This window comes from Pan troglodytes, chromosome 1 (genome assembly GCF_028858775.2).
Source record: "Pan troglodytes isolate AG18354 chromosome 1, NHGRI_mPanTro3-v2.0_pri, whole genome shotgun sequence".
NCBI lineage: Eukaryota > Metazoa > Chordata > Mammalia > Primates > Hominidae > Pan > Pan troglodytes.
This window is the reverse complement of record NC_072398.2, coordinates 18561010-18633098: the sequence shown is the minus strand read 5'-3', so window position 1 is coordinate 18633098 and position 72089 is coordinate 18561010. Positions and strand designations below refer to the sequence as shown.

General features: G+C 42.2%; 2 long non-coding RNA genes and 1 pseudogene across 2 annotated transcripts; 1 reads left to right on the top strand and 2 right to left on the bottom strand.

Annotated features, from left to right (window-relative positions):
- Positions 1-38382: 38382 nt before the first annotated feature.
- LOC741006 (uncharacterized) lies at positions 38383-41308 on the bottom strand. Its single transcript, XR_169195.2, has 2 exons — positions 41087-41308; positions 38383-38563 (listed from the first exon to the last, which is right to left on the bottom strand). It is a non-coding gene; the product is annotated as an uncharacterized LOC741006 (long non-coding RNA).
- Positions 41309-41390: 82 nt separating this feature from the next.
- LOC107974266 (uncharacterized) lies at positions 41391-52294 on the top strand. Its single transcript, XR_001716895.2, has 3 exons — positions 41391-41478; positions 47565-47722; positions 52111-52294. It is a non-coding gene; the product is annotated as an uncharacterized LOC107974266 (long non-coding RNA).
- Positions 52295-57948: 5654 nt separating this feature from the next.
- Positions 57949-58355, bottom strand: LOC107974267 (small ribosomal subunit protein eS24-like; annotated as a pseudogene).
- Positions 58356-72089: the final 13734 nt, after the last annotated feature.

Genomic DNA, 72089 nt, shown 5'->3' with positions numbered 1-72089 from the left:
GTGCAGTGGCGCGATCTCGGCTCACTGCAAGCCCCGCCTCCCGGGTTCACGCCATTCTCCTGCCTCAGCCTCCCGAGTAGCTGGGACTACAGGCGCCCGCTACCACGCCCGGCTAATTTTTTGTATTTTTAGTAGAGACGGGGTTTCACCGTGTTAGCCAGGATGGTCTCGATCTCCTGACCTCGTGATCCGCCGGCCTCGGCCTCCCAAAGTGCTGGGATTACAGGCGTGAGCCACCGCGCCCGGCCGCTAGCATTCTTTTGTTAGGATTTGTATTGTAGAAATTTGACAAGCAACGGGTACAAAGTTAAAAAAAAAAAGGAAAAGAAAAGAAAATACAAAGTAAAAATAATAGTAATATGATAATCTCAGTTTATATAACAATTTTGAGCCATGAGTCTAGGCTTAAAGGCAACCAATTGAGTAAATCAAATGACTATGGTGAGTTAGATGAGACCTGTTGTAATGATGTGGCCTGTTTTATTATTTTGCATATTTGAGTCTCAATGTTCCCAGAGAAATTTATCCAGGTACAGCATGTAATATTAGCAATAGCACAGACATTTTCTTATTTAACCAATAGATACTACAGAGTATTTCTATCATCTAGTATCTCATGACTGAGTTGAATTAAAGCGGAATGAGCAATAGATGTATTGAGGATAGTTAAAGTTACTCATTAGGTGGACTAAACATTTTTAGGTCAGATTCTGTCAAGGTACCCCCAGTAGTATCTGTGAAACTTTAATTACATGATTATCCTGCCAAGTGAAAGAGATAGGCATAAATGAGAAAAAACTAAGATGAGCTAGAGTCTCATTACGATGAGGGCTCTTGTTTTGTCACCTTGGGAAAAGCTGTCCATAGCATGAAGCCAGCAACATTATGTCCTGGATTGCAGCTGGAATGTCTTTGGTTATGGCATCAGGTGGTCTGGAGAACTTGCCGTGTAGCCCAACCATCAGAAAGGCAACTTGTCCCTTAAAATTTAATTTCAGTTTATAGGGCTGCAGAAACAGAGAGGCTCCCATTTTTAGCAATTCCATGGAAAAAAAAGTTGATTGGAGGAACCTAGAAGAATTCAGGATCTAGCCAGTGTATAGGTAGGGAATCAAAACTTGAAAATAATGCACAGGACTAACAGGTGTAATACATATGTTTTTGGAAACATAATTTTTTGCTTTATAGTTTTTTTCCCCATTTTTACCAGAGATAACCAGAGTGAGAAAAATTTGTTTGTAAAATAAATTTAGTTTCATCGATTTTTGTCTGATCATTTACATAAGTGCAACAAGGATAGTAACTGACTGCACAGGAATCTCAGATTTTAAAACCTTTTTAAGCTAGGAAGCTTAATCCAAGGCAGACTTCAGATTCCACCTGTAGTACTTATAAACAATTTAACTATGACATCCCAGTCAAAACCTTGGTACTATAACTAATGTTTTCAGTCGTGTCCTGTTATAAACCCAGCACATCCTTATTGAATTTATGCAAACAATTATGTTGTCATAAAAAATAAAAATTTTCATGAATAGTTTCCAAATTTTGGAGAGATCGAGTAGGGAGAAAAAGTGAATGCTTACACTTTTGTTTATAAAAGTATACTTGATCAAATTACTGTAAACTATGGACAGCTTGAGAGAAAAAGTTTCCTTAAATTTGGAAAGCAAAACATTTAAGCAGAGAACCAACGATGTTCCACATAAAAGTCATAGGAACATTTTCTTTATTACTTATTCAATTTTATGTAATTAGTTTTTGCTCTCTTTGATCTTGATGCGTAGTTTTATGAACATATCAGTTTTATTAGAGCTCAGAAATATTTATTTAGTCCATTGATATAAAAGTTATCAAGAACCTGTATTTAAGAGTACTTGTAGGCCAGGTGCAGTGGCTCATGCCTGTAATCCCAGCACTTTGGGAGGCTGAGGCAGGCAGATCACAAGGTGAAGAATCGAGACCATCCTGGCCAACACGATGAAACCCCATCTCTACTAAAAATACAAAAATTAGCTGGGCGTGGTGGCACACACCTGTAATCCCAGCTACTCAGGAGGCTGAGGCAGAAGAATTGCTTAAACCCGGGAGGCGGAGGTTGCAGTAAGCTGAGATCATGCCACTGCACACTCCAGCCTGGTGACAGAGGGAGACTCCATCTCAAAAATAAAAAAAATTAAAAAAATAACAACTACTTGTTAGTTAGAGTCTTTTCCATGAAAAGCAATTTTGGATTACAACTGATTATAAATGCTTTTAGAGAAAAGTAAAAACAGTAACTGTGGATGACAAAAGCTTAAGTTAGTCATGGCTAAAAATCTAATGTGAGCTCACAATTGATGAGGAAATTAGTTATTTTTATTGCATTCAGGATAACCAGAATCCTGACTGACAGTATCACATCAGAACCATCACACCTTTGTAAATTTCATGCAGTCTTTGGAATAGTTGCATCAGCTTTTCATTGGCTATTCTGCACCCACTATTCTGAATGCTTTGCTACCAGAAGATTTTCAGAAGTGAACAGAGAGAAAAAAATGTAAAAAAGCCAAATTACTTACAGACATGCATAACCAAATCAAAATGAAATCAAAATAAGAGTGTGCTCACAAAACTTTTAAGCCAGGCACACAGATCAAAGAAAATGTTAAACCAGGTCAGCAGAAAAAAAAAAAAAGTAAATTTACAAGAAAAAACTTGACTCACAGACAGAATGCAAATTTTATAGAAACCAAAATACTCAAACTAGAAAGACACTCGTCTTTATACCAGAAAGGGCTTGCCAGAAAAGACTTCTATAGTCCCAAGAGAAATGTAAGATTTTTAAATTTAAGGTAGCCTTATAACCAAAATAGATCCCAAATAAAGCCAAAAGGACTCACCATAAAGGAGTCCAGGAATCTGAGAGGAGATTCAGCAGGGTAGAAAAGGTCAGCCACGGAGGTAGAGAGCTCAAAAGGGCTCAGCACAGGCAATTCACTCAATTTCAGGGGTTGTCCATCTGTCCAACTAACCAGCTTCAATTTTACTTCTGACACCAAATTATGTCAAAACCTAAATAACAGACAGAGAGAGACACTCTGAAAAATAAAAGATATTTGTTTGAGAATAAACATTGCAATGGGAATATGGCAGATATATTTGGGGAGATAAAAGAAGACACAGGTTTTTAAAGGAAAAATGCAGAGGATCATATAATTTACTTTGAAATAATTATTTTAGGCTACAAGGATCAATAACAAGGGTGGTGCCAGTTCAAGGTTGGACAGGCGGTTGCTGGGAAGATGTCCCTGAAGAAATGCTTTTTATGTGTAAAGCTGTGGTGGCCTTTGTGCAAGGCTGTGGTTTTCGCAGAGTCTTTCGTGATAGTTTTTATCATCAGGTATGTGTGTGAGAACCTGCTCTTCCTGGACATCCCCCTGGCTCTAATTCCGAGGCTTTTGACAAAAGTGATTCCATTTTGATTCTGACAACCTTCACAATATGATTCCATTTATATGAAATGCCCAGAGTAAGTACCCTTCTATATAGAGACAGTAGACTTATGGTTGCCAGGGGCTGGGGAGAGGAACAAACGTGGAGTGAGTTGGATTGGGTATGGGATTTCTCTTGGGGGTGAAGAAAATGTTCTGAAATTAGATAGCAATGATGGTTGTACAACTTTGTAAATATACTAAAAACCACTAAACTGGTCACTTTAAAATGATTGATTTTATGGTATATGAATTATATCTCTGTGAAAAATAGAGTCTATGCTACTTGGATTCACTGAATTATTCATCAGGCATTTATTAAACAACTATTATGTATCTAGAATAGTTTTGCCAAAACCAAGTACCTAGCAGGCACTCTAAAATATTTGTTGGTTCATTGATTGGGTGACCATGCTTAGCCCTGGGTATAAAGGGATGATTGAGATGCAATTTATTATGAAGCCAGACCAACAAAAAAGAGTACATATCATATTATTCCTATATTATTCCATTTATACCAAATTCTATAAAATGAAAACAACTATAGTGACACAAAGCAGATCAGCAGTTGTCTGGGGATGGGAGGGAGGTCAGGGTGGGTCATAAGAGAGAGATTACAAAGAGGCACAGGAAACTTTTAGGAATATAGATATGTTCATTTATCTTGATTGTGATGGCTCCATGGGTATATATGTGTGTGTGTTTGTGTCTGTGTGTGTTTTTATGTCAAAACTTATCAAAATGTACATTTAAAATACAGTTATTCTTCAATACCATGAGGGTTGGTGCTAGGACCTCCTGTGGATACTAAAATCTGCAGATGCTTAAACCTCCGAAATAAAATGGCATAGTATTTGCACATAACCTATGCACATCCTTTGGTATACTTTAAATCATCTCTAGATTACTTATAACACTGAATGCAATGCTAACACAATGTAAATAATTGTTATACTGTATTGTTTTTAAATTTGTGTTTTTTTATTTATTTATTTTAAAATATTTTTGATCCCTGGTTGGTTGACTCCAGGGATGCGAAGCCGAGATACCAAGGGCCAACCGTACATGCAGTTCATTGTATGTCAATTGTACCTCAACAAAGCTGTAAAAAAAAAAAAATGTGACTTCTCCAAGAGTTTACAATATGGTGCAAGTGACAGCTGTGCACTGTCCCCCTGCAACTCCCAAATTCCTACCAGATCTTGAATTGCCTCTACTCTAATGTCCTAAATGCCATCATCTCCCCCTGTGTTAGTTTGCAATGACTACCATAACACGGTACCACAAACTGGGTGGCTTAAAGAACAGAAATGTATTTTCTCTAGGTTCTGGGGACTGGAAGTCCAAGATCAAAGTGTCAGCAGGCTTGGTTTCTCCTGAGGCCTCTAGCCTTGGCTTGCAGATGGCCGTCTTCCCATATCCTCACATGGTCTTCCCTCTGAGTGCGTCTGTGTCTTCACCTCTTTTTCTTGTAAGGACACCCGTTGTATTGGGTTAGGATCCACCCATACTATCTCATTTTAACTTAACTACCTCTTTAAAGACCCTGTCTCCAAATACAGTCATTTGCTGAGGTCTGGAGGTTAGGATTTCAACATGTAAATTTCGGAGGACCTTCTCACACTCTAATCTTCATGTCCTTGCAACTCTTTCACAAGCCTTCTTTCTAGAAAGCCTGTCCTTTGGCCTTAACGAACTTTGTTTCCCTCCCTACACACCCTGTTTCAGGGTGGGTAAATGCTTCAGCTACTCCTCTTGGGTAAATGGGCTCTCCACGTCTGTTGTCCCTCCACCTTGCCTGTCACCTCCATCACTCAACTCCAGGCAGCACTCCCCACGGTTCCTGTGAATTCAGCTGGGGAAAATGGAACCACTCTGTAAGTTACAGCTTAACAAACCTTTCGTGTATGACTCTCATGCACAATGGTGAAACTTCCCCAAATAACCCCCATGCTGTCCCAGCCTCTACTGCTCACCTGTCCACCTCCACTTCAGTGGCTGACCTCCTTTATGGAGGACAAAGGTCATCAGGCTGGAAACCCCTAGATGTCCACCCTCCTTCAGTCTACAATGGGTCAGAAGACACCATTAGTTCATGACTTTCTTCCTCATGTTCTGATAGTTCTGAACATCTACTGTCAGCGCAGGATAGTCTTCACCAAAGTAGCCTTTTCAATCCTACCAACTACTCTGCAAAAGAAGTGTGGCTATCTCCACTTCACAGATTAGAAAACAAGTGAGGGCCAGTCACAGAATGTGTCCAAGGTTACATGGCTAATAACCAGTGGAGATAGGATGAGGACACTGCCATTTCTTCCACCATTCATTCATTCATTCATTCATTCATTGTGGAATGGCTTCGTTGAATAAACCAGGCATTTTGAAGAAGCTGGTGGCCAAAAATAAATAAAACACAGTCCCCTCTCACTTAGGTCTAGTTGGGGACAGCCACACATCAGATAATGGTACTACTGTGTAGTCAGGACCACTAATGAGAAATAGAATCCTTTGGTAGGGACACACAGTGCATTAAGACACTGAACTTGGTGCCAGTTTTAACTATTTGCCTCTGAGCACTTGGAGGGTAATGACCATTTATTTTTCTTTTTTTTAGTCACTAGAATTGAGTATGGTGTTAGGCATTCAATCAATGTTTATCGAATATTTGTTGGAGCAAGTGAATAACCTTGAGCTCACCTCTCTGCCTTACTGTCTTACACTCATTTTCATTCCCCCAGCATATGAGGGAGAAAATGAAGGATTATTCATTTTCTAATTAAGGTTTGTACAGGTGTCCCAAGATGTAACACAACATTGACTTCCCAATAAAGAAAATACAAAAATAAAAACTTAAAAGTGTTTAAAATTTTACAAAGAAAGGCCTCCAGTTTTGCTTCACAGTTGACAGAGGAATACTGGAATGAATTCACTGTAAAGTAAGTCTCTTGTTACCACAGGTGGGTGCTCATATACAGGTTGATTCCTGTGATTGCATCAGAGCAACGAACATGCCTGTGAAGTCACTTCTAATAGGTCCTCTGTATCCTTCCTGCTTTGGGGACTGTGACAAAGAGGGATAAAATTATTGTTTCAGAACTACTGCTTCAGCTGGGTGTGGTGGCAAGCACCTGTAATCCCAGCTACTTGGGAGGTTGAGGTGGGAGGATCACTTGAGCCCTGAAATTCAAGGCCAGCCAGGACAGCATAGAAAGACCTTGTCTCTCAAAACAAACAAACAAAAACAGGAAAAAAAATGACTGCTTCATGCAACAATATGGCTGAATCTTGAAGCACGTTAAGCAATAGAGGCTAGACACAGGATTACCTAGAGTATTATGATTCCCTTTCTATGAAGTTCAAGAATAGAGAAAACTTGTCTATGGTGAAAGAAGTCAGGGAAGGGCATAGAAGCATTGACTGGAAGGGACATGAAGAAGCTTTCTGGGAAGACAGGAATGCTCTGTGTCTTGATCTGGCTGGTGGTACAGAGATGTTATACCTAGGAGTAAAATCCATCCAGTTGTACATTTTATAGCACATAAATTATGCAAATAACAATATTATATATCATATATTGTATACACTTATGCAAATAATAGTAATAATATGCAGGACTAGGAGCTGGACATTGTGAGACACACACACACATGCTATATTCTTGGGCCAAATATATTAGAAACTTTGCATACTATGGCTCCCTGGCATATTTGCAATCTATATGAGTATATTAAAGACTCTGTAAAGCCCTGAAATAAGGAAGCCTGCTCAACCCAGTATATCCCAAAGGCTTTTGAGCCTGAATTCTCTTTTCAGTGTACCTACCCCCTTCTGCAGAGCATGAGTTGGAGAAGTGCTGGCGTAGGGAATTCTTCACTTCACAGTTGCAGAGATCCCCATAGCCTTTCGTCCTTTACAACTTAAAGCCCTCAATAGGAACATGCCTTTGAGGAGACTTGCATCCTCATCACACAACAAGCAACTAAATCTGGACCGTAACACGTGCTGGGGCTGTGGATATACACATATTTGCAAGTGGTGAACAAAGTCTCTAAAACAAAACTCTACAAGAAGTAGGTCACCATAAATACTAAGAGTGATTTCATGAAGTGCTCTGGAATTGTGAACTCTTCCGGAGTCTGCGCAGGGCACCTAGAGTGAAGCCTTTTGTTCTGCTAATGTTGAATGAGGAAGATCTTGTTATTTTAGAATTTACAATTGGTGTACTGAACAGGGTGTAACTCAGGGCCTCCTAGGCTCATGCTTTCTAGAAAGAGTGCGATGTGACAGTCCAAGTCTTTAATGACTGGTAGGCATGGGCAGTAACTAAACAGAGGGACAGTGACCAGCTCACCATACCAGTGTGCAGAACGTCACCTCTGCATAGTGCTAACCTGCAGCCCTACTGACAGGCTGAAAATGTGAAACAATTTTAGGTACCAAAAAGTCTTAACACAGAGACTCCTACAACTAAAGTAGTTTGTGTGATTGACATTGTATCCCTAGAAGACTGTGCCTAAAAGAGAAGACACAATAAATGGCAAACTCATAGGCACTTTTATTTGTAACTGAAAATTATCTCACTGCCAGGTGAGACAACAATAACATGCATGACAGGAATGTTTGGTGAAGTGGGGAGTGGGGAAGAAGAACTAGTGAAAATTTCTTTTTATTCTGTTTCAAACCCATTTGGTCTGTTAAAATTTATTTAAAACATTCACAGGGAAAATAACTGTCCTCTTTGCTCAGTTGCCTTTAAGAAGTTGCAAGTGGAAGCAGGTTGGTAAAATGCTGAGGCCTGTAATTAATAAAGAAAACTTTCTCAATGCTAAAATAAGCATTATTTGGTGGTGGAGGGGGGTGTTGTTGGAGGGTATGCTGTGAGCGGAGGGGAGACAGTGAGTAGCCTAGTTTCACAGCAACTGCAAAGGTGGGGGATAAAACATCTTGCAAACACCATCTGCGAGCTGTGTACAGCAAGTGCTGGAATGAACCTTCAGAGCAACCCACAGATTTCTGTATGCATCGTTGCAGAGCCAGCCCAGTCTCATAGTGACTACAAAGTGGGGAATAACATATCTGATCATGGCTGATTTGATTTCTCCTTCTCTTCCCCAATGCAGCCCAATCCAGGCGAGGTGACAGGCATGGATGTAGGTCATCCATGTAGAGGGGATCTGGCAACAGTAACATGGAAGCTGGGGATGGCCTTTCAGAAGCAGTGGGGAACCAAGTTTCAAGGGAAAAGCAAACCAGAATTTTGCAAAGGATGATAATTATCAAAGGCACATTTTCTCTTTTTGTGATAGTTGTTCCTCTCAAATATCTTGCACTGGCCATAAGTCAGCATTCATATTTGTGCAGTAAAGGGTTAGTGCAGCAGATTTAGGTTGTCCCAACCCTGCAGATTCCAAAGAAACTGGCTCTTGACTGCAGCCTGGGAGACAAATTCCAAGCCCTGGAATATCCTGCCTGATAACAGTATCTTTGAACACCTGAGGCCTTGGCCCATGCTGGACAGTATAGGTTAACAATCCAATTTTTGGTGGGGGCCTTGGGCTATGCTGTATCAGTGTGACCTCTGGAGAGACTGGAGACTGAATAACTGAGATCAGCCACATGAGCATTCCATGCCTATATGGCCAGTTGTCAATAAAAACCCTGAACACCAAGGCTTGAGGGAGCCTCCCTGATTGGCGATGCTTCCTATAGGTTGTGCCACATCATTGCTGGGAGAAGTAAGTGCTGTTGTGCAGCTCCAGTGGGAGAGGACACCTGGAAGCTTATGCCTGGTCTCTCCGGGACTTCACCCCTGTGCCTTTTCCCTTTGCTGATTTTAATATGTATTCTTCCACTGTAATAAACTGTAACCATGAGTATAACCTGAGTTTTGGGAGTCCTTCCAGTGAATCATTGGGAAACTTTCTGTCTGAGGGTGGTCTTTCTATATAACTTGATGATGGTCCTGGGGCCTTCTGGCCACAATGCTGTTCTAGCCCCAACCCAGACTGTCTCCTCCAGAAAGCCCTCAGCTATGAATGCATTGCCCTAAGCACCAGCTGATGGTTAAAGCCCAGACTGTGATTTTACTTCTTGGCTCCCATCTTTCCCTAAAGCTGGACCCTCTCTTCCATGTTCCCAGGGGTCACCTGGCCAGTCATATATATCCTGATCCCCCACCCCTGATCCAGCTCTCACCTTGCCTACTGCCTCAACTCCAGGTCACAGACATGGTTAAGACCAGTCTAGCGTCCTGCCTCTGAAACATATTGTCCCAGGGAAGGAACAGACCAAACCCCAAAAAAGGTATTTTCTAGTTCAGTGTTATCCCTACCTTGGCCTCTGCCTGCCAAAAGGCAAGGTACATTGTCCTCTGTTCCCAGAGGAAACACAGGGAGTTGCTGGATCATTCTAGGAAGCAGACGAATGTCTTATCTGCTCTCACACCATGCTGAACACTTCCTCAGCTACATCCAGCTGCCTCTGTCTCTTCCCAAACTCCTCGCTCAAATCTCACTCATCTTTCAGGTCTCAGTTCATGTGTTATTTCTTTGGGGACACCTTTCCTATGTCATAGTCTAGGCTGGGGCCTTTGGACTATGCTTTATAAAAACGTGGTCTTTTTTCCAAGCAGTTGAGCTGCGTTTGTGATTATTTGGATCAATGTCTGTCCCCCTGGAGCCTGCAGGTTCAATGTACGCTACATCTGTTTTTGCTCACCATTGTATCCCACACCTAGCACAGTGCCTGGTTGGGTGCTCAAAGATATTTCTTAAATTAAGTATGAAATGTACAAAACACATCAGAATCATTTTGTATTTTGTAAAATCATTATAATGTCCCCTTCCATACATGTATGCTCAATCTTTGCCATCTTTTGCCCTTGTAATTTGGTCATCTGTTCACAACCTTAAAAAGAATTAGAGAAGCGATTAGTTGCCAAGGTAACCCTCATAATTGGGAAAAAGGCAGCTCAGAGGGACACAGATGTGAAGGCCTGGGTGGATCAGTCATGCTCCTTCTGTCTGCCTCTTCCTGACAGTGAAAGGGAACAAAGAACTAACGGCACAAAGCAGCATGAACAACCGCAACGGAGAACAAGCTTCTCTTTGCAAAAATGGATGGAGAAAATTCTGACGTGCTAAAACACAGATGAGGCTTGAAGACATTATGCTAAGTGAAATATACCAGACACAAAAGGACAAACATAATTCCACTTATTTGAGGCACCTAGAGAAGTCAAATGCATAGAGATGAAAAATAGAATGGTTGTTGCTAAGGGCTGAGTGAGGGAGAAATGGAGAGTGAGTGTTTAATGGGTACAATTCCAGTTTGGGAAGATGAAAAAGATCAGGAGATGAATGGTGGTGAGGGTCACACAACAATGCGAATGCCACGGAACTTAATGCCGCTGAACTACCTATATACTTAAAAATGGTTAAAATGGAAATTTTTATGTTATGTTGATATGGTTTGGCTGTGCCCCCACCCAAATCTCATCTTGAATTGTAGTTCCCATAATCCCCACGTGTTGTGGGAGGTGATTAGATCATGGGGGCCATTCCCCCTTGCTGTTCTTAGGATAGTTAGTGAGTTCTCTTGAGGTCTGTGGTTGTATAAGGGGCTTTTCCCCCTTCACTCTGCATTTCTCTCCCCTGCTGCCCTATGAGTAGGTGTCTTCTGCCATGATTGTAAGTTTCCTGAGGCCACCCCAGCTGTGCAGAACTGTGAGTCAATTAAACCTCTTTCCTTTATAAATTACCCAGTCTCCGGTATTTCTTCAGAGCAGTGTGAGAGCAGACTAATACATATGTATATTTACCACATAAAACAAAATTTTAAAAAGCAAATGGAGAGATCATTCTAGTTAATCAGGAATTCAAGGGAAGCAAATTGATGTTTTCCCTTTTAAACACTATAATTGAAGAATGTGAAACTTTATAAAGGCACCATATGGCATACGGGAAATGGGGTACATGGAAAACGGGGCCCAGAGCCACAGTTAGGGAGTCTCCTTGTGACAAGGGGGAGGACACCTTGGCCAGATTCAGCTGCAGCTGGAGACCGAATATGTTTCTATTTATTTAATCTTGTCTCATGAGAGTGTGAGGAAAAATTCTCTTCTTCTTTGGGAGTTTACATGTCAGTTTTATGTATGCCTACAGGTCTTATAGTGGAAAAGCATCATCAACAATTTGAAAAGTGGCTTTCCAGATGGTGAGAGTAGGGGGCTGAATCTCTGCTAGGGTGTTGAGTACCTGCCATGCACCAGCACGCACCTGGCTCTCCGTTAATCCTCACTCTAGAAGGGCCCCCACAGCGTGTCTCAGGAAGAAACCGAGATTAGGAGAGACAAAAAAAACCATCTGGAGGTTATATGACTTCTAAGAGGCAGAGAAGAAAGAGAAATGTGTCCCGTGTCATGGAGGGTGGCTCCATCAGAAACAGAGGTGGCGTACCCTAGCATATCTTTCCTCTTGGGCAGCAGAAGCCTGGCATTATAGCTGTTCCAGACTTAATGTGAGTTACCACCATGTCAACTCCAATTCCTCCCACTGGAATGGAGACCAGCCACAGGCACTCCCTCTGTATAGGATGCTGGGCATTCCCTTGGTTGGTAATGTGGGATCTGTGTGACTTTGAAGATTTCCTGTGAGAGGGACTCAAATGCCAAGATGTCAAGCAGAATATCCCCAGAAAGCAGGAACTCACTGGGAGAAGCTGGGAGGAAATCTCCCGAAACCAACAGTTTTATGTGAAATGAAAGGTCTCAGTCTCAGATCAACTCCTCCTACCCTGCTCCACTCTCACCGTGCTCTGTCAAGCAATGCAGGTTGTTACAGTGTTTGAAGTGAGCTGATACTTGCAGAGGAAAATAAGACATGGAAAATGGGAGAAGAAGATTTCCTCTTTCACACACAACCTACTTTAGACTGCCTCTTGTGTCATCCAAACCCTCTGTCTGATGACACCCATCCCAACAAGTGACACCCTATAATCTCTCATACTTAGAGCCAGGCTGGCCATTGCTTCTATAAGTTGCTCCAATACCTCAAAGGGCCACAACTTCTGATTAGAGGGCTCCTAGTATCAAAGCTCTGAACGATGTATGTTTTCCACGATTGCTGTCCAGAAATGCCTAAGCTAATGGTATTTTCTCCCAAGCAGGAGAAATGTGCTATTAACCAACTTGACCAGACCCAGGGAAAGAGGTTGTCAAAAGATGTCAGGCAGACAACCCTATGCAGAAGAATGAAACTAGACCCCCTATCTCTTACCATACACAAAAATCAAATCAAAATGGCATAAAGACTTTAATCTAAGACCATAAAGTAGGAAATTACTAAAAGAAAACATTGGAGAAATGTTCCAGGCATTGGTATGGGTAAAGATTTTTTTGTGTAAAACCTCAAAAGCACAGACAAGTAAAACAAAAATAGACAAATGGGATTACATCAAGCTAAAAAGCTTCTGCACAGCAAAAGAAACAATCAACAAAGTGAAGTGACAACCCACAGAATGGGAGAAAATATTTGCAAACTATTCATATGACAGGAATTAAAAACCAGAATATATAAGGAGCTAGAACAACTTAATAGCTATATATATATATATATATATATACACACACACACACACACAGACACATATATATATATACACACACACACACATATATATATATGATTTTAAAATGGGCTGAAGATCTGAATGGACATTTCCCAAAAGAAGACCTACAAATGGCCAACAGGTATATGAAAAATGCCTACCAACACTGATCATCAGAGAAATGTAAATTAAAACCTCAATAAAATATCCTCTTACTCCAGTTAAAATGGCCTTTATCCAAGAGACAGGCAATAACATGCTGGTGAGGATGCAGAGAAAGGGGAACCCTCACACACTGTTGGTGGGAATGTAAATTATTACAGCCACTATGGAGAATGGTAAGGAAGTTCTGCACAAACTAAAAATAGAACTACCATTTTGTTCCCAGACCAAACTGAGGATCGGGCTGCTATTTCTCATGGCCCAGTAACGAGATGTAGATGAACTGGGGAGGAAGAGAGTTTTATTTCTGTAACTGGTTACAGGGAGAAAGCCTGGAAATTGTCGCCAGACCAACTCAAAACTACAAAGGTTCCCAGAGCTAATATACCTTCTAAGCTGTATGTCTACGTGTAAGTGTGCATTCATCTCAAGACATAAGTGATTAACTTCTTTTAATCTGTAACTAAGGTCTGAGTCTTGAAGACCTTCCTCTGGAGCCTCAGTAAACTTCCTTAATCTAAATGGGTCCAGGTGCTGGGGTGATTACTCTTCCCTTGTCTCCTGCTAAATCATGGAGGTTTGGGGAGTTTCTTCAGACCCCCAATAAACTTGTTTGTGGAGGGCTGGGGAGTTTCTTCAGACCCCCAATAAAACTTTTTAAATCATGCTTTAAGGTTCAGGAAAGGCCTGGGCAAAACTCTTGGTGGGCTTTTGCAACATTCCAGCCTTTGTATAAAGGCACTGGCTTTTTTTTAGCTTTTAATATTTAACTTAACCACTCAGTCAGTACTGAAACAGTTGTTATGGAGGCCTGTGTTAGCGAGACCTGGCCTGCCACAATATGATCCAGCAATTCCTCTACTGGATACACAGTCAAAAGAAAGGAAATCAGTATAGCAAAGAGATAGCTGCATTCTTATGTTTACTGCAGCACTGTTCACAATAGCCATAATATGAAATCAACCTAAGTGCCTGTCAAGGGACAAATTGGATAAAGAATATGTGGTACGTATACCCGATGGAATACTCTTCAGCCATAAAGTAATGAAATCCTGGCATTTGCAGCAACATAGATGGAACTGGAGGCCATCACATTAAATGAAATAAGCCAAGCACAGAAAGACAAATACTGCTTGTTCTCACTTGCATGTGGGAGCTAAAAACGTGGATCTCCTAAAGATAGAAAGTACTTTGGTGGTTACCAGAGGCCTGGAAGGGGAGAGAGGGTGATGAAGAGAAGTTGATTAATAGATATAAAAATACAGCTAAATAGAAGGAATAAGATCTAGTGTTTGACAGCAGGGTGACTATAGTTAACATTAACCTATTGTACATTTCAAAATACCTAGAAGAGAATAATTCAAGCGTTCCTAGCATAAAGAAAAGAAACATTTGAGGCAATGAATATCTCAATTACCCCAATTTAATCTTCACACATTATATGAATGTATCGAATTATCATATGTACCCTGAAAAGATGTGCATCTATTACGTATCAGTTTTTTACAGTCAGGCAACTTTCTGTAATGCAGAGCCGGACCTGGCCACCAGAGGCTGAAGAGGTGTGGTGGTGGCAGCTGCTGCAGCTCCTGCTGCCTGTGGCAGGAGCAAGCACAGGAAGAAGCCGGGAGAAGGGCCAGAGACCCACGGAGACATGCGGCTGTGCTGCGTCAGCCTGTGTGGGCGCTCCAGTGGAGTGAGTCACCAGTGAAGGACTGAGATGAATCAGTAGCTGGGGTGCAAGTCTAGGGGCCAAGGAGCCTGAGTGTGGAGGCCCGAGGGTCTGCAGGAGCTGGTAGCATGGCTGTGGTGAGATGGGGTGAAGTGGGCTCATGCACAACTAGAGAGGTCTTGTGTTCTAATAAAATCAGAAAAGTAATCGATGTTCAGTGTCAAAAATTCAAACAAAACAGAGGCATGAGAGTGAAACAAGGTTTCTGCCCTTCCCTGAAAGCAATTTCTCTTCTTCTCCCAGTGATAAACTGTGAGCAATCTGCTGTCTACCGTTTTATTCTAGGAAATCTGTAGACTTTATTCCCCCTAGCGAAACTTTGTTAAACAATTGTTAAATAATAACTGTCCATTGCCAGTTCCTGGAAAGAAACCACCAATACACTTTCTGTCTCTGTGAATTTGACTACTCCTAAGTCTCATATAAGTAGAATCATACAATATTTGTCCTTTTGTGACTGGTTGATTTCACTCAACTTACGTCCTCAAGGTTCATCCATGTTGTAGCATGCTTCAGAATTTCCTTCCTTTTAAAGACAGACTAACAGTCCATTGTATGGTTTATTTTGGACACATGGGTTGCTTCTACCTTTAGGCTTTTGTGAATAATGCTGCTCTGTGAACATGAGTGCACAAATATCTGTCCAAGTCCCTGCTTTCAGTTCTTTTGGGTGTAGCCTCAGTGGAACTGCTGGATCATATGGTAATTCTGTTTAATTTTTTGAGCAACTGCCATCCTGTTTTTCACAGTGGCTGCACAATTTTACATTCCCATAAAAAATGCACAAGAGTTCCAATTTCTCTCCATATCCTCAACAATATTCATACCTTTATAATAACCATTCTAATGATTGTGATGTGGTGTCTCATTGTGGGTTTCATTTGCATTTCTCCAGTGATTAGTGAAGCCAGGCATCTTTTCATGTGCCTTTTGGCTGTTTTCATATCTTCTGTGGAGATGTTATGTCTATTCAAGTCCTTTGCCCATTTTTTAATTGGGTTAGTTTTTTTGTTGTTGAGTTGTAGGAGTTCTTTATACATCCTAGATATCAATCCCTTATTAGATATATGATTTACGAATATGTTTTCCCAATCCATGGGTTGCCTTTTCACTCTGTTGCTATTATCTTGTGAAATTGTCTGCCACAAAAGTCTTAAGTTTTGATGAAGTCCAATTTATCTACATTTTCTTTTGTTACCTCTGCTATTGGGGCCATACTTAAGAAAGCATTGCCAAATCCAGTGTCATGAAGGTTTTCCCATATGTTCTCTTCTAAGAGTTTCATAGTTTTTTGTCTTACGTTTCAATCTTTGATCCATCAAGTTTATTTTTATATATGGTATAAGGTAAGGATCCAACTTATTTCTCTTGCATGCGGATATTCAGTTTTCCTAGCACCACTGTTGAAAAGACTATCCTTTCCCCCATTGCATGGTCTTAGCCCCTGTTACTTGTACAAAAAATCTAATTAAATCTGAATCCAAGCCCCCATTCCCATCACTGGGGCTTCCCCCATCCCAGAGAGGCACAAAGATCCCTGGATATATACCAGCCAAGGAAGTCTTCATCTGCTGTGTGAGCCCACAAGGTCCCTTCAGGTCAGGTGGCTTTGCTGATGCTGTGCCAAGTTTGAGGCAGGGCATTGGTGGCCTTGACAAGCATAGGTACCTTGTTCTCTTGGGGCACATCGGGTTTCACCCTCATCGAAGTTTGCTACTTCCTTGAGCAATATGAATTTTCCCTCTTATCTTGTCTAAGCCCCTGCCTCCTGCTCCATTTTAGTCATAGGGAAATCTCTTGCTTTCTCTTGCTACTTGTTACCATAAGGCATTCTCTCTCTTCTCTGACTCTCAAAGGCACGCCCTAGTGTAATCTCTTCAGTGATTTGGAATTTTACACAATACAGGAAGACCTATTGACTTCTAACAGCTTCTGTTTTCTGCCCTGTAAAACTCATGAAGCAAGAAATTACTAAAGACCTTGAGGTAGGGGGTAAACAGAGAACAACGCACAAAATGGTATAAAACACACACACAAATAAAACAGGATTACAAAGTTGATCCTACCATACATAATATTCTCCAGCTTGCTTTTTAAACTAAAGAATATATCAGATGAAGCTTTTCTTCTCAATTAAAATTACACCAATTCTATCTTTTAAAAAAAGAATATAACAGACATATTTCTTTGCCAGATGTAGATCCTGAGATCTACATCTTTTTCAAACAACTAGGCAGTATTGTATTCCATAATTTATTTAGCTATCTCTCTCAATGGAGATGTTTTTTTCCGTGAAAAAAGATGCTACCCTTGTACATGTGTCTTTGTGCACATAAGCATATATTTCTGTAGGAGAGAAACTTAGAAGTTGAATTACTGCATTATTGGGTTGTTGGGCATATGCTCTTCATATTTAAGTAAATATTGCCAACTCCTTAAAAATGTTGAACTAATTTCTACTTCCAGAATATCTGAGCACATCAATTTTCACACATCCTTACCAATCCTGGTCATTATCAATCATTTTCTTTTTATTTACCCATCTTGTGGGTGAAAAATAACATTTTATTATTATTTTGTTCAGCATTTCCCTAATTACTGGAGAGGTTGAGCATCTTTTGGAGTTTATCAACAGCATCTACTTTGTCTTCATGATTATCTTCTCCTAGTTTTAAAATTTTTTTCTTTCATTGATGCTAAAGAGAATGCAATTTTCTATTTCATGGATGTTGAACTGTTGTCTTATATAAGTTACAATGTTAGATTCCAGCTGTAACTTATGTGTCAACTTTATTTATGGTTGAGATTCAGACTTAATTAGCAAAAGATGGAACCACAGCAGCAGTAAATTTTCCAGAGCTCCCCCAGGTAACTAACCAGCCAGGGTTGAGAATCACTAATGTGAAGGATAAAATACACAGGGACCAAGAACCAGGAAATGCTTCAGATGTAACTGATTTACAGAGCAGTCTTAAGTCATTGAGATATAAACACAAGGCCATTGTTATACCAACCCTACGATTGCCCTAGTTTTCTCTTGCTTTCAATTTCATGAAGGCCAAATGTTTCTTTCCAGCCCAACTTGCCCCCATGGCTTCCCGTTGCCTTTACAATTAAATCTAAACTTCTTTTATGGCCCCTAAGGTCCTGCATGATCTGGCCCTGTGGATTCAACTTCATTTTAAGCCCCTCCAATCCTTGCTCACTTGCATCCCTCACATCCTTCTGCTCTCTGACTGCACCGAGGCGTTTGAAATTCAGGACCACAGTCCTGAGAAAGTACACCCAAGGCAGTTGGATTACAGTTTAGTTTCACACATTTTAGGGAGGCAAGAGTTGTAAACAAAGACATAAATCAATACATGGAAGGTATACATTGGGTCAGCCTGAAAAGGTGAGATATCCTGAAGCGGGGGAGTGCAGGTCATAGGTGGGTTCAGAAATTCTTTAATTAGTAATTGATTAAAGGAGTAAAGCTCTGTCTAAAAATTTGGAGTCAACACAAGGAATGTTTAAGTTAAGGAAGTCAGTTCATCTTCCTGTGGTGTTACGCAAGAGCTGGGCTGCAAGAACAAGCCACACTGCTCTAGTCAGAGTGACCTGTGGGGCACGCGATTTAACCCTTGCCTGCCTGGCCTGGCTTAGGTCCTGTTTATAATTTGGTATCTTATTGCCACAAAGAGTCTGCCCTGTCAGTCTTGTAATCTCTATTTTGACATTAATCCTTGTCAGCTGTTGTGTCTAAACTGTGAAGGGGTGGGGGGAGTGTAATGAGGTGTGTCTGACCTCCCATTCTGTCACGGCTGGAAACTCCAGTTTTAAGGTTTCCCTGGGGTCCTCTTGGCCAAGACAGGTCCGTTCCATTGGTTAGGAGGCTTAGGATTTTATTTTCAGTTTACGTCCTGCACCAAGCACAGCATTTGATGCACAGACAATGCTCAAGAAAGCTTCTGAAATGAATGAATCAACGCACTGGTGGTGGCGGCAACATGGCATCTGGTTTGAGGCCGCGTGCCTGCAGGCAAGGAGACTAGATAGAAGGGCACTGTGCTTGTCTTAAAGAGACCACGAGGCCAGGCATGGTGGCTCATGCCTGTAATCACAGCACTTTGGGAAGCAGAGGCAGGCGGATCACCTGACATCAAGAGTTCGAGACCAGCCTGGCCAACATGGTAAAAACTTGTCTCTACTAAAAATACAAAAATTAGCCAGGCATGGTGGCAGTCACCTGTCATCCCAGCTACTTGGGAGGCTGAGGCCAGAGAATCATTTGAACCTGGGAGGGGGAGGTTGCAGTGAGCCAAGATGGCGCCATTGTACTCCAGTCTGGGCAACAAGAGCAGAACTCTGTCTCAAAAAAAAAAAAAAAAAAAAAAAAAGGAGAGAGAGAGAGACTGCAAGCCTGATTTAAAGCAGTAGGGCTCGAGATACAAAAGACTGGTGGATTGGAGTGGTAGTCAGTGGTAGAATCAACTTACCTCAGTGATTCAGTAGGTGTGTAAAAGAAGAATCAAGGACTCATTCAACAAGTACTTTCACTTCTGTCTGGCTTTGTCAACTGATGAGTGGTGATGCCCTTCACTACACAGAAGATACAGGAAGGAAACACATTTCTTCTCTGTTGTTCACTCAGGGTCCTCTGTTCCTCTGCTTGGGCCCAGGGAAGTTTCCAATATTTCCCCATGTTCCTCCAGGAACAGAGCTGCAACCATCCTCGTAACAAACATCTATGAATACCTGCTCTGTTTAGTACATGCGTAGCTGTTTTTGGAATCCTGTCACTTAAAAAAAAAACCCACAAATTCCAAAATAGCAAAATTCTGACATGAATATGGGTTTCTTATTTAACTACAATTTTACTGTGAAATGATGGTGTGAATTTGCAACTTCAAAATTTTATCAAATGGTTAAAGATAAATATGATTGAGTTCCTGCACTTAAGATGCAGATTCTGCCTCTGTGAGAGATGAGACTAGAAATGGGGCTGCCAGCACGTTCAGGGTGTGGATAAGCCTCTGCCACCTGTGTGGCTCTGAGGGCAGCCCATCATTCTCCTGCCTTTAGAGACTGTGAGTCTCTCTGGATGTGTTATCTATCTTTATTTCTATCTGTCACTTTGATTCATTGGTCAGGGAGCTCTTTATCTACATTGAAAAATATCCATAGGTGGGAAGGAAATTAAGACTGTGTTAAAGTGGGGTGTGCATGGGGGTGGTGTGGGGTGTGCATGTGTGCGTGTGTGAGATATGTATTGCACTGTGCTGTGTGTGGTATGTATTTGGTGTGCATGTGTGTTGTGTGTGGTGTGTTTGTGTGGAATGTGTGCATTGTGTTTTGTATGTGCGTGGTGTGTGTATGTGTGTGGTGTGTGATGTCTGTTGTGTATGTGTGTGGTGTGTGTGTGTGTTGTGTCTGTTGTGTATTTTGTGTGGGGTGTGTATGGTGTGTATGTACGTGTGTGTGGAGTATCTATGTGTGTTGTGGGTGTGTTATGTATGCACAGGGCATCTGTGTGTTGTGTGTTGTTTATGTAGGGTATGTGTGTGACAGGGATGTGCAGCTGGTTTGGTGGGTTCAGCGTGGATTCTTTCTACCACCACCTCACCTTTTTGGATGGAAGTTAAAGTTGGTTTCTTAATTTACTGAGATTTTAACCAATTCCATCTTTTAAACTTTCATGTGTGCCCAGGGATAAATGAAGATTTCAAATAGACAGTCCCAGTGTCCTAAGCCAAGACCCTAAAATATTTTGGTTTGCAAAAATCTACAGCTCAAACCCATCACTCGATAATTTTCTGAAAGAATGAATTCATTTAGTATTGGCTATTTTAACAGTGGTTCTCAACCATAACTGTGTCCCATAATCACCCAGGGAGATATTTTTTAATGTAGATTAAGAGCTTCCAGACCAATCAATCAGAATCGCCAGGGTGGTAACCAACTTCTTCTAAGCTGCCAAGGTGATTCTGATGAGCAGCCACTTATAGAACTGATAACAGATTGGCAGCAGCCCTCTTGGGGTGCAAGTTTGTCCTGTGCTGCTGAGGACCTTTGGTGTCAATTTCTGTAGGCAGAGCTACACCCTTTGGGCCTGGCTATGTGAAGTGTGGTCCAGTGACCAGCAGCATCCATGTCACCTGGAAGCTCGCTGGAAAAGCCTCATCCCAGAGCTACTGAATCAAAACCGGCCTTTTCCCTAGACTTCCAGATGCATCACAGGCACATTCAAGCTTGTGGAGCACCACTGAGTGTCTGCGGTCTCACTACTGGCTGCACACTAAAATACTGATGCTTGGGCCCCAACTCCGGAGATCCAGATGTGATCCGCCTGGGTATTGGGAATTTTTACCATCTCCCCAGGTGAATTCTAATGGAGAGGCAAGGCGGAGAACCACTGATCCAAATGGCTTTCAGTGATTTGCAACCTGCCTTTCATCCTAGCAGGTTTTGTTGGGATATGCCTCATGGTGGGAGTTCAAATCCTACAAAAATAATCCCAACCTCTTCTTCACCAGAACAGAAACCGAGTCAACTTTAAGCCTGGGTCTTCCCTTCCTTTTTGGTATTTGGAATAAAAAGACTTACACTTACATAGGGTTATTTATATTTGAGGCAGTTTCCTCCCAGCAGATAAACATTTAAAGTTTGAATGTTTTGTATATTTCAGATCTTCACACAGAGAAACAATCAACCACAATAGAGCTACTAATAGCTGAAGGGAGTTAAGAATTTACAAGCCCCAAATATGCAGCTGTGGCATATTGACTATTTTGAGTTAAAGGCACTTAAAAAACAGCAGGTGCAAGAAGATCACTCTGAGCTTCATTCTGTTTCTAAAGAGGAGAGGAAATTCTCATGTGAAAAGATATCATTGTATACCAAAAGAAGTGTTATGCTTATCATCAGGGACTAGAAGTTGAAGCCAAGGGAAATTTGTGCAAACAAACCTTGTTAGACTAGCCCTTATCTTCCTAGTCACTTCTCTACCCAATTAACTGCCCAGCCCAAGCCTTATCACATTTTCACAGTTTACTACTCTTTGTCCAACTCAGCATGTAAGTGTTTGACTCTAGTTGTATCTTTGGGTCTTTATTTCCTTATGAAGGCTCCAATGCCACATAAAACTTGTATTAAGTGAATGTGTATGCTTCTTTCCTATTGATCTGTCTTATGTCGGTTTAATTCTCAGGCCCAGCAAAACAACAACAACAACAAAAACACTTTCAAACTCCCCTACATGGTAATTCTCAGAGTGGAACATATACAGACAGGCTCATACTAGGAAGAAAAGAAAAAGAAAAGGAAGACAGCTCCACAACACACAATGCTAGGCCAGAGGATTACCCCAAAGGTAAATCAACACCTGGGACCCTGCAGCAAGATCCTGTGATCTTTAACTTCTTGCCAAAAAGAAAATGCCTCAAACTACAGCATTATGAGAAGTCTGACCACTTCAAAGTAATCCAATGTGACTTTTAGAGTGGACAGAGCCACCAGGAGTGGTGGCTTGCCCCTGTAATCCCAGCTACTTGGGAGAACGAGGCAGGAGGATCCCTTGAGGCCAGGAGTTTGAGCCCACAGTGAGCTATGGTCTCACCACTGCATTTCGGCCTGGGCAACAGAGCGAGATCCTGTCTCTATAATTAATTGATTAAAATAAAGTAGACAAATCCTTTGAAAAGGATTTTCTGCTGGATTTGCAGCTTTTCGCTGTTTTCATCTGAGCTTCTCAAGAGAGTTGAAGAGATGTTGCAGAGAAAGTAAAGTTGAATTGTGAGTGACAGACGTGGAGGAAAATACCTGTCTGAAAATCTTGTGATGATAGATGAAGATAACTGTTTTCCAAACATTTTCTAGAAAGCTGGAGGAATATATGGCTAAAAGCACAGGTTCTGCCTCTGCCTGAGTTTAAATTCTTAGTCTCTCCTTTGTATCTATGATGGAGAAAGTTACTTCCTGAACTATAGTCTCTTCATCTGAAAATAGGGGTAATAACAATATCTATCTCCTAGGTAAATGTAACAATGTCTGAGGCATTAAGCATGACACCTGGTATCTCATAAACCCTCAGGAAATGTTAGCTATTATTTAAAAATCTTACTAATATACCTATTTTGTGGATAAGGCAACAAAGGGCTAGAAAGGTGAAGTATAACAGGCCCAAGGTAGAGGCAAGATTTGAACCTAGGCATTCTGACTCCAGCACGTCATATGTAAGTACCTAATTACTATGCACTGGTGCCTCCTGATGGCCCCTTCCCCTTCCCTGGCGGGCCCTCCCCCTACCCCTCCTCCTCCTTCTTCTTCTTCTCCTCCTCCTCCTCCTCTTCCTCCCCTTCCTCCTTCTTCTTCTCCTCCTCCTCCTCCTTCTTCTCCTCCTCCTCCTCTTCTTCCTCCTCCTTCTCTTCCTCCCCCTCCTCCTCCTTCTTCTCCCCCTCCTCCTTCTTCTTCTCCTCTTCTTCCTCCTCCTCATCTTCTTCCTCCTCCTTGTCCTTCTTCTCCTCTTCCTCCTCCTCCCCCTTCTCCTCTCCCTTCTCCTCCCCCTTCCCCTTCCCCTCCTTCTTCCCCTTCCCCTTCCCCTCCTTCTTCCCCTTCCCGTTCCCCTTCTCCTTCTTCTTCTCCTTCTTCTTCTTCTTCCTCTTCTCCAGACAAGGTCTTGTTCTGTTGCCCAGAGTGCATTGGTGCAAAAATGGATCACTGCAGCCTCAACATCATGGACACAAGTGATGCTCTGGCTTCAGCTTCCCAAGTAGCTGGGACTACAGGTGCACCACCATGCCTGGCTATTGTTTATTTTCTGAGGAGACAGGGTCTTGCCATGTGGCCCAGGCTTCTCTTGAGCTCCTGGGCTCAAGCGATCTTCCCGCCTCAGTACCCAAAGTGCTGAGATTACAGGCGTGAACCACCATGCCTGGCTCACCTGACTTCTTAAGGACTGTCTTCCTGTGTCCCAAGACTCAGTCAAGACATTTCTATGAGGTTTTTCCTGGCTGTTTCTTACCAAGTGGATCTGACCCCTCCTCCTTTTGCACCCTGTTTCTGTACATCCTTCTTTACAACATCCACGCCATCACTCTGTGGCTCTCTGTTTACTTGTAGAGAGCAGGGCCCAGTTTGAGTAGCCAACCTGCCTGAAACCCACCCAAGCTCTGGACTTTAATAAGCAGATACATTCTCTTTTTGCTTAAGGCTGTTTGAATTGGTCTTTCTGCCACTTGCAGAAGAGACTTGATGTACATCTTTCATATCCCAAGGTTCATTCCAATCATGGACCTTACTTGAACATGAAAAAGCTGTACACAGGGTCCTGGAAACCTTCCTTTAAGTGGACATCAGTCAATTAATCAATATCCTTTGGGTATGGTTATTAAACCAGTGACTACTCTACTTAATTGTAAATAGCATCTAATCCATATTTCCTTACACAGTTCTTAAGCAGGTCATGAAAAATTGCCAAATTACTGGTACACTTTCCAGATCTACCTATCAATGCCATCCACATGGAAACGAGAATTTTCTAAGTCACTGGTTCTTAGACTGGGGATGGTTGTCACCACTGATAACACTGCTAGTACAGTGGGGGGCGTGGGGTGTGGTTCTCATCTATGTGGTTTCTCATGCATCTCCTTGATGTTGAGAATTTTCTAAGACTCTACAAAGTTTCTTAGGTCTCTCCCATGTCTCCTCCACTTCCAAGATAGAGTTCTTTAGCATTTGTGCACATATGAGCCAATTGTCCCTATAGCACTTAGAGACAAGTAGCCCCATGTTGGGAAAGAAAAATAAAATCTTGGAACCCCAATTCACTTTGACAGAAGGAAAAAAAAATAAGCCAAAAGCTGAATCATTCAAGAAGCTGCCTTTCCTTTTGTTCCTAAGCAGATAGCTACAGATAAAAGGTTAAATATCCCCACAGATAGCTACTATATATTCACCTTATCTTATACAAAGTGCCAACTCACTGAGCACAAGACTAACTCATAATTGACTATTCCCTTACCTGCTCCTTTTCTCTTGCAACTTGTGGGTTCTGTACTGTGACCATATCCTCCCTCTTTCCTCTTCCACCTGCTTTTCCCCTGTAAATATTGAAGCCCTCAAAACCACCTTTGGAAAATGGCATGGAACACAGATTGATCCCGCAGATTTGTAATCCTTATTTCTGGGCGTGTTTTTAACTTTGGCAAAATAAACTTCTAAATTAATTGAGACCTGCCTCAGATACGTTTTGGTTTACAATGTTATGTATACACCTGTGTTTCCCATATTCTGTCCTGTCTCAGTCAACTTATTGTATCTTTTTTTTTTTTTTTTTTTTTTTTTTTGTAATGATTGGTTGCATGGCAGATCTACAGTCACTCAGACTCTTGGACTCAAAGAATAGCAGACCAACAGCAGCAATCAGCACCACCTGGGAGCTGTTAGAAATTCAGCATCTCAGGCTCCATCCCAGATTTACTGACTCTGAATCTGCATTTTAACAGAACACCAGGTCATCCGCATGCACGTGGAAGCTTCAGAAACACAGAGTTAAACTTCGCGTAGTGGAACGGCTAGTGGTGTTCTTCTGGGTTGCCTTTGCTAGTTTGCATGTTTTCCAACTCTCCATGACGTCTCCACATCAAACGCCCTACTGAATAGTGGCTCTCAGCTGAATAATTGGTCGTCTAATGCCTAAGTTGTTAAACAAAACAAACTTTGAAAGTCAGCTTTTTTTTTTACAAGGCTTAGCTCACAGTGGCCTTTGTTTCCTGCTGTTTTTCTTACGTATCCGTATCCGGGCTGTTCTGTTCTGTTTCTGCGTGGCCTTTGCCTTGTATCCACCATTGGTATAGCGTGGTGATATGCTTTCTTTCTTTGAATTTGCTTTAATTTTTAATATTATATATATGGTACCTGAGATATTTTGATACAAGGATACAATGTGTAATAACCACATCAAGGTAAATGGGGTTCCATCACCTCAAGAATTTATCCTTTCTTTGTGTTACAAACGTTCCAATTATACTCTTTTAGTTCTTTTAAAATGTACAATAAATTATTGTTGACTGTAGTACCTTGTTGTGCTATGAATCTTTTTTTTTTTTTTTTTTTTTTTTGAGATGGGGTCTCGCTCTCTCACTGAGACTGGGGTGCAGTGGCCCGATCTCAGCTCACCACAACCTCCGCCTCCCAGGCTCAAGCAATTCTCCTGCCTCAGCCTCCCAAGTAGGTGGGACTACAGGGATGCGCCACTACTGCCTAGCTAATTTTTGTATTTTTAGTAGAAACAGCGTTTCACCATGTTGGCCAGATTGGTCTCAAACTCCCGACCTCAAATGATCCACCTGCCTCAGCCTCCCAAAGTGCTGGGATTACAGGCATGAGGCATCCCACCTGGCAGGATACTAGATCTTATTAACTGTATCTAACTCTATTTTTGTACCCATTAACGATGATATGCTTTCTGGACAGGCAGACTTATTCTTTGCTAATGCCTCCTTTTCTTCCAATATCATTTGCAATTGCACGGTTATTTGGCTTCTTATACTACCCTATCCCCACCTGTTGTTTGCTATCCCCCACCTCTCAATCACAGGTTTATTGTAATTTTGGTTAAATCACTTTAATTGTCTTCATATTGTTAATTACACATCTAATATATTATAGTTCCTTTCTTTTATAATTAATTGCTAATTATGGATTTAACCATCGCTTAAATTTAAGTGCTGAAATCACTTTCATTTTCTTAGGCATTTATGTGCCTCTAGCCAGTTCTTCCCATTTTCTCCGTAGCTTCTCAATATAATTTTCTACGTGATGAAGTAAATTTTAATTTTCTTATGATTCTATGTATGTGTAGATAATTCTTCCCATGCCCTCTGCAGCTTTTCAGTTAACTTTTCCATGAGATGAGAGAAGCTATCAGTTGTCATTTTGTTCCAGAGACATCCCTCCTTGGAGCCGTCTGGCTTCCTGTTGTAATTGGAACGAATTGACAGACAGGCCAGCGGCCCAGCTGACATTCTGGGGCTTCCTTTCATTATCATCTTGCTTATCAGTGTGGGTCCAATCAGGAGACAGAAAAAGGGGAAGTTTAATATAAGCAATTATTAAACTATTATAGGAGAATAACTATAAAGATGTAAAGAAAACAAAAACGGGTACCCGAGGGTTGGTGGAAAGGCCCTAAGGAGGGGCTGCCTGGAGGGGCACTTCTTCCCCAGGTTGCATCCTTGCTGAGAAGGTGCGGTTGCAGACTCCTGGATGGCAAGCGAGTTTCTGGGCTACTGGGGCATGAGCTTCTCTGCCTTCACTTGGTAAGCAGGAATCCGGCCTCTTGAGTGTGAGCCAGCCAAGGCTGGTGGGGGGCATGCAGAGGGAGCGGAGGCCACACTGCAGTCAAAGGCCTGAAGCACAGTGTCTGTCCCGGGGCTGGGCAGGGGGTGGAGGATGGGGACACAGCAACGTGGTTCCTCGGCCCCAATTAGGACCGCAAAGCCTTAGGAGGCTCATGCTCTGGACGTGTGGCTGGGGCAGAGCACCAGCGATGTTTCCACACAGAGCGCACTGCGGGTGGTCAGAGCGCCGGGTGCAGGAAAAGCAAAGCACAGCCACTGCAGCTAAAAAGGACATTCCCTAAGTGCCCTTCCACTGCCCTCTACTGACGAAGCTTAACATCGTGTTCGCTATAAAAGAGGAAAGCTTGAAAGCTCAGTTCATTTTTGCACAGCAGGTACTGAAGGGTGAATTTAGAGCTGACAGGCCATAAATGCACCCCTGGCACAGACTACCCCTTTGAATACCCAGGTTTCATACACACTCTTCTACACACATTTGACTGTCATACAAAAACCAAACAACTCAGTATTTCTACCTAACAAGTTATGGCTCTCCTTACAAGGGAGGAACTCTCACCTTTCCCCAAGATAAAAAGAAGCAAAATCCCAAAAGATGCAAAACCCCAATTACTGTATCCATCACTGCCTCTATTACTCTTCAAATTTAGTCATGGTCCCATGGAATATTCTATTACCTAAAGACTAAATTGTAAAGTTGACCTCCAACAACTTGGATAAAAATTTAAAATAGGAAGGAGATATTTAAAAATGGTTAGTATATGTCATGCATACATACTATGCGTTGTATGCATAGTAAACACATGCGTACAAAAAGCAAAGAGAAAATACGCAAAGCTTCTACAGTCCTCACTTCTGTAGTTGGTCATGAGCTCATGGTTAGTATCTGTGGCTTCTTTCTTCCACAGTCCAGTCTATAACTTTCTTTTCCTCCTGGCCCAAATCTCAGCAGCTCAGGATTTTCTACCTGGTAGAATGACTCAAACTTTCATTCCCGAAGGATCTGAGTCCCCAGCTGTGCTGCTTTTTCTTTTGTTGCTACATAGTCCATTAATTTCTTAATTTCTTTTGTTGCTACATTGTCCATTAATTAATGGACAAAAAATTTCTTTTCTTGCTGCATTGTCCATTGATTAATGGAAATGTTACTACATTGTCCATTAATTAAAAAGAAAATGAATTTCTTTTGTTGCTACATTGCCCATTAATCTCTACTGCTGGACAAGGGAGTACTAAGAGATGACTCGGTGACTTCCCTTGGGTTCCAGACACGGTCCTCCTTGCCTCCATTGCATAGCAGCAGCCCAATCGACCCAGGTAATCGGGATCAATCACTTCAGCCAATCAGCATAATGTCATCAATGTGATGGACCCAGTGGGATGTTTTGTGGAACATCAAGATGATCAAGATCTCTGTGGACTACATGAGAGCAGAGAACTGGTAAGTTGATGTCACTCTGAGGCAACACTGTGAAGATATACCTTTGGACCAGACAGGTAAAAGCAAACTGCTCTGTTAGCCCTTGAACACTGGTATGGAGAAAGGGCCAGGTCGGTGGCGTCATACCCAGTGCCAGAAGCTGTGTTGATTTGCTCCAGTAAAGACACTGCCTGGGGACAGCAGCTTCAAGTGGAGTCTCACGATTTGATTTAGTTTAAGATGGTTCAGTCATCCTCCAGGATCCATCTGGCTCTGCACAGCCCAAACAGATAAGTTAAATGGGGGTGTGATAGACAGTGCCCTCCTATTTCTTTCAAGTCTTTGTTGGTGGCATTAACCTCTGCAATTCCCCCAGGAGTGCAGTATTGTTTCTGTTTTACTATTTTGGTAGGAAAAAGACATTACAAGGGCTTTGACTCAACATTTCCTACCAGCATGTCCCTTGTTGCCAGGTACTCAGGAACTGGAGAAATAGCCACTGAGTGGGCCTGCTGTGAGTTAGACTCCATTGATCACCTGACCACCATAAGCCTTTGCATTGACTGGTGGGCCACAGTGTCTTTTTTTTTTTTTTTTTTTTTGAGACAGACTCTCCCTCTGTCACCCAGGCTGGAGTGCAGCAGCCCAATCTTGGCTCACTGCAACCTCCCCTTCCTGGGTTCAAGTGATTCTCATGCCTCAGCCTCCTGAGTAGCTGGTATTACAGGTGTTCACCACCATGCCCAGCTAATTTTTGTATTTTTAGTAGAGACGGGGTTTTGCCATGTTGGCCAGGTTGGTCTCGAACTCCAGACCTCAAGTGATCTGCCCACTTTGGCCTCCCAAAGTGCTGGGATTATAGGCGTGAGACACCACGCCTGGCCCACAGTGTCTTTTGAGTGAGCTGACATTTGGCACCACTTTTCCCCTGGAGTCATTTGCTGATTCTAAAGCTGTACCTAAGAGGCTGAGAAACTGAAAGAAAATGCAGCTGAAAGTCTGAGAAGCTGAGTAGAACTATCAGCACTCCTATGGGGCAGGGAGAAAATATTAAAACCCACCAAGGAGGAGAGGCCCCAGTAAATCCCAAGGCTTGCAGTTGGGACTCCCAAAAGGGTATACCATTGAAGGAAGGAAAAACTGGAAATAAACCTTCCTTCTAGCATCCAATCAGCTCAATCCATGATTGCTGCCGTCTGCCCCAAACTGTCTGCAGAAACAAAAGCTAATTCTTTCTGGGAGAAGATAACATTATTCAATGCCTCAAATTATCACTCCACTTTTTTTTTTTACTCAGTTAAATGTAAAGACATGCAATAATACAAGTATTAGGGGAAGGGATGATTTCTTTCAATGTGGTGTTAGGCTGGTTGCAATCCACACGGTTAAAAAAGTAAATTACATTAAAAAATCAATTTCATATAGACCATAGATGTAATGTGGAAAGGAAAACAACAAGCCTACTAGAGGATCACATGGAAAGCAATTTCAAGACACTGATTTGGCAAAGATTTCTTAGAACATCATAAACATGAACCACAAAGAAAAAGATTGACAAACCATATCACATTAAAATTAGAACTTCTGTTCATCAAAAAATGATGATAAAGAGAATGGAAAATGTAATATACAGTGTGGAGAAAATATTTGTGATAAAACTGATAAAAAGATTGTGTCCAGAATATATATATTTTAAAGTTCTGATATGCCAAAAAGAGAAGCTCAAACAGCCTAAAATAAAAATGAATAAAAGGCCTAAATAGGAACTTCACAATAGAGGACATTCAAATAGTTAACAGGCCTATCAAAATGTACATAGTAATCAGAAAAAATGCAAATTAAAATCACAATGAGTTCCTACAGCAAACCCACCAAAATGGCTCAAATTAAGAAGACTGACCCTACCAAGTGAAAATGTGGAGTAAACAAAATACTCATATGTTGCTTGTGGGAGGCTAAGTTGGTACAACTTGGAAAAAATATTGGGCAATATTTTCTAAAGCTGAACATATGAATGCTCATGACCCAGCAAGTCCATTTTAAAGTATATATCTGTGGTAGGCAGACAAATGGTTCTCAATGATTTTAACATCCTAAACCCAGCACTTGTGAATATGTCACCTTACATAGCAAAATGGACTTTGCAGACGTGATTAGGTCAAGGATCATGAGACAGAGAGATTATCCTGGATGATCCTCTTGGACACTAAATGTGATCACGAAGGTCCTTATAAGGGAAAGAAGAAGGCAGGAGAGTCAGTGTGAGAGAAGGCCATGTGACAGTGGAAGCAGGGTTTGGAGTGATGCCATTGTTTTCTGGAATGGGCCACGAGTCAAGGAATGTGGACAGCCTCTAGAAGCTGGAAAACGCATGGGAAAAAATCCTCCCCAGACTCTCCAGAGGGAATGCAGCCCTGTCAACACCTTGATTTTACCTCAATGAGACCCATTTTTGGACTTCTGACCTCCAGAATTATATTAAATTTGTATTGTTCTCAGTCACTAAATTTGTGGTAATTTGTTACAGCAGCAATAGGTAACTAATACAATATCTAGCTGAAATAAGTACATATGTGTACTGAAATACATCCGAAGAGTGTTTCAAGAGCATTATTTGTTAAATACAAAACTGTAAATCATTCAAACTTCATTCACAGTAGAATAGATACATTGTAGTATAATCATTCAATAGAATACCACATAGTAATGCAAATGAATAACTACTGTTGGACATAACAGTATACAGTGTGGATGAATCCAGTGGTGTACGTAAATTTTTAATGACTGTCTTTGGATGGGGGGTTGTATACATACATGTATGTTTGTGTGCACACATGTGTGTGTATATATATATGCTTATTATAAATGTTACTAATATAAAGGATGTATAAGATACAATTTACAAAAAATAAAAAATATAATACTTATTGTAAATTCCATATTGCCAATTGATTCTCAATCGATTTTGTTGATTTTTGCCAAACTCTTGAACCTGTAGTTCTGTCATGAATGTTAGTTGATAGCTTTATTTACGTTAAAGACTAAGACAAAAGACAATAAAGATTTATGTCAAAACTTCTTTCATTTGTTGGCCGGGCACGGTGGTTCATGCCTGTAATCCTAGCACATTGGGAGGCCGAGGCAGGCAGATCATCTGAGGTCTGGAGTTCAAGACCAGCCTGGCCAACATGGCGAAACCCCGTCTCTACTAAAAATACAAAAATTAGCCAGGCATGGTGGCAGGCGCCTGTAATCCCAGCTACTCGGGAGGCTGAGGTAGGAGAATTGCTTGAACCTGTGAGGCGTGGAGGTTGTGCCCCTGCACTCCAGCCTGGGCAAAAGAGCGAGACTCCGTCTCACAAAAAAAAAAAAAAAGAAAGAAAAGAAAAAACAAAACAAAACAAAAAAAAAAACTTTTCAATGACTTCAGCAAAAAGAGAGAAAAACTTCTCTCATTTGTCAAACTATCATCTTGAACTGGATAGTATATTTGAATACTGGAAGAATAATTCCTCAATTTTTTTGTATACTTCAGTGTAATGGCCACAGACACAACACATTTAAGTTTAATCTGCAATATTAACATTTTTTCACCACTTTCTTAAGTCTAGACAACCAAAAAAACAATAAATCCATACCTTTTTATTTATAGCATTTTCTGATTTCTGTGATGTAAAGATTCCTACTGTGGCCAATTTTAAGCTATCATGGTGACACAATTGTAAACAAGGTCAGGAAGAAACACACAATAGCACATCATCATATAGTATTCCACGCAATTACAACAGGTAGAAACAACCCCAAAGCAGAGGGCATACTACAGTGTAGTTAGAGAAACAGGAAGTAATCAGTTTGAGTATTTATTACCTGTGTTTTTGATTGTGATTTAATTATGTTTTTATAATTTAATTTTTCTAATAATTATGTTTAACAAATAAATTTCAAAATTTCTGAAAATGTAACCATCAGCTCTTGTGAGTTGGTACAAAACATACTCCTGAACACACATTGGACAAAACTTTAAAAATAACATTGAGTGAAATTAGCTAGATGTAAAAAAATACTGTATGAGTTCATTTATATAAAATCCTAACAGAAGCGAAACTTAACTCTTATGTTAGATGTCAGGATAGTGGCCTAGCTAAGCCCCATCTACATCAGCTGACCCCCAGGCACACAGGTGAACCCAGGGTAGCAGAGCCAATGGGCTGAGCCCAGCCTGGATCACTGACTCTCTTGCTAACTCACACATCCGTGACAATAAGTGACTGCTCATCCATGATTACAAGTGATTGCTGTTTTAAGCCACTGAATTTCGGGAGGGTTTGTCATGTGGCATTTTTCTGGCAATAGCTAGCTAATAGAGAAATTGTATGAAGGTACAATTCCTCCCTTTGGGGAGGAAAGTGAGGAGGGTGGCCAGAAGGGGATGCAAAGGAGACTCCTAGATGCTGGTAATGTTCTACTTTTTGACCTGTGGCTGTTACATGCATGTATTCCCCTTGTGATAACTCACTGAGTTATACTTACGATTTGTACTGTTTTCTTTACTCGTGTTTTGCCTCAATAAAAAGGTTTATTTAAAAAATACAATTGGCAGATTAATTCATGAAGAAGTGCTCAATTTCTCTGGTAATCAAAGATGGTGAAATTGAAATCTTTAAATACCATTTTCCACCTAACTGGTTGGTAAAGATTTTTAACTTTGTTACTCAGTGTTGAGAGATTGCAGGAAAATGAGCATTTTAGCAGATTGATAGTGTGATAAGATGTCGGAGGGGTGATTACATATTAGTACAAACTTTTTGGAGTGTTATTTGGCAAATTTATAAAACAATTAGCAAAATATCTTTTGACTTGCAATCTTACAGTTGGAAGTTCATACTAAGGAAATAATTATAATTATTTGCATAGATCTAGTTATTGATATGTTCATTATAGCATTGCTTTTGATAGTGAAAAATACAAAAATATGAAATGTTATAAAATTGGGTTTGGTTATATAAATAAGGTATATTCCCATAAATGTGGTCATTTTATATGATGAAAAAAATGGGTAGTAAATTTCACAAAAAGCTGTTTGTGATCTCTTACTTAATGAAAAAGAAAGCAGTTCATTAAACAATGTGCTGTATACAATGGTATACCCTGGCCTTTGTAAAAATAGCTACATATTGTATAGATAGATTTACATGTCTAGGTATTATAGATAGGTGGATGGTAGCCATGCAAGTAAGCAGGTAGGTATGCAGGTAAGTAGGTAGGTAGGTGTGCAGGTAAGTAGGTAGGTGTGCAGGTAAGTAGGCAGGTGTGTAGGTAAGTAAGTAGGTGGGCAGGTAAGTAGGTAGGTGTGCAGGTAAGTAGGCAGGTGTGTAGGTAAGTAGGCACTAAGTAGGTAGGTGTGTAGGTAAGTATGCAGACATGCAGGTAAGTAGGCAGGTGTGTAGGTAAGTAGGTAGGTGTGTGGATAACTAGGTAGGTGTGCAGGTAAGTAGGTAGGTGTGTAGATAAGTAGGTAGGCGTGTAGATAATTCAGTAGGTGTGTGGCTAAGTAGGTAGGTGTGCAGGTAAGTAGGTAGGTGTGTGGATAAGTAGGCAGGTGTGTAGGTAAGTAGGTAGGTGTGTGGATAAGTAGGTGGGTGTGTAGGTAAGTAGATAGGTGTGTGGATAAGTAGGTAAGTGTGCAGGTAAGTAGGTAGTTGTGTAGGTAAGTAAGTAGGTGTGCAGGTAAGTAGGTAGGTGGGCAGGTAAGTAGGTAGATGTGCAGGTAAGTAGGTAGGTGGGCAGGTAAGTAGGTAGGTGTGTAGGTAAGTAGGTAGGTGTGTGGATAAGTAGTAGGTGTGCAGGTAAGTAGGTAGGTGTGTAGGTAAGTAAGTAGGTGGGCAGGTAAGTAGGTAGGTAGAAAGCTATGAAAGTCTGGCAGGAGACACACCAAAGCATGAATCGTTTTTATAACTGCATAGTGGAACCATAGGTGATTTTCATTTTCTACTCTGATCTGTATTTCCTAATGTCTTCTCCCATGTGTGTGCACTTTGTTTAATTAAAAGTTACAGAAACAAGCACCACCACCAACCAAAAAGACTCTAAACAGTTTCATATCAGGTCAAATGTTGCTGCCAAATGATTCATGAAAAAACCTTTTAGAGCTTTCTGGATATTGTAATTTCAGCTAAAGATAGGTGAGCTACAAAATATTTGCACTGGAACTGTATTACCTATTTCCTCTAACAGATCGGGTGGCCTATAGCACATGTCCACTAGGGTATTGTTTTTGTCATTTTTTTCTTCAATCCTTACCCCTATGCTCCACCAAGATTTCTGCTGTCAGGTTCGTGGATATCCAGACGTATTATAGAACCCAATCTTGCTACTTAACTGTCTGGTTCTTTTGTGTGGAACAATCTTCTCCATCCCTGGATTCCATTTTAAGCAATATCTTCCACATCTCTGTGATAATTAGATTTCCCACTCCAGCTTATAAGTCAGATTCACTTGATTTACTCTGCATATTCTACACGATGGAGTATAAATGTCCAAGGTCATGTCTTATGCCTAGCTCCCTTCCTAACCGCATGCTCATATGAATCACCGGATACCCTTTTCCTTGCCAGAACTGCTGTCTTCAGTAATAATTGGGTTCATCTAGGTTTCCCCTTTCTTGCTCACATTTGCTTTAAATCGCTGTTAATCAGATTCACTAGACTTTGGGGAAATAACAATACAACTGTTATCAAAAGGTGTATCAAATATTTATATCACACCATGGAGTTTGTTTTGTTGTGTTTTCAGAAAGAAGGAGTCTTACTATGTTGCCCAGTTTGGACTCGAACCCCTGGGCTAAAAGGATCCCCCCATATCAACCTCCCAAGCAGCTGGGACTACAGGTGTTAGCCACTGTGCCCAGCTACTAGCATTTGTTTTTTTAAATAAAAGAACTCCCTCAGTACTGTCATGGATTATAATTATTAATAAACACATAAATTCAGACAATTTAGTTTTCAAATATCTGTTTAAATAAAGGGAGGATGTTGTTACAATTCCTGAATGTTAGAACTGGTGCAAGAAGAGAAAGCAACAGTTTAATTGTCCACATTAAGGCACTGAGGGTGCCAGGATGGAAAAGGAGGTTCACGGATGAGTGCTCATTCATTCTCCTTCAGACCACAGCAATGTTGCTGCAATTACCTTCCCCAGGCACAATTCTGCATAACGGTGCTTTCCATTACAAAGCTACTCACTTGAATCATTTAAATAATGCAAAAAGTATACAATTTACCTATGTAATAATGTTATTTATAGCATGCCTTTCATCCATGGATATGCAAGAGCTTTAAAAGCCACACTTAATACAGACTTACAGGTGCTTCCAATCTGACCCATGCAAGCAGGCTAATATTGCTGATGTCATTGAGTCTATAGATGAAAAGATGTGAGAATATCTTCATATATTAATATATTCCATGTCTTCATATTCTTAATATATGCCAACCTGTCCTAAGCTCTTTCCCAAGATCACACACCTCATTCTTTAAATACATTTTAACCCACTTTTGATCTATTTGACATTCAAACCTTTGGAAGCAATGCCAGAATATGGTATTTCAAATGATTTTATGTGAGGACTCTTTTTTTTCTTCTTTTTTTAGACAGAGTTTCACTCTTGTCACCCAGGCTGGAGTGCAATGGCGCGATCTTGGCTCACTGCAACCTCTGCCTCCTGGGTTCAAGCGATTCTTCTGCCGCAGTGTCCCAAATAGCTGGGATTACAGGCATGCGCCACCACGCCCGGCTAATTTTGTATTTTTAGTAGAGACAGGGTTTCTCCCTGTTGGTCAGGCTGGTCTCGAACTCCCAACCTCAGGTGATCCGCCCGCCTCAGCCTCCTAAAGTGCTGGGCGTGAGCCACCACGCCCGGCCATAAGGACTTTTTTTGTGAGCTGAAGATATGTGGATTAGGGAAAAAATACTAAGATATTTAGGTGCATTCTTAACATTTCTATGATTAAAAAGTCAGCCTTGAGATGGGAGGATCACTGGAGCCCAGGAGTTTAAGGCTGCAGTGAGCTATGATCGCACCACTGCACTCTGTACTGGGCCACAGAGCAAGACCCCATTTCTAAAAATAAAATAAAAATTTTAAAAGTCAGTCTTGTATTAATGGGTATTCTTTTTTAGTTTTAACTTGCAAATCTCTCTAAGAAATTAACAACTTTTAGACATGTTTGGTAGACTTCATAAGTTTCAGATGCAACATCATAACCTTCAAAAGATCTGTGCTTTGAAGATATAATAGTTACTCCATGTTACAGTTTGGAGGAAGATAGGTGGAGGTAACAGGTGGGGTGGACAGAGCCTAAGTGACTTGCTCAGGGTTACCAACATGATCGGGGCTTCCAGGGTTTTAAAGTTTAAAATTTCACGTGGATGACATGTTCTATCCTAGAATGTAGAGGGCAAAGAATGGGAAGGTAACTATAGAAACAAACAGCTTAGCTACTAAAAGTGAATATTAAATAAATTAAAATAAGTAGTTTGGAAGGTCATATCTATAGGTCAAGTGAGAATTTAGGACAGTGCAGAAGAATTCCCCACCATGATCCTCTCTCCATCTTTTAGTCTATCCCAGTGGAGCTTCAGTTTTATTGTGCTTTCCAGCATTCATTCCAGAAATTTGCAGGAAGTTGTCATAGAAATGGGATGGAAGCCAGCTATGTTATCTCTCCAAGCTTCCCCAGTGTGACCCTGATTTTATCCTGGAGCCAATTTTATACATTCCTTTCTTTCCTCATCCCATCTGCCCATCATAAGCTGCCCCTGATCTGCACTCATCATGGGTGGCTAAACATTATTGCATAATCGGTCCTGGCCATAAAACTAGAAGCACAGCCACATCTTCAGGATCATAGCAATGCCAAAGTGAACATTCCTATGCAAATACCCTGTTGAACATGTGCAAGTGTGTGTAGAATGGGTTTCTTCAGCTCTACTTTCAACGAAGGGGTGAGGATAAGTACTACCAAGAGGGTTACAACGGAGGACGGAAGATCTGGGTCCAAGATCCTGCTCTACTGCAGCAGCACTGAGCTGGCAGAAAGCAGCAGGCAAACACCTCCTTCGCCTTCTTATTAGGGGATGTGGAAAGGCACCGCACAGGGAAGCGAGGCAAAGCAAGAAAAAGTGAGCAGCTTCCCTCACAGCAGCAACCAAGTCACACTGCAGATGGTTAGACAGGCAGGCCTGCGTTCAAGATCAAGTTAACATTGAGCAGAGACTGCCTTCCACCTGCAAACCAGGGAAAGGAAAGGAAATGGGCTTTGTTATCATTGGCCTCATTGACCAGTGGCTCTCCCTTTTTTGTCTCCAGAACTCATTTGTTGTCCAGACACCCTACATCTGCCTCTAATTGAAGCCAAAGGTAGAAGGTTAGAAGACCGGCAGCTTAGGGACATAAGCAGCGGGGCTCTTGCCTGGATACGGTGCCAGAGACTTGCTGTCTGCTCTTTTCTTCTACCATCCTATCCCTCTCCCCAAGGGCTCTACAACAATAGGCTTTTAATGGGATAAAGAGCCTTAGAACCATCCAAATCCATCCTAAACTGTAGGTGTATCAGTCAGGGTTCTCCAGAGAAGGACCACCAGTAGAAGATATATAAAAAGAGTTTTTTATAACATATTGGCTCATGCAATTATGGAGACTGAGAAGTCCCATGATCTGCTGTCTGCAAGCTGGAGACCCAGGAAAGCCAGTTGTGTGGTTTGAAGGCCTGAAAGCCAGAGACCTGGTGGTGTAGATTCCATTCCAATTCTAAAAGCCTGAGAACCAGAAGAGCTGAGGGCAGGAGAAAATGGATGTTCCAGCTCAAGCAGTCAGGCAGAATTAATTCAACTTGCTTCTACCTTTTTGTTCTATTGAGACCCTCAATGGATTAGATGATGCTATCTGCCTTTCTCAGTTCACCAACTCAAATGCTAACCTCTTCCAGAAATAATGTTTAAACAGCTATCTGGGCATCCTGTGGCCCAGTCAAGTTGATGGATAAAATCAACCATCCTAGTGGGTACAACAAATACAACTCCCAAGAGGGAGACAGGGGCAATCTTTAAGGACAGTGCTTTCTCTGGAGGAAACGCTGTACTAAGTTTGTTCAATACAGGGTGGTTCCTGACTTGGATTCATGAGAAGCAGACCTTGAGTCAAGGATTCATATGCAAGTGATGAGTTATGGAAGTGCTGATGAATGAGTGGGGCAGCCAGAAAGGGAAGAGAAGTCAAGGGAGAGTGTACTTTTAGGCAAAATCCTAGCTTTAGCTTGATGATGCAGAGGAGCTTTGAAATGTACATTACAACCTCCAAGTATGTCCCAACTCAAGGGAAAGAGCTGGATTTTCATAACACGTCCCACCTGTCATCTGCTAAGGCCCACCCCAAAGGAACCTAAATTCCCAGGCAATTCTGGCTGTCTGCTGGTGTGAGCAAAGTGACTCAGGACTGTAGTCTCAAGAGAGCCACAGGTGTGGCCATCAGGAAAAAAGCATATAGAAGTCAAAGGATGGCCACAGACACAGCCGGAATCCAAGGGAATCTGGGTAGGAGGAGGGAGGAAGCACCACCTTAAAGAAGAGTATGATGGAAAGCAGGAAAAACGGAATCTATTCCACACACATATTTGCACATGTTCAAAAGGGTACATGCCCAAGAATGTTCATTTCAGCACTGTTTTTAGATAGCAAAGAAAATAAAAATAAAAAGTTGGAAACCACCTAAATATCCACTAATGGTGGGCTAAATAAATCAATTACGACATGTTCAGATTATATTATTCAGTGAATACAAAAAACATATGAGATTGTTATGCTCTTCAAGCTATATTATTAAATTTAAAAACTCAAATTGCAGATTAATAATCTTATGCAAAATATTTTTTAAAATTTAAAATTAGATGTGTAAATAAATTTAATTTACACATATCCATGTACAAAAATGCCTAGAAAAGGGTCTAGAAAAGTATATGCCAAAGTGAGGAGACAGTAGGGTTGCTGTGTCAAAGGGGACTCGTAACATTTTATTCAATAGACTTGAGTTTTAGAATATTTTCCAGTAACTGTGTGTTTATGTATTATTCATGTAGTTACAAACAAAATTGCCTTTGTAAAAGCAGGTCTGACATTTTGAAACGTGGATCTGTAACTGATCTATGAATCACAGGAAAAAATCAAAATTTCTCCATTCCATCCTTACATTTTTGTTGTACCATGCCCTTGACAGAAAGTGGAAGTAATTTCCAAAGGTACTCTGACCCCCAGGAATCAAGATGGCCAAAAGGCATAATAATTCTCTGTGTTCAGTTGACATTTTTTTATGCAACTAAGTGGACTCTTATCTTTCAATTCTTTAAGGTTTAAAGGTCTTCCATAAACCTGTTTTGGCAGGAAACATCAAGCTTTGCAAGATGCACATTATATGACCCTCAAGGATGGAGCCTAGGACACTGTTTCACATTTGGGGTCTTCTCGCAGCCTCTGGTCCATGTTTTCCTCAAGATGGAGGCTGACCCAGTGTTGGTTGGCAGGCTGCCAAAGATTCTTCAGGGACATTGGCACTTTGCTTCCTTAAGGGTGCTAGAATACTTACATAAATAAAGAGCTTACTTCTCAAATATATGTAAATCTTAGGGTACTTTGATTTGGATGTAGCTTGACTTAGTGTAATGTATTCTTGGGTTTTTAGGTCTTAAGATTTATATTGAGAAGACAGTGGCAAAGCATAGAGCATATAATAATCTTCAAACTGGTGACAAGGAAGGGTAATGAAATGAAATAATAGAACCAAGTAAGAGAAACCACAAGATCGAAAAGAAGGAATGGGGCCAGGCACGGTGGCTCACGCCTGTAATCCCAGCACTTTGGGAGGCTGAGGCAGGTGGATCACCTGAGGTCAGAGGTTCAAAATTAGCCAGGTGTGGTGGCAGGTGCCTGTGATCCCAGCTACTCGGGAGGCTGAGGCAGGGGAATCATTTGAACCCGGGAGGTGGAGGTTGCAGTGAGCTGAGATCACACCATTGCACTCCGGCCTGGGCGACAAGAGCGAAACTTGGTCTCAAAAAAAAAAAAAAAAAAAAGAAGAAGGGATGAAGAGTAGATAAGTAATTTTGTAGAAACTGAGAGAGGATTCTCCCAGAGATGAAGTTACTATATTGTTTTATTCCTTTCTACTGTCTTCTTTGCTAAAATGTTCTCACCTCCCAACTTAGTAAAGAAATCCACAACCCTGTCTCATGCATAAGTAGCTATGACCCATCTCTCTCCTTTCATTCCCAATCAGTAGTTGTGAATGGTTTCCCATGATCATCACCTTCACAGCTATTCAGCTCTTCCACTTGGCTCCACTCCACATTGCTTACTAAGGTCATTAGTATCTTTACAGTTTCAGAATCAGATGGACATTTTTTATTCTCTTCTCACTTGAGAGGCAGTGTCATGTCATGAAATGAACCTCAGCTTGCTCCTTTTTCGAGATTTGACTTAAATGTCACCTGTTTCAGCAAGGCACATGCTGACATGTCTTAGAAGTGTTGGGTACAGTTTTCTCTTTGTCTTTTTAGTACTGACACATACATTCCATTTAGAACTTTTGTCATTGTCTTATCATGACTTACAGATCTGTCCCCTGCAGTGGCATACGAGGTTCTTGAGGGCAAAGACTATATCTACATTAATCCTGTCCCAGTGTCCGGCCAATAGAAGGTATTCAGTAATAGCTATTGAGTGAATGAGTTAATGAATGACTGAATGAATTAGTAAATGAATACTCATACATAAGTCTGGAAAACAGAGACACAAAAGATAATAATTCTTCAGATAGCTAAGGAAGACATAGCCATAATTTGAATTGAGAGGAAGTAAAGGAGAATAAAGAAAAAAAAAGGCCGAAGAACCCCAAGTTTGGGTCTAAAAACATAAGCCTAGGATATAAAATACAGAAAAACAATTGATCTGGGTAACGATTAATGAGGTCAAACCTTTCGAACTAGGTTCAATAATAATAAAAAGATTTTCCTTTAGCCTCTCTACTTGTACAAGGTACATGACTCAAGGCATCATTACCTTGTAGTAAAATAGTTCAACTGCACTCAGCTGACCTTCTGTGTTGATGACTACTAGATAGTAGGACAGGCAAAGGTTTTGGTTCCAGTGACTCGATTTGTAAAGGAAAAATTCTGCCAGATTCCTTGAGTGCCAGGCAAGAGGGTTTTAGGCAATAATGTCGGAGAATCAATGGTTTAGGGCTAATTTAATCAGAAATAACAAAATAAGTATTTGAAGGTGTCAGAACATATTTGAACTTGTATTCAACCAAGAAATATGTCTTGGTTGTAAGATCTTAGAAAGAGGCCCACATCTCTCCCTGGTTCTCACATGCCTCCCCTAAGGATAGCAACGAAAAAGCCATTCTTGGAACAGCACCTGACCATCCACTGCCAATTAGGTCAGTGTCTTGGCAAGAGATTAGACCCAACTTGGGTCCGTGTCTGGACTTGGTGTTGATGTGCCTATCACAGGTCTGCTCAAGTGAAAGAACCTAAGAACTTCACCAACTGTTTCTGGATAGGCCTGTCCCAAAATAGGCAGAGAGCACCAAAGCCTGAGGAAATGGTGCTGGTACAATATTAGGCATTATATTATATCAATATTAGATATCAATGACTAGGTATGTGGCATTATTCCCCGCTTTGCACCAGCAGATAAAGCCATGAAGAAACAGGTAAAAAGGTTTATCACCTCTTGGCCAGGTACGGTGGCTCACAACTGTAACCCTAGCTACTTTAGGAGGCTGAAATGGGAGGATCGCTTGAGGCCAGGAGTTCGAGATCAGCCTGGGCAACATATTGAGTTCCTGTCTCTTGAAAAAAAGTGGGGGGGTTATCACCTCCTGCTCCTATGGAAAGGCTCACTGGAGTCAGTCAAGTCCTACTGCTTCCATTCTCAACCTGCTCAGCCCCATGACTGTCTTACACCCATTCTGCACAGGCAGCATGGACCTGGACATCAGACAGCCTGGGCATATATTAACCCCTGCTTTGTGTGAGTTAATGATCTAACTCAACAAAACCTTAGTGTCCTAATCAGTGAAATGGAGATAGTATTAGGAAATCCCTCACAGGGTCATTTAGGAGATTGGTCATGATAATGGATGTAAAGGGCTTAGTACTCTGCCTCTGCCTTAGTGTTAGTTATTATTATTGGTCATGGGGACCACGAGATAGTCTTCCAATCCATGCTTCCAGTGGATTGGGAGAGAGGGTTTGTTTATGAGCAGTTTGATTCACTATACACCCACCTAAGTCAACATTGCCTCTTACACACTTTGCAATTTTCTAACAGGTTTTCATCTACCATATTCAAGATGGAAACTGTGCCCCAGCCCCACACAGGCTGCCCATGCCTCTTGATATGTTAAACTCCCATACATATCCTCACTCACCTGCAGTTGCATTCCCCAATAATCTTGAGCCCAATGTAGGGGCAGAAATAAAAAGGCTAGCTTAGCCACCATACCAGTTAGAGTCAATCAGGGAGGCAGAATCACTAGGATATGTGTGCACACGTGTGTTTGCATTTGTGTGTGTGAATATGGATTTGTTACATAGATTGCACCTTGCACAATTGTGGGATGCATTGTGTAGTCTCTATAAAGCCTAAAAAACATTGCTGTTATAAAACAATAGTTTTATGGGGCTATTAAAATATATTTACCCATACAATTTCACTTTATTTCTTCTTTATTCCTTGCATCTCTGAACTCCTGTCTAATATCATCTTCCTCCTCCTTAAAGAACATCCCTTAGAATTTCCCTTAATTCTCTAAAGTGGCATCAAATTTTGTAGTCTAAAAATGTCTTTATTTAGCCTTCACCTTTTGAATATAGGAAAAACAAACTCTTTTCCTCTAAACTCATACCCAACACTTCTGTGACCAGGTTTGTGGGGTTTTGTGGGGTTTTTTTCCATACCAACCAATTCTCCAATTCTCTGGATACCAACTGAGTGTCCTATAATTCATTTGAATTCTGACACTGTCTACCTGGAATTAGTGTCAGACCCCACAGGTTAAAAGTCCTACAAGACTACCCCCACTTCAGATGCCAATCAAAAGTCCAGGTGGTTGTCATCTGTCCATCCGTGTTCCTCACCAACTGGCTATAAATTGGAGGTTCCCATGATCCCCTCCTTGCAGTCAATTATTTGCTAAATTGGCTCACAGAACTTAGGAAACACCTATGTTTACCAGTTTATTATATGGGTTACAGATGAACAGCCAGATGATGAAGTACACATGGCAGGGTCTGAAAGAGTTGGGGTGTGCCACCCTGCTGACACATGCATGTAGTCATCAACTGGGAAGCTCTGCAATCCCTATAGTTCAGGGATTTTTATGAAGACGTCATCACACAGGAATGACTGGTTACAAACTCAAGCTCCAGGTCCTCTTCCCATCCCAAAGGATGAGGTCGGGGGTGGGACTGACAATTCCAAGATTCTAATCACAACTTGGTCTTCTGGTGACCAGCCCCCAACCAGAAGCCCACTGACAGTCACCTCACTAGAACAAAAGATGCTTTTATCACCCAAGAAACTCAAAGGGATTAAGAGTTCTGTGTGCAGCGCACCAGCATGGCACATGTATACATATGTAACTAACCTGCACAATGTGCACATGTACCCTAAAACTTAAAGTATAATTAAAAAAAAAAAAAAAAAACGTTAAATATTCTGTACATATTCTTGGCTAGTCTTCTACCTATAGACTCTTTGAAATATATGCTCTTGAGTTTAAAAAAAAAAAAAAAAGAGTTCTGTGTCAGAAATTGGGGTCAAAGACCAAGTATTAGAACAAAAGATGTTACTAGCACCTCTATAGCTGAGGAAATTACAAAGGTTTTAGGAGCTCTGTGCCAGGAAATAGGGAAAAAGACTAAAATATACATTTTTTAATTATGAATCACAATATCATGTTCTTAAAACATATTTTAGCTGGAGGGATGTGTGTGTATGTGTGTGTGTATGTGCACTTTCTCTTAGTACACTTGAAAACACAATTTTGCTGTCATCCCACTTCTATTGCTGCTGTTGAGACCTATTGAATGTATTGCTGCTCCTTTGAAGGTACTCTCTCTTTTCTCTCTGATTCCTTCTAAGATCTCTTTGCAATTGGTATTCTGTAGTTCCACTATGTTAAGTACTTTTCAGACTTACTGTATATGGATTTTTATCTTTTGAAAGTTTGTGAAAATGTTCAGCCATTATCTTATCACATATGATATCTGTCTTATTATTTCTTTTCTTTGCTTCTGAAAGGTTTGTTACACCCATATTAAACTTTATTATTCTACATTTCTTGCTCCATAACTTTGCTTTCAAATGTTCCATGGCTTTCCCTTTCTATGAGGTATTTTGTGTAAATCAAGAGCTATACTCCTATTCACCAATTCTCTCTTTAGTCATGTCTAATATGGGTGGTGTCAAATTCATTGATGCAGATTTTTATTTCAATTATTACATTTATTTTTAGACATTCTATTTCATTCTCTTTCAAATCTCTTTAGACATTAAAGTTTGTCTATTTTTTAAACATTAAGAGAATTTTAATTCTGTGTCTGATAATTCCAGTATCTAAGGTCTTTGCAGGTCAGTTTCTATTGTTTGTTGTTTCTGCTTATTCACCTCATAGTACCTTGTTTCCTTAAATGTTTATTATATTTTTCTGTGAGCTACTTGTTTTCCTTGGAAATTTATTTGAGGAAATTCTTTGATGTCTGGAATTAAGGCAGATTCTTTCCTAAAGGATTTATACTTACTTTTGTCAGATGCCTGGGAAACCACTAGTCCAGTGTCCCTTGAAGCTAAATTTTCACCCTGAGTGTGTTGTTATTATTGTTGTTGTTTTAACTAGATAGTTTGAGTCTGTGCTGCAAGTGAGACAGGAATTAAGCAGGACTTGTTTTACAGGACCCTGCTGATAAGACAAGGTGCAAAAAAGAAGCTGGCCAAAACCCATCAAAACCAAGATGGCAACAAAAGTGACCGCAGTGCTCATGATACATTAATTGTAATATATTAGCATGCTAAAAGACACTCCCACCAACGCCATGACAGTTTACAAATGCCAAGGCAATACCCAGAAATTACCTTATATGTTCTAAAAGGAAAAAGAACCCTCAGTTCTGGGAAATCCTCACCCTTTCCCTGGAAAACTCATGAATAATCCACCACAGCTTAATTAAGTCATCAAGAAATAACCACACAAATAGCCAATCAGCAGACTATAAGGGTTGCTCTGCCTATAATGTAGCCACGCTTTCATTCCTTTGCTTTCTTTATAAACTTGCTTTCACTTCACTTTGTCAGCTTGCTCTTGAATTCCTTCCTACATGGAGTCAAGGACCCATGCGGCTTCCTAGGCTGAGCCCCACTTTTGGAGTTTGCCCTGAACCACAAGTGTGTGTGGTTACAACTTTGCAGAGGTGGGTTTTCCCAGCTCTGTCCTGCACCAGGGAGCTGGGCAATTTTCCTTGCAATGCTACAGTGTGGTAATGGGAGAGGTGGGTATTGTTGATGGAATGAAAGCCAAACTCTGTACAATATTTAAAGAGGTTTATTCTGAGTCAAATACGAGTCACCATGGCCTGTAGCACAGCCTCAAAAAGTCCTGAGAACACATGCTCAAGGTGGCTGGGTTACAGCTTGGTTTTATACATTTTAGGGAGACAGAAATTATAGGCTAAGACATAAATTAATACATGTAAGGTATACATTGGTTTGGCCCAGAAAGGTGGGACATCTCAAAGTGGGAACTTACAGGTCATAGGTGGATTCAAAGATTCTCTAATTGGCAATTGGTTGAAAGAGCTAAGCTCTGCCTAAAGAGTTGAAGTCAGCAGAAAGAAATGCTTGAGTTAAGATAAGGAGTGTGGTATAGGCCAAGGTTCTTGTTACGTAGATGAAGCTTCCAGGTAGCAGGCTTCAGAGAGAATAGATTGTAAATGTCTCCTTTTGGATCTTAAAAGGTGTCAGATTCTCAGTTAAATCTCTTTTTGATCAGGAAAAGACCTAGAAAGGGAAGGTGCTTCTCTACAAAATGCAGATTTCCCCCACAAAAGAAGGCTTTGCAGGACCATTTCAAAATACATCAAAGAAATAGACTTTGGGGCAAAATATTTCCATTTCCTTTAGGGCATGTTGTCATGTGATGCCATACAAGAGTCATTTCAGAATTTGGTATCTTATTGCCACAAAAAGTCTGTTTTGTCCATCTTATGATCTCTATTTTAATGCTAATTCTGGTCAGTTGTGCCTAAACTCCAAAGGGAAGGGTATAACGCATCTGACCTCCCTTCCCATCATAGCCTCTGTCAGGTCTCTGAGCCCAAGCCAAGCCATCGCATCCCCTGTGACTTGCACGTATATGCCCAGATGGCCTGAAGTAACTGAAGAATCACAAAAGAAGTGAAAAGGCCCTGCCCTGCCTTAACTGATGACATTCCACCACTGTGATTTGTTCCTGCCCCACCTTAACTGAGTGATTAACCCTGTGAATTTCCTTCTCCTGGCTCAGAAGCTCCTCCACTGAGCACCTTGTGACCCCCGCCCCTGCCCACCAGAGAACAACCCCCTTTGACTGTAATTTTCCATTACCTTCCCAAATCCTATAAAACGGCCCCACCCCTATCTCCCTTCGCTGACTCTCTTTTCAGACTCAGCCCACCTGCACCCAGGTGAAATAAACAGCTTTATTGCTCACACAAAGCCTGTTTGGTGCTCTCTTCACATAGACATGCATGAGATTTGGTGCCGTGACTCGGATCAGGAGACCTCCCTTGGGAGATCAATCCCCTGTCCTGCTGCTCTTTGCTCCGTGAGAAAGATCCACCTACAACCTCAGGTCCTCAGACCAACCAGCCCAAGAAACATCTCACCAATTTCAAATCTGGTAAGCAGCCTCTTTTTACTCTCTTCTTCGACCTCCCTCACTATCCCTCGACCTCTTTCTCCTTTCAATCTTGGCGCCACACTTCAATCTCTCCCTTCTCTTGATTTCAATTCCTTTCACTTTCTGGTAGAGATAAAGGAGACACATTTTATCCGTGGACCCAAAACTCCAGGGCCGGTCACAGACTAGGGAAAGCAGCCTTCCCTTGGTGTTTAATCATTGCAGGGATGCCTTTCTGATTATTTACCCAGGTTTCAGAGGTGTCAGACCACGCAGGGACGCCTGCCTTGGTCCTTCACCCTTAGCAGCAAGTCCCACTTTTCTGGGGAAGGGGCAAGTATCCCAACCCCTTCTCTCCATGTCTCTACCTCTTCTCCACCTTTCTGGGGGGCAAGAAATCCCCAACCCCTTCTCCTTCACCCTTAGCAGCAAGTCCCACTTTTCTGGGGGAAGGGCAAGTACCCCAACCCCTTATATCTCTGTGCCCCGATCCCTTATTTCCACGCCCCAACCTCTTATATCTCTGTGCCCTGATCCCTTATTTCCACACCCCAACCTCTTATATCTCTGCGCCCTGATCCCTTATTTCCACAGCCTGACCTCGTATCTCTGTGCCCTGACCCCTTTCCAGCTTTTCTGGAGGGTAAGAACCCGCAAACCCCTTCCCTCTGTGTCTCTACTCTCCCTTTTCTTTAGACTTGCCTCCTTCACTATAGGCAACCTTCCACCCTCCATTCCTCCTTCTTCTCCCTTAGCCTGTGTTCTTAAGAACTTAAAACCTCTTCAACTCTCACCTGACTTAAAACCTAAATGCCTTATTTTCTTCTGCAATGCTGCTTGACCCCAATACAAACTCGACAGTAGTTTCAAATAGCTGGAAAATGGCACTTTCAATTTTTCCATCCTACAAGATCTAAATAATTCTTGTCGTAAAATGGGCAAATGGTCTGAGGTGCCTGACATCCAGGCGTTCTTTTACACATCAGTCCCTTCCTAGTCTCTGTGCCCAGTGCAACTCATCCCAAATCTTCCTTCTTTCCCTCCCTCAGTCCCAACCCCAAGCATCACTGAGTCTTTCTAATCTTCCTTTTCTACAGACCCATCTGACCTCTCCCCTCCTCACCAGGCCGAGCTAGGTCCCAATTCTTCCTCAGCCTCTGCTCCTTCACCCTATAATCTTTTTATCACCTCCCCTCCTCACACCTGGTCTGGCTTACAGTTTCCTTCCATGACTAGCCCTCCCCCACCTGCCCAGCAATTTACTCTTAAAAAGGTGGCTGGAGCAAAAGGCATAGTCAAGGTTAATGATCCTTTTTCTTTATCCCAAATCAGATAGCGTTTAGGCTCTTTTTCATCAAATATAAAAATCCAGCCCAGTTCATGGCTTGTTTGGCAGGCAGTAACCCTGAGAGGCTTTACAGCCCTAGACCCTAAAATGTCAAAAGGCCGTCTTATTCTCAATATACATTTTATTACCCAATCTGCTCCCGACATTAAATAAAACTCCAAAAATTAGAATCTGGCCCTCAAACCCCACAACAAGACTTAATTAACCTCACCTTCAAGGTGTACAATAATAGAAAAAAGTTGCAATTCCTTGCCTCCACTGTGAGACAAACCCCAGCCACATCTCCAGCACACAAGAACTTCCAAATGCCTGAACCACAGCAGCCAGGTGTTCCTCCAGAACCTCCTCCCCCAGGAGCTTGCTACAAGTGCCAGAAATCTGACCCCCAGGCCAAGGAATGCCTGCAGCCCAGGATTCCTCCTAAGCCATGTCCCATCTGTGCGGGACCCCACTGGAGATCAGACTGTTCAACTCACCTGGCAGCCACTCCCAGAGCCCTGAGAACTCTGGCCCAAGGCTCTCTGACTGACTCCTTCTCAGCTTAGCGACTGAAGAGTGATGCTGCCTGATCGCCTTGGAAACCCCCTGGACCATCACGGACGCCAAGCTTTGGGTAACTCTCACAGTGGAGGGTAAATCCAGCCCCTGTTTAATCGAAACGGGGACTACCCACTCCACGTTGCCTTCTTTTCAAGGGCCTGTTTCCCTTGCCTCCATAACTGTTGTGGATATTGACAGCCAGGCTTCTAAACCTCTGAAAACTCCCCAACTCTGGTGCCAACTTAGACAATGCTCTTTTAAGCACTCCTTTTTAGTTATCCCCACCTGCCCAGTTCCCTTATTAGGCCGAGACACTTACTAAATTATCTGCTTCCCTGACTATTCCTGGACTACAGCTGCATCTCATTGCCACCCTTCTCCCCAACCCAAAGCCTCCTTTGCGTCTTCCTCTCATATCCCCCCACCTTAACCACAAGTATAGGACATCTCTACTCCTTCCCTGGCAACCGATCACATGCCCATTACCATCCCACTAAACCTAATCACCCTTACCCCACTCAACGCCAATATCCCATCCCACAGCACGCTTTAAAAGGATTAAAGCCTGTTATCACTCACCTGCTACAGCATAGGCTTCTAAAACCTATAAACTCTCCTTACAATTCCCCCATTTTACCTGTCCAAAAACCCGACAAGTCTTACAGATTAGTTCAGGATCTGTGCCTTATCAACAAAATTGTTTTGCCTATCCACCCTGTGGTGCCCAACCCGTACGCTCTTTTGTCCTCAATACCTTCCTCCACAACTCACTATTCTGTGCTTGATCTTAAAGATGCTTTTTTCACTATTCCCCTGCACCCCTCATCCCAGCCTCTCTTTGCTGTCACCTGGACTGACCCTGACACCCAACAGTCCCAGCAGCTTACCTGGGCTGTGCTGCCGCAAGGTTTCAGGGACAGCCCTCATTACTTCAGCCAAGCTCTTTCTCATGATCTACTTTCTTTCCACCCCTCCGCTTCTCACCTTATTCAATATATTGATGACCTTCTTCTTTGTAGCCCCTCCTTTGAATCTTCTCAACAAGACACACTTCTGCTTCTTCAGCATTTATTCTCCAAAGGATATCAGGTATCCCCCTCCGAAGTTCAAATTTCTTCTCCATCTGTTACCTATCTCTGCATAATTCTCATAAAAACACACATGCTCTCCCTGCTGATCATGTCCGATTAATCTCCCAAACCTCAATCCCTTACAAAACAACAACTCCTTTCCTTCCTAGGCATGGTTAGTGCCGTCAGAATTCTTACACAAGAGCCAGGACCACACCCTGTAGCCTTTCTGTCGAAACAACTTGACCTTACTCTTTTAGCCTAGCCCTCATGTCTGTGTGCAGCAGCTGCTGCTGCTTTAATAATTTTAGAGGCCCTAAAAATCACAAACAATGCTCAACTCACTCTCTACATTTCTCGTAACTTCCAAAATCTATTTTCTTCCTCATACCTGACGCATATACTTTCTGCTCCCCGGCTCCTTCAGCTGTACTCACTCTTTGTTAAGTCCCACAATTACCATTGTTCCTGGCCTGGACTTCAATCCAGCCTCCCACAGTATTCCTGATACCACACCTGACCCTCATGACTGCATCTCTCTGATCCACCTGATGTTCATCCTATTTCCCCACATTTCCTTCTTCCCTGTTTCTCACCCTGATCACACTTGATTTATTGATGGCGGTTCCACCAGGCCTAATCGCCACACACCAGCAAAGGCAGGCTATGCTATAGTACAAGCCACTAGCCCGCCTCTTTGAACCTTTCATTTCCTTTCCATTGTAGAAATCTATCCTCAAGGAAATAACTTCTCAGTGTTCCATCTGCTATTCTATCTGCTATTCTACTACTCCTCAAGGATTATTCAGGCCCCCTCCCTTCCCTACACATCAAGCTCGAGGTTTTGCCCCCACCCAGGACTGGCAAATTAGCTTCACTCAACATGCCCCGAGTCAGATAACTAAAATACCTCTTAGTCTAAGTAGACACTTTCACTAGATAAGTAGAGGCCTTTCCTACAGGATCTGAGAAGGCCACCACAGTCATTTCTTCCCCTCTGTCAGACATAATTCCTCAGTTTAGGCTTCCCACCTCTATACAGTCTGATAACGGACCAGCCTTTATTAGTCAAATCACCCAAGCAGTTTCTCAGGCTCTTGGTATTCAGTGGAATCTTCATATCCCTTACCATCCTCAATCTTCAGGAAAGGTAGAACGGACTAATGGTCTTTTAAAGGTAAACCTCACCAAGCTCAGCCTCCAACTTCAAAAGGATTGGACAGTACTTTTACCTCTTGCTCTTCTCAGAATTAGAGCCTGTCCTTGAGATGCTACAGGGTACGGTCCATTTGAACTTTTATATGGACACACTTTCTTGCTTGGCCCCAACCTCATCCCAGACACCAGCCCTCTAGGTGACTATCTTCCAGTCCTCCAGCAGGCTAGACAGGAAATTTGCCAGGCTGCTAATCTTCTCTTGCCTACTCCAGATCCCCAGCCATATGGAGACATCCTAGCTGGATGATCAGTTCTTGTTAAGAATCTGACCCCTCAAACTCTACAACCTCGATGGACCGGATGCTACCTCGTCTTCTATAGTACCCTGACTGCCGTCCGCCTGCAGGATCCTCCCCACTAGGTTCACCATTCCAGAATAAAGCTGTGTCCATCGGACAGCCAGCCTAATCCTTCCTCTTCCTCCTGGAAGCCGCAAGTACTCTCCCCTACTTCCCTTAAACTCACTCATATTTCTGAAGAGCAGTAATAACCCTTATGAGCCTAATACATCACTTCATTCTATTAGGTCTGTTCGTCCTTACCCTACTTTTTGCAACAGGGCTTTACGAGGTCACCCCAACCACTTAGGCCGAGCCCAAAAAAACTAGTCATCCCTACTATCTTCTGTCTGGTCATACTCCTATTCTCCATTCTCAACTACTTATAAATGCCCTACTCTTCTTTACACCGCCGGTTTACACTGTTTCTTCAAGCCATCACAGCTGATATCTCTTGGTGCTAACCCCAAACTGCCACTCTTAACTCCCTCTTAGAGTGGGTAGATGATCTTTGCTGGCAAGGCACCCTCCAATACTTCCACCCTGATGAAGTTCTATTCTTTACTTTTATACTCACTCTTATTCTCGTTCCCATTCTTATGCCACCCTCTAGCTCTCCCCAGCTATCTCCACCACACTATCAACCTTACCCATTCTCTCCTAGCCACTTCTAATCCCTCCTTAGTGAACAACTGCTGGCTTTGCATTTCCCTTTCTTCCAGTGCCTACACAGCTGTCCCCGCCTTACAGACAGACTGGGCAACATCTCCCGTCTCCCTACACCTCTGAACTTCCTTTAGCAGCCCTCATCTTTACCCTCCTGAAGAACTCATTTACTCTCTAGACAGGTCCAGCAAGACTTCCCCAGACATTTCACATCAGCAAGCTGCCGCCCTCCTTCGCACTTATTTAAAAAACCTTTCTCCTTATATTAACTCTACTCCCCCCATATTCGGACCTCTCACAACACAAACTACTATTCCTGTGGCCGCTCCTTTATGTATCTCTCAGCAAAGACCCACTGGAATTCCCCTGGGTAACCTTTCACCCTCTCGATGTTCCTTTACTCTTCATCTCCGAAGCCCAATTACACACATCACTGAAACAATTGGAGCTTCCAGCTCCATATTACAGACAAGCCCTCTATCAATACTGATAAACTTGAAAACATTAGCAGTAATTATTGCTTAGGAAGACACTTACCCTGTATTTCACTCCATCCTTGGCTACCTTCCCCTTGCTCATCAGACTCTCCTCCCAGGCCCTATTCTTGTGTACTTATACCCAGCCCCGAAAATAACAGTGAAAGGTTGCTCATAGATACTCAATGTTTTCTCATACACCATGAAAATCGAACCTCCCCCTCTACGCAGTTACCCCATCAGTCCCCATTACAACCTCTGACAGCTGCCACCCTAGCTGGATCCCTAGGACTCTAGGTACAAGACACCCCTTTCAGCACTCTTTCTCATCTTTTTACTTTACATCTCCAGTTTTGCCTTGCACAAGGTCTCTTCTTCCTCTGTGGATCCTCTACCTACATGCGTCTACCTGCTAATTGGACAGGCACATGCACACTAGTCTTCCTTACCCCCAAAATTCAATTTGCAAACAGGACCGAAGAGCTCCCTGTTCCCCTCATGACACCGACATGACAAAGAAGAGTTATTCCACTAATTCCCTTGATGGTCGGTTTAGGACTTTCTGCCTCCACTATTGCTCTCGGTACTGGAATAGCAGGCATTTCAACCTCTGTCATGACCTTCCGTAGCCTCTCTAATGACTTCTCTGCTAGCATCACAGACATATCACAAACTTTATCAGTCCTCCAAGTTGACTCTTTAGCTGCAGTTGTCCTCCAAAGCCGCCGAGGCCTTGACTTACTCACTGCTGAAAAAGGAGGACTCTGCATATTCTTAAATGAAGAGTGTTGTTTTTACCTAAATCAATCTGGCCTGGTGTATGATAACATAAAAAAACTCAAGGATAGAGCCCAAAAACTTGCCAACCAAGCAAGTAATTATGCTGAACCCCTTAGGCACTCTCTAATTGGATGTCCTAGGTCCTCCCAATTCTTAGTCCTTTAATACCCATTTTTCTCCTTCTTTTATTCTGACCTTGTATCTTCCATTTAGTTTCTCAATTCATCCAAAACCGTATCCAGGCCATCACCAATCATTCTATACAAGAAATGTTTCTTCTAACATCCCCACAATACCACCCCTTACCACAAGACCTCCCTTCAGCTTAATCTCTCCCACTCTAGGTTCCCATGCTGCCCCTAATCCTGCTTGAAGCAGCCCTGAGAAACATCGCCCATTCTCTCTCCATACCACCCCCCCCAAAAATTTTTGCCGCCCCAACACTTCAACACTATTTTGTTTTATTTTTCTTATTAATATAAGAAGGCAGGAATGTCAGGTCTCTGAGCCCAAGCCAAGCCATCGCATCCCCTGTGACTTGCACATATAAGCCCAGATGGCCTGAAGTAACTGAAGAATCACAAAAGAAGTGAAAAGGCCCTGCCCTGCCTTAACTGATGATATTCCACCATTGTGATTTGTTCCTGCCCCACCTTAACTGAGTGATTAACCCTGTGAATTTCCCTCTCCTGGCTCAGAAGCTCCTCCACTGAGCACCTTGTGACCCCCGCCCCTACCCACCAGAGAACAACCCCCTTTGACTGTAATTTTCCATTACCTTCCCAAACCCTATAAAGCGGCCCCACCCCTATCTCCCTTCGCTGACTCTCTTTTCAGACTCAGCCCACCTGCACCCAGGTGAAATAAACAGCTTTATTGCTCACAAAAAGCCTGTTTGGTGGTCTCTTCACACGGACGCGCATGAAAGCCTGAACTAGTTTTTCAGGTTTTATTGGGATTCTCTTGTCCGAGGGTGGAGGGTTCATTCAGTCAGTTGGGGGGCTAAGAATTTTCTTTTGGTTTACGATATGTTTCCAGGCCAAGCCTACACTAAGGGTGGGGTTCTTCAGGGTACCATCTTTGAGGGAAGAGGGTCTCCCAGGATGTCCCACTTTGCTGTCCCATGCTTTGCCTCCTGCCTCTGGTGCTCCCAGAGGCAATGAAAGCTGAAGCTCAGAATCAGCAAGCTTGGCAAATGTCCCCCAGCTAAAAGCTGACTCTGTTTGCTTCTCTCGGTTCCCACTTCCCCTCAGATTTTGCCCTGTGTATTTCTTGGTTTCTTGCCAGCTCATCAGTGCTTTTAAGAAGGCTCTGATTTTCAAACTTTGTAGTTATTTTCAGCAGAAAGGATGATTTGGCTAACTAGATTGCCATATTGCCAAAAGAGATCCCCACAGAACTTGTTTTTGTGAAACATAAAGAGAAGAAAATGATGTTTAATATGATGCACAGGTTCGTAAATAATGCTCTGCTATTATTCTTGTGAACAGGTATTTCAATCATCTTACGTGAATCTTACGTGAGTCAAGCACAAAGTGACTTTTCCTTTCTTCTCAGGTAGCATGAAGTGTTACAAGTCAAGCGTATGACTTTCTTTAAAAAGAGATAAAAAGACATGTGAAGAAGGAAATGGATTACAGCAATCAAAGAAGGGTTATTTCCCTTGGGTTAGAATTATAAAATTTCCAAGTGAAGATGAGTAAGTCTATACTAGTGTCGAACAAGTATAGGAGTAAAAACAAATAATCCTGAATAAATAACATGAACCTTTTGACACTCTTAAATTGGCCTTATTTTTAAAAAATAGGTAGAGTTTATCTGCTAACTTTTCCCTAAGTACAGACACAAAAAGGAAACTAAGCAGGAATCCTTTTCTCTTTCAGATGTAAACATGATTTTTGTCTAGTGAAAGTGGTAGGCACCAGAACGAAGTTCTCCTAACTTACCAAAAAATAAGCAAAAACACCTGAGTGAGCATCTCCTTTCCAAGGAAGCATATGCTAAGTCACTCCCCCGTGTATGGATGGCTCCCCTCGGAGACAGGTAGACACGGAGCTTCCTTCCTTTGAGGAGAACAAGAGGTAAACAGCAGGTGCCACCAGCCTGGCCTTGGATGCAGGAGACCACTAGGTGGGCTCAAGGCCTTATTTTCAAAATTATGAATTGAATTTGATGACCATTAGGGTCTCTCTCAGATTATTAGAATGAATAAACAATAGGGAGCTTTTGTTTCTTTTGTTCTTGCAGGTCCGAGGCTCCCATCTAAACATCAGCTGTTCTGAAGCTCCTTGCACATGCTGGGGAAAGCTGCCCTGTCTGTCCTTCCTCTGCAAGCTCTCTGCATACACCTTGGCCTCTCCCACAGTCCAGTCCAGCACCCCTTTGGCCCTGTTCTCAGTGAGGGAGAAGGGAAGGAAAAATCATATGGGAAAAATTCAGACTGCAGAAGTGGCCTGCCTGAAAAGTCACAGCAACAGGAAAAAATAAAATAACCTGGGAAAAAACTCAGGCTGCACCTGCAAACAGATAAGCAAACAGGGTCCAGCTCAAAAGCTCTTTGTTCTTTGTATAGTTAGTGAGCTCCCAGGAAAAAGTTTCCTCCCCTTTACAGGCATATACATGGTGGGAACTTGCACAGGGAGGGAGGGGGCTTACCTAAAACAAACCCACAGTTATACAAACAAGAGAAGTGGGGCTTTGTGCTTGCCTAGAGACATACCCACAGCTGCATAAGAGAAGAAGAATTGCACAGACAGCTTTACTGGTAAGAAAAGTTATTCAAACAGTTACAGGGAAGAGAGCAGTTTCTTATAAAATGCTTTTAAATTCAGCTGTAACCCGGCAATCCACTTGGACTCCCCTCTCTGCTGAAGAAAGCTTTCTTTTTTGCTTATTAAACTTTGACTCCACCCCCACCCTTGTGTCTGCATTCCTTAATTTTCTTGGACATAGGACAAAGAACCCCAGGGAAACCGCTACATTAAGGTACGTTGGTGAGACTGCAGCATCAGCATGGCGGCGCAGTATTAGCTTAGATAGATTCCACCCCCTAGGATATTTCTATAGAAGAACCTTTGTGAGAGAGTAAATGGCTATGGGAAGAGGGTTTTCTAAATGCAGTGGGGTTTGGGAATGGAGATGTTAGGCTCACCTTTGACCCTGAGCTAGGCAAGTGGCCAGAGGGATGAGAAAGGATGGATTATCTAGGTCTAAACTATTAATAATATCCTCACATTGGAAACTGGCCATGGCTTTCATAGCTTCTGTCACTCAAATTTGTATTACATGCCATGGCCAGTTTAATCTTCCAAACATTGTTATTACCACCTAACTCTCCTGTCTCAAATCATTCGTGGCTGCGTTCTGCTTGTACAATAAAGTCAAAATACCTTAGCTTGGCTGGCATGGTCCTCTGGGAGTGAGCACTAATTTATATCTTCCTAAAGTCCTTCTGTTCTAGAAATGCCTGAATCCACACCTACCCTTGAGCTTCCCACTTTGTACACGTTTTTCCACTTAATTCTTTCTATAAAATACAGTGGGGCTTTGTTCTGAAGTTGGCTCCTTAAGAAGAGGAAATGTTTCAGGACAAAGGCAGACAGCTGTCTCTGCTATTAAGGCTCTTTGATTTGGCTCAGTACATTCCAATCTTGCTTCTGTAAACCATCCTCATTTGCAATCGTGTTATCCACCACCTGAGTCCCACTGTGGTTACCTAGTTCTAATCTCTCCACCTGATTCTGGGGCATTTCAAGGTCTAAGTGGCAGCAGTAGGATGCCTTTCTTTCACTTGAAAGTTTTTAGTTTATTAATCCACACAATGTCTGCGGATAACATAATTACAGCATCTTTACTCCTTTGGCTTTTTGCCAGCACCAACATTGGCCTTTGCCAACCCCCTGAGTTTTTTCATTCTATTCTTGCATTCGTCTCACTGCTTTCTTGAGGTCTTTTTCTTCTCATGGAGGCAGGCCATGTCTTGCAAGTCTATGTTTGGGTTCATGGTTCTTTACATAATCCAAAAAAATCATAAATCACACCAAAGTCAGCTATCTTGCCACCACCAAAATAAGTTCTGAATCCAAATACAAAGATGACATCCAGTGTGGTCTTGTATATTTTGACTAATTTTTCCAGAATTTCTGTCTTTGGTACTGTTTCCTTCCCAGTGTTAAGGATATCTATGACCATTTGTTTCCTTTGAAGTAGTTGGTTGGTCATGAGTTCCCTGGTCCAGATAGTTACTGTGTCATTCATGATGGCAGGTGATCTGCAGGCAACCAGGGAAGAAAACTCAGGAGGATGCTTTAAATCAGATGAGTCTATCTCTTTCTGAGCCCCAGATTGACACTGACCTAGTGTGTGTGTGTGTGTGTGTGTGTGTGTGTATACATACATACACATTTTATGTGGTATTCATTAATTCTATCTATGGCTATGTAACAAATTACCCCCAAACTAACAGCTCAAAACAAGAAATATTTAAGTAATTATTATTTCACACAGTTTCTGAGGGTCAGAAATTTATAGGCAGCTTAGTTGGATGGTTCTCTCTTAAGGTCTTTCATGAGGTTGCTATCAAACTCTCAGCTGGGGCTGAAGTCATCTGAAGGCTGGGCGATTCACTTTCAAATTCATTTGTGTGATTATTGGCAAGTCTCCATTCTCTGCAGGGCCTCAGTTCCTCACCACATGAGCCTCTCTCTACAGGTTGCCTGGGTATCCTCAAAAGCCAATGATGAGAGAGAGAGAGAACAAAACAGAAGCTGCAGTGTCTTTTGACCTTAATCTTGGAATTGGTACGTCATCATTTCTGCCATATCCTATTGGTCACACAGATCTGGGAGGGTACTATGGAAGGGTGTTCACACAAGGACAGAGGGATGTTTGTGGTCATTTTGGCGGCTGGCTTCCACACCCAGCCATGTTTTTATGCCTCCCCATACACATTCTAACATCTTTGAAATCAGAGTGCATCTTATAATCAATGGTATGTCATAGTTTAATTGGCAAAACCTCTAGTTAGTGGTATATAAAGTAATCACGTGTCTTATAATTGTATCTTATTCAGGGAACTGTCCCATAGGGATAGGAGGCTTCCTGACTCCTGGCTACCAGTCTCGCCCATGTTGCTCATGGTCCCATGGAAAGTCTAGTTGCTGTCCCGCCATATGATGCTCAGCTTCTTTTCTACACCCTTGCACACACCAGTCCTTCTGAGGTGTCTTCTTCATAACTTAAATGACTACATCAGGCCTAATTCCTCCAGAAGCTTTCCCTGGCCACCCTAGAGCACCATAGTCTCAGTATGCTCTGTAGTCCCATAACACTGTTAATGATTCCATCCATTCGGTGTTTAATTTTGTACCTTGCAGTAATTGTTGAGGTTTCATGTGTGCCTACTTCACATGTACGTGCTGTGTATATATCCAGTGTGAATACTAAATGTTGCTGTATGCATTTGGAGTCCTGTTTTATTTTTAAAGCAGAATTATGGGACTCTTCATAAAACAATAACAACAAATCTCTGCTCCTTGGGTGAAATTTTATAACTAATCTGATAGACAAAATTATAATAATCAGAAATGTACAACTATACAAAAATGTATAAGTCAAAGATGCAAAGGCTGAGTTAGAGCACCTCAGTTTCCAACAGTTCATCTACTTCATGATTGTTTTGTTCTCTGTAACATCTAAGTTATAAGATTTATTTGAACATGACTTCTGTGCATTCCATTGCACCATGTGGTGGGGAGAAAGGTGTCTGGTCTATTTTTGCCCACAAAAATAGGAATTTTTTCTGGAAACAGGGTTAGGAACAAAAGATCAGTACCTAACAAAGCTCTTGTAAGTGGTTTAACTTATTGTCTTATAATATTTTTCAGGATTCATTGAAACAAGTGAATTGATTTCATCTATCTATCTATCTATCTAAGTTAAGGGAGGTTCAACAGAATGCATATTATAAGAAAAAAATGTTAAGGGAGGGTAAAATATATGAACTTCAAATAAAACTAACTAGAAATCCAGCAGACAGTATTGCTAAATTTGGGGATTTTCTTTCAGTTCCTTGGATCATTTACCATCCACTTCCTCATAAAACAAGCAGTTCAGGATTGTTGCTGGAAATACGTTGGTAAGGCCCAGCCCAGCTCTACTCTGTCACTGGCTCAGAAGCACTTCTATCACCAGATATATATAAGAAAAAAATGAATCATCACTTCTACCTCATATCACATCCAAAAATTATCTAGAAATGGAATATAGGCTTACACACAAAAGCTAAAATTATAAAACCTCTTTAAAAAGCATAGAGCAAAAATCATTATATATTTGGGATAGGCAAAATGGGTTAGGCCAGGTAGACTGTTCACTGGGCACCACTTTTCAATTCAGAGGGGCAGGAAGTAAGGCATTCCCTTTCGGTCTTGGGTCTAAGCTGTACTGACCCACCTAGCCCTAAATACCTGACACATTTAACTGAATTTGGTTGATATCTATTCTCAGTATAGGTTAGAGCCCAGAAAAGGGGATGATTCACTGGCACCTACTCTGACATCTAAGAGTGCATGGATCTAATGTTCTTTAGTTCTTTCAGGCTTGGAATAACTATCTTACAGATGACATTACAAGGTTGGATGAGATAGTGTCTATAAAACACTCTGAGATCTCTAGAAGAATGATGTCTAAAATTCACAAGGGATCACTACAGGTAACTACTCTTCACAAGAATATGTTCTGACTTGTTGTTTCCAAGAGTCTGTCTTCCATACGTCTTGGGATGTCTGTTGTCTTACTCTATTTTGTGCTGCTGTAACAGAATGCCACAGAATGGGTAATTTATAACGAACAGAAATGTATTTCTCACAGTCCTGGAAACTGGGAAGTCCAAGATTGAGGCATTGGTATCTGGCGAGGGCCTTCTTGCTGCATCATACCATGGTAGAAGGCAGAAGGGCAAAGAGAGGGAGAGAGAAAAAGAAGCACACACTCATCCTTTTCAGGGTCAAATTCATCCTTTTATAATAAGCCCATTCCCACAATGCTGTAGTTTGAATGTGTCTCCCAAAGTTCACATGTGGGAAACTTAATTTCCAGTGTAACAGTGTTGAGAAGAGGGGTCTTTAAGAGGTTATTAGCTCATGAGGGCTCTGTGCTTATGAATAGATTAATGCTATTATTGAAGGAGTGGGTTAGTTATTGTGGGAGTAGGTTCCTGATAAAAGGCTGAGTTTGGCCCCTTTCCTCCTTTCTCTCACCCATGTGGTGACTTTCATCATGTGCAGGAAGGCCCTCACCAGATAATGGCACCCTGTTACTGGACTTCCCAGCCTCCAGAACTGTGAGAAATAAATTTCTTTATAAATTACCATCTGGGGTAGACTTTTAGAGCAACACAAAACAAACTAAAATGTGTGATAATGAACCCACTCCCATAATAATGACATTAATCCATAAGGGCAGAGCCCTGATGGTGTAGTCACCTCTCATTAGACCCCAACACTGTTGCACTAGGAATTAAGTTTCCAACATATGCTTTTTGGGGGACACATTTAAACCATAGCATCTGTGTTTAAACATTTATAGTTAGTTTCAGGGTTGGTGGGTGACTCAGGGAGCTGGTAGGTTAACACAATATACGTGATATACCCTGCCTGTTCTGTGCCCTCTGCCTTCCTCCCTATTGTCTAGCTCCCCTTGAGCATGATGACAGGCAAAATTTGTTCAAATAAAGCAATTGGAGAACTCTTCTGTTAACTTGGTCTCTGAGTGTCTAAGTCCCTGAAACATGAAACGGAGACATGTCTTCAACTTAACAACATCACAGCCTCCATCCCTTGCACACCATGGGAAGCATTAATCATATTCATTAGGGATCTAGTTGCAGAATATATATATCAAAGGAGGAGGACAGAAGTGAGGGAAAACAATTATGTTTAACGAATGAACTAAAACAATTATGCAGCCACCCACTGAGTAGAGAGCTTTGAGCTCTGCTTCAAATGGGTTATGAAAAAACCAACTGAGAAACTGTATTGCAATTGAGCTGGACAGCTATTTCAGAGAACTCTTTCACAAGATAAGTCAACCAACATCACTGATTAGTGATGTCTAAAAGGTGCTCTGTTATTAGGTCTCCTGTGAGTCTACAATTAGCAATTTTCTGTAATTTTTAGAAGTTCAATAATAGCCATATGAAGACATTAAAATGCTGCCTCTGGTCATCTTGTGACAGTTACATTTGTTATCATTTTTGACAGCTCAGCATCTCCTGGCCACTCTTCCTATGTTGAGGAATCTCCCCTATTTCACCTTGCCTCCCCAAAGTAGGAACCAGAAATGTTCTTTCTCATCCTACCTTGGCAACTGTTGGAAACCCACCTCCTCATCATAGGCAAGACTTCCTATCATGTGACTGGAAAGAAACATCTATGACATTTATATTTATTCCATGACCCAGGTATCATTTTGTAGGCTGACAAACATTCAGCCAGCAAGTGAATGGTCCATTTATTTGCAAGCTTGGGCTGATGCTTCTTACCTCTAAAAGCTAATAATTGTCATTTCTACCAAAGATTGGTACAGTTAAGCATGGGCATGTGTCCTAGGTCAATCAGACACATTCACATGAAGCTTCAATGGGGAAAGAAGAAACAGGTACCACGCAGACCTGTTTCTAAGAAGGATGGAGACAAGAGTGTTGGAGCCTTACAGCAAGCATGACCATGGTTCTCTCCAGGCCCACAGTTGGGGTATCACTGCAGTGTTTCTCTGGAATGCTTTGTGGTGTAGCATGTCTGGCTCTGTTGGGGGCACAGCTATAAAACCCGACTTTGACCTTCCTGTGTTCTTTAAGGTCCCTGATACTCTTTAATAAAATTCTTTCCTGCTAGTTAGAATGCTGAATGATACACAATGCTTTTTAGAAGCTAAATAAGAGGAGAACATGCGACTGTTTTAGAAAGCTGTTAAAAGTTCATGCCAGTTGGGCAGGCACGGTGGCTCACGCCTGTAATCCCAGCATTTTGGGAGGCCGAGGTGAACAGATCACCTGAGGTCAGGAGTTCGAGACCAGCCTGGCCAACATGGTGAAACCCCGTCTCTACTAAAAATACAAAAAATTAGCCAGGTGTGGTGGCATTTGTATGTAGTCCCGGCTATTCGGGAGGCTGAGGCAGGAGAATTGCTCAAACTCAGGAGGTGGAGGATGCAGTGAGCCAAGATCACGCCACTGCACTCCAGCCTGGGTGACAGAGGGAGACTCAGTCTTAAAAAAAAAAAAAAAAAAAAAAGATTGTACCAATTGATGGTGGCACTGGCAGTACTCAGCTTTTAGAGATAAGAAGCATTGGCCCAAGCTTGCAAATAAACAGACCACTCACTAGCCTGCTGAATGTTTGGCAATGTACAAAGTAATACATAGGTCACAGAATAAATGTCATAGATGTTTCTTTCTAGCCATATGATAGGAAGTCTTGCCCAGGATGAAGGGGTGGGTTTCTAAAAGTTGCCAACACCACTTTTAGTGTAGGAACTCACTGAAATAATCCCTGTGTCCTGTACTCTGACATTAGACATTGGTCCGTTGGGAGAGCAGAGAGACACTCAATTGGTGATCAGCCGCTGAAAGCTGCAGAAGACTTCAACTGAGTATAAATATGACCCGGGAGAGACAGTGCATGGAAGTGACAGACCTGTGCTATGATTTGAGCCCTTTAGCTAACCAGCTCAGAAAATATACCCTCCTTCCATCTGCAAGGAGTATAATACAGAGTGAAATGATTGTATAGGATTCCCCAGACAAATCCTTTACTGTAATGTCTTTCTACAAATATTAGGCTCTGAACAAACACATAGAGCGAGCCACCTGCAACTTGTCAAAACAGTTTATCATCTTTTGCCAAATATTGCTAAGTCCAGTTTATGGGCAGGTATTGATTTTTTTTTAGGTAGACATACCTTTGACACCCTAATAAGTTCCCCTAAAGTTAATTTTGAGATTCTGTGCCAGGTAGGCTCTCTTGGGTCAAAGAAAGTCTACCAATCTCAGGAGATCAGAGCCTAGTGTAGGAAGACCTAGGGAAGCTGAGAAGAAGGTTTCCATGTTGGCTGCCACCCTGGCTGGCACTCAGGTACCTGGAGAGTTGTCTCTAGCCATGGGTTCTTTTGGGGTCACTCTCGCAGCAGGCACCTGCCTGGCTCTCATGCTCAGTCATTGCTGTGATTCAGTTCCATTGTCCCTTCTTCCTCCACTCCTGCACTGTGAATTACCTTCCCTCCTGTCTTCAGAACTCCCTCTAGTTTATGGCTTCTGCTTACTCATAAGCACTTCTGCCTTATGGTTTCAGTTGAGTGCCTTTTATTTGTGTCTTTCAGCTTCTGCTCCTACTTCTGACTGCTAATATCGATGACACCAGTTATCTGCAAATTCCTCATAAGGGGCTCCAATGACTTCATTTAGCCACTCTGCACCGCAGACCCTATTAGTCAGAGCTCTCCAGCTGTCTTCCAGAGTGCAGACTTGAGCCCGGATAATATGGTAGATATAGTGGTGTGCCTTGCTTCACCCAGCCAGTTCCCCTTTTGTGTTCCATATTGCACACCTCACAAATGGGTGCTTGTGCTGTACTCGTCAGCTCCTTCTCATATATTAGAGCACAGAAAAGAGATAGACAGCTAGCTTGTGAACATTCTGAACTTGCAAGTAACAAGTTGTGCAGAGAGTATCTGGGCGGATTGTATTTTCCAAAGATAACTACACCAATATATCCCATCCTGCATTTTCTCCTTAGAGTGGGAAGTTGACACTGTGGGACCATGGTCCTTCCTGTTGAATATAAGCAGGCCTGTGACTACAGTGGAAGGGAAGCTACCTGACTTCCAAGGCTGACTCATAACAAGTGGTAAGTCTTCCACCTATCTTCTTGGGGCCCTTGCTCTTGGAATCCAACCATGACGCTTGTGGAGGTGTTTCAGCTCAGCCCTCATTGATGTCCTGGCTGACAGCCAGCATGAACCACCAGACACACGAGCATTCAGATGATTCTAGCCTTCAGCCCCCAAACTGCCCCACCTAATGGTGAGTGGAGCAGACACAAACCATCTCCACCAAGTTAAGCACAAACTTGCAGATTTATAAGAAAAACAAAAACAAAACAAAACCAACTCCATCTTAATCATTTAGGTTTGTGGTACTTTGTTACCCAGTACTAGACAAGTAAAAGTATCTCTTACTATCTCCCCAGTGATCTTATCCCGTCCACAGATCCCCCTCTTTCCTGTATCCTCACCATCATCATCTCCACTGGCTCCTTAACCTCAGCCTTTAAATGTACTTTAGCAGCTTTCAGCCTAAAGGAAGAAAAAAAAAAATCTCTTTATCAAGTCAGATCCCTTCTTTCACTCTTAACCACTAGCTCTGTTCTTTCACATTCAAATTTACTATAATGATTATCTACTCAACGCAGCTACCTTCAAACTCCTCTGAGCTACTCTATTTACCACAAGCAAGCATTTTCCCTCTGCCCAGTGAACTTCTAGTTCCAAAACCAATGGACGACACTCAATATTTATCTTCCTACTTGTCTAACACCACAAATCTCACTGTGGGATGTCATCTGCTCATTTGCTCCACTAATACCAAAATGCCTTCAACTCTTTACGTACTGATGTGCAACTCTTATGCACTAATGACTTGGGGCTGGAAAACAGCTGGGAGGAAAGACAGAAATGTAAACCAAAGAAAATGACTGAGGCAAGTCTCAATCAATTTAGAGGTTTATTTTGCCAAGGTTGAGGATGTGCCTGGGAAAAAGGACACAAATCACAGGAACATCTGTGATTCATGCTTTTTCCAAACAGGGTTTGAAGACTTCAATATTTAAAGGGGAAAGAGTGGGCAGCAGAGGAAAGAAAAAGAATAAAAGGGGGGAAGGGTAGACAAAAGGTGGCAAGTGGTTTCTTTTGAGGCTCTACAGATCCCCATCTTTCCTGTATCCTCACCATCATCCTCTCCACTGGCTCCTTAATCTCAACCTTTAAATGTACTTTAGCAGCTTCCAGCCTAAAGGAAGAAAAAAAAATCTCTTTTTTTTTTCTCATTCTTTCTGAGGCTTTGATTAGCACTCATCAAATCCACATTTTATATGTTAAAGGAGTGGGTAGAGGAACACAGTCAACTATGCACTTGTCTCATGTTCAGTGAGTTTGCATTTTTATATAAAATAAAGTAAACAGAGACCAGGGGAAGCAGTCATGAGACATGCATTTGTCTCAGGTGAGTGGAGGAGGGATTCCTAGTCCTGCCTGTCCTGCACCTGTGAGGATAAGCTCTTAATTTACATTGTCAGGGTGAAATTCACAAGAACTCTGTTTCAGAATAAAGATCTTAGGGCCCCCAAAGAATTTCCTCATGAGCAAATTGTGAGGGAGGCCACCTGGGGAGATATATGGCCTTCTATATTTGCAGCTACCTACTTAGGAGCAAAATGAAGGCAGTTTTTGCGTGACTCAGTTCCAAAGCTAAACTTTTCCCTTTGGCATAGTTTGGGGTCCTGAATTTTTTATTTTTCTTTCATGTAAACAAGTTAGGATTTATTGAAAGACTTCCAAGTGCCAGGTGCCTGTCTAAGCACTGTCAAGCAATAAAATTTCAACAAATTGAGTTTAATTATCTAATTGGCTTTTATTGGCAATTCATGAATTGGGCAGCATCCCATTTATGAAATAGAAAGGTGCTCTAATGAGCTGAGCAGAGGAAGTTGGCTTTACAGAGAGCAAATGACGGAAGAAAGCAAAAACAAGGAACAAAAAACAGATTGTTCATTTTAAAATTATTTTCCTTGTAGGGTTAAGGCAGATGGGAATTCATTATCGTGCTGCCTCAGGCTGACCAGGACCCTTTGGATTGATTGCTGTGAATCTTGTTGTTTAGGAAAATGTCCCATATATAAGTTCAGCTTCATTACATGGCACTCAGCATGAGTGATTCCATTCTGGTTTGGTTTGGTCTGGTCTGCTGGGGATTAGTGCATGAGCTCAGTCAAAAACTATGGCCTCCCATAAATTTCATTTCACAGCGCTTTTGCCTAGGTTGACATTAAAGAAGAAAAGTGTAGTAGAAATGTGGTAGCTGGCCCTGAGCTGGCCCCCAGAGATCCTCACTCCTGGAATCGATGCCCCTATGTGGTCCCTTTTCACAGTGAATAGAGCCAACCTGTGTGACCAATAGGATACTGCAGAAGTGGTGGTGTGTGGCTTCTAAGAATAAGTAATAAAATGCATTGCAGCTGCTGCCATGGCTTCTGGGGAAGCCAGCTGCTGCATGGTTAGATCACTCTGCAGCAAGGCCCCCACAGAGTGCAACTGAGGCCTCCACAACAGCTGGCACCAGTGTGACAGTCACGGGAATAAACTACCCTGGAAGTGGATCCCGTCACTCCAAACAAGACTTCAGATGGCTGCCAGCTGAGCCAACATCCAAATGAGCCTCATGGAAAATCCCGGACATGGTGAGAAATAATAATGTGCATTGTTTTAGGCTACTGAATTTGGGGGTATTGATTATGCAGCAATAAACAATCACTATAAGAAGTTGCGTTCTACAGTCAGAGGAGCCTGTGCTTCATTTCCACTCGATCACATGGCCACATGTTAACTTCCCCAAGCCTGAGTTTCCTCCTGCATAAATGACAGCACCCACTTCCTACTGTCATTTCGAGGATTATATTAGATAATCCATGCAGAATGCTAAGCATGATGCCTGACATACAGTAAGCTTGCTGCAAATGTTAGCTATCATTATGATTATTACTCCAGCTCTACCTATTCAAATTTTTGTGCGGTTATCAAGACATGATTCTTACAACAGTGTTTGAACATAAAAGAAGTGATAGTAATGAAGGGACCCACTTGGATCCACCAAGATGGCATAAAGATTACTTTAAATTGAAGACATTTGAAATACGGCAGAGGCAAAAAGAAGCCTTTCTGGAGCTTCCCTTATCTGACTAAAGGCAGAGACTTCTGAATAAATCCCCTGTCCTGGGAAGCTTCCAGCCAGGAAGGAGACTAACCATTAGAGAAAGTGCATAAACAAACCTTATCAAAAACTGTCTACCTTCCGTTTGTTCTCCTAGAACAAATCTTCTATCTTTCCCCCACCCTCACCCTCACCGTTTCCCTTCCCTGGTTAAGCTGGTATGTAAGCCCGTACTCCCAGCTGTTCAGTGAGTTCATCAGTACTGAGTACTCCCACAGACAAGGGAATCAACTTCATCTTTTCTTTTGTTAATATATCGATTGTCAGTTAATTTGCAGACCCCTGGTATCTGGACCTAAGTTAATAGAGGAAAAGTTTTTCTCCCAACAGTAATATAGCGCCTTCAAGGAATGCCACAGGTATCAAAATAAAATAGAAATAATAAAGAAGTACCATTATTAACTTGGATTTAGAGAACCTTAACCCTAGAATCCATTTTGTCCAGTTCCCTGTGTGACGTAGAAATGGAATTCTGCAACTTCTGTCAGGGGCTGAGCGGTACTTTTAAGCCACTCTGAGACAAGAAATGTCACATACATGCTTGAGCCAGTGAAGACTGGCTGCTGTTAATAAGGAGATCTTTCAGAAAAATTCTTCTGAGCCAGCCTATGCCTGCCACCTACTCTCTTATCTTCAATAGTTGATTAGCCCCTCTAGCTCTCAATTCTTTCTCTTGGATTTAAGATTTCTAGATGCCCCTAATTACCCTTTGCAAACAATATATTTCACATTACCATCTTGCGGTGCAAAACTGGATAAAACTGTTCAAATCAAGAGGACTCTGATTCCCTATCCAATTTTCAGGAGACTCGGTCTTTTCTTGCTCCATTATCCCATCTAGATAGTCCTGAGATGCCCCTGCGTGGCCTGTGCTGGTTCCTGACATCTGCTCCTGCCATCAACCTGCCCCTTCTAGCTGGGAGGTAGTGAGAATGCAGGCAAGGGTGGCTTCTCTTGCTGTGGCCACATGGCCTTCTGGGGGAGTCTCTAGACCTCCAACCCAGAGTGCCAGGGAGATCTAACTGGCCTTGAGATGGGCAGGCCCATAGTGCCACCCAACAAGGGCCCAGTTGGCAGTGCAGTCATGCCTCTCCCCACAGGTACCCTTGCCCAAGGCTGGACAATGCCCCTAGGCACCTCAGGCAGGCTAACTGGGCTACAATTTGGTCAGCATAGTAGAGGTGCTGAAAATCCCAGCGGCACACCTCATACAGGAAAACACACCCAGGGCTTAATGGAACCCACCTTCTTCTTTTTTTCCATTTTTTAGAAAATTGTGGAAAATATACGTAATATAAAATTGGCCACTTGCTATGGTTTGCATGTCCTTTCCAAAACTCATGTTGAAACTTATCTTCAATGTGGAGTATTGAGGTGAGGCCTTTAAGAAATGATCGGATCATGTGGCCTCTGCCCCGGATTAATCCATTCACAGATTAATGGATTAACGCTATCGTACAATGCCCTGTGCCACCTGAGGATACCACAGAGAGTCCTCACCTGCAATAAGGCTCCCCTGACCCCTGACAACCATCATTCTACTTTCTGTCTCTATGCATGTGACTCCTCTGGGTACCTCATATAAGTGGAATCACACAGTCTTTGTCTTTTTGTGACTGGCTTATTTCACTTAATATAACTTCCTCAAGGTTAATCTATGTTGTAGCATGTGTCGGAATTTCCTTCCATTTTAAGGCTGGATAATCAATATGCCATTGCATGGATGGACTACATTTTGTTTTATCCATTCATCCATCTGATACAGGAGTTAAGAGGGAATCACTTAGGCAGATAGTAAGGGTATGGAAGTCCTCGGTAAGGCTTTTCTTTTTAATGAAAAACAGCCCAAATCATTTTCCAACAAAGAGCAGCCTTTAAAGTCGAGCTGCAGACATAGGCAAGCAAGTTGGGGGCTTGCACGGGTGAATGCTGGCAGGAACTAGGGACTAGACATGCTCAAGATGGCGGCTCCATCATCCATTCTCTGCCAGCCACGTGTATAGTAAGAGCACACAAGATGGCACCGGCCACGGAGAATTCATTTGTGTAATAAGATTAGGGTGGGGCGACCAGTCTTCCTCGCGCTATGACGTGCGATATGACGCACGATGTGACGTCACACCTGATTGAACCAGTCTGTGAGCCCTGGGTAAATAAGACACCACCTCCTCAAGCTGGACTATAAAATCCTGTTCATTTGCCACCAGCCGTCTTTTCCGCTGGGAGACCCCTTTCTCTCTATAGAGAGAGCTGTTTTCTCTTTCTCTTCTATTAAACCTCTGCTCCTAAACTCCTCCCATGTGTCTGTGTCCCACATTTTCCTGGCGCGAGACGAGGAACCCCAGGGTATATACCCCAGGTAACGTAGCCGTTACCTGGATGGATATTTGGGTTGCTTCCACCTGGCGACTGTGAATAGTGCTGCTTCGAACACTGATGTACCCTCTCTTCTTTTGAAGGGAGTTTAGTGGCCTTCAGTTGTCACTTAAGCAAGTCCCTGGCAAGCCCCAAAGCTGCTCGTGAGAGTAGCCCTTCCAGCTGCACAGGCTGATCTCATCTCATGACATTTCCAGGGTTGTTTTAGTGCCTCCTTTGTCGACCACCTGGGCAGCCCACTCCTGAGTCTGGCTTTGGGGCGGAAGTTTCTGCTCTTTCTGACAAGAACCTTTCAATTCATGCACACACAGACCTTCCCTGGGACATGAGCCTGCGTTATTATAGAATGGCTGACGGAGCTCTTCTATGTCAGCTGCCTCCAGCTCAGAACCAAACTCGCCTTGTGCAAGTCTCCCTGGGTCCCCATGGTGGATTCTGTCTCAGAGCCTCAACGCTCTTCTGTAGTTGGGGCCTTAATTATCACAGTCACTCCTTCACATTCTGATATTTTTCCCTACTTTTAGCGGGGGAGACAATATACTGCCATCATATGGGAAAAGGAAGTGTGGCTTCTCCATTTTTCTTGTCTGTTCTTCCTCATAGACCCCCACCTTGTAGGGAAAGCAAGGGGTGGGAGAGTTTAAAGATCTCAGTCTCTTCTAGTTTAAAGAGAGTCTTGCAGACAACTGAAATGCGGCTCCCTCTCAAGGCCGAGTTAAGCCCTGTCATTTGTGTGACCCGGTTCTTCCAGGTAAAGGCACCCTTTTCCCATTTGTCCTCCCCATCTCTGCCCCACAGTGGTGTGGGCTGGGTGAAAACCCCAGGGCAGAGAGGCAGAAGCGCCCTGGATCTGTGCTGCCTCCTCCGGCACTGTAGGTCTTTGTTGGCTTGTGGGTTGTCATGGACATATCTAGTGGGCTCCGCTGCTGAAGTCTGGATCCCGTTGTAAAGTCCCAGTGTGCTGCGGCCTTATCACATTCCCATTCCTCTTACTCTCACTTTCACTCTCCACGAGGAGTGGGGGCCTCCTATGTCCTCTGCACACCACAGGCAGCCAGTGGGGAGCCAGGAGCTCTGCCGCAAGTTCAGCCAGCCAGCTCTTCACCCCCACCTCCCAAAGCCTCCTGTACTCAAAGACACGAAGCTTCTTGGCTCAACTTGAGAGGTGGCAAGAGGATTCTCTGTATGTGAAAGAAACTTTATTCTAGAGTCTATCAGGCCTGGCTCTTAAAAGGTTAAATGGAAGAAACTTCGTCTAGCTGTAGATTTTAAAAAACCCAACTGTGAGACTCAAAGACGATCGATGACTATTTTGATTTCGGTGGTACCTGCTGTCTTTCCTGAGACTGATGATTTGACAGTAGGAATGGAAGCCCACATGGAATGTAATTTCATGCCAAACTGAAAATGTATTGACTTCATTTCTATAAAAGATAATCTTCATTACCCACAGTCAATCTTAAAGAGAACAAGAGGGGTTTCTGCTCTCTTCCCTTTGGGGGACCCACTTCTGGTTCTGCAGATTGTCTCACTCCCCGCAAACCTAACCTGATCACAGAGTGGACCTGGGCCCA